The following is a 68,923-nucleotide window of genomic DNA, read 5'->3' as shown; positions in this document are numbered from 1 at the left end:
CACACGCACACACACTCATGCACTTGTAGGTAACATTCCTGACAAAAATAGATATGACAACAAAAAATTCAGAAGAACAAAGTAATTATAAAGTTAAACAATAAATCAAACCCAAACCAATAAAATATAGGGTTGATATTGCATGGCCATAAATAGAGAACAAAGAAAATTGTGGCCATAGGGATTTTAGAGGATTACTCAATATACTTTGGTATATCTTGCAGAAGCATTATTTATAACCAGAAAGGAGGATTTATCCTGTCATATAAATATTTGTGCCAAGTACTGATGTAAATGTAAAAATTAGTTGAGTCAACTAATCTGTACCATAAAAAAAAAAAGAAATCAAGGGAACATCTATGTGGAGTTTCAACCTACTAGAAATAGCAACCAAATCACATTACCATACAAGAAAGGGAAGAACACTTTGGATAATGTTGTTCAGAGTATGGAAAAAGATGCAGCGTTTTGGCTTCAGTGCCTTTGATCATAACTCTGTTTAGTCAAGGCTGATCTTTGGCTAAACAACAACAACAAATTATTTTGATGATTTGTGTGTGCTAATGTTTATATTTATGTCAAGTTATATATAAAATCTACTTACCATTAAATTGAAAGATTACTCAATGCTTTTAATAGAGGACACGTTTATTAATTTTTTGCAAGAATGAGGGAGACATTTTCAGCCTGCAAACCTTATATATATCTTTTATCCTGAATTTGTTTCAGTCATTTGATTGCGGTCATGCTGGGACACCGCCTTGAAGGGTCCTAGTCAAACAAATCGACTTCAGGACTTATTTCTTAAGTCTAGTACTTATTCTATCGGTCTCTTTTGCCAAACCTCTAGGTTATGGGGAACATAAACACACCAACACCAGTTGTCATCCAGTGGTGAGGAACAAACACAGATACTAAGACACACATAGATATATACATTTATATGTATATGTCAGACTGGAGCCTGGTGCAGCCTCCTGGCTTCCCAGACCCATGCTAGCATGGAAAACGGACGTTAAATGATGATGATGATGTATACACACACACACACATATGTATATATATATCTATATATATATATATATATATATTATATATATATATATAATATATATATATATATATGTGTGTGTGTGTGTGTGTGTGTGTGTGTGTGTACAGGGTCTGGTGAATAAATTGTGTAAATTATGCAAAAATGAAAATAACACTGACATCTCATTTTAATAAATATATTTACCAAAATTACATAGAAATATCTTAAAGAGCAAATTTATTCAATAAAATCACAATTGGCTTCAACCACAGCCTCCAGATGACTTCAGAATCTCCTGCAACTCTTCTGGATGGTCTCCTTGTTTAAGCTGGTGAATGCTGCCATAATCATTACCTTCAGTTCGTCTTTGATGTTACAAGGAAATTTGTTTGTCTCTGGCTCAACTGCACCCCACACATAATAATCAAGGGGGTTGCAGTCTGGAGAGTTAGGTGGCCCGATGTTAGGGGTGATGTGACCACAGAAATTGTCACTGGGTTTTCCTGCTGGTGTGGCATGGTGCAGAGTACTGTTGCCAGACAGAGGGTCTTTCAGCAGCCACCCTTTTGACCCAGGCCAGCACTACCTGATACAGGCACTTGATGTAGGCCTCTGTGTTGAGGCTGAGGCCTTGTGGGATGATGAATGGAGGCATAGCATCACCATCACTAGAGATCACTCCAAACACCATGATGTTGACTGGTTGTTTGATTTTTATCACTCTTGGTACTTGTCCTCAGATTGACATTCAAACACTCTGAAATGTTCATACTGGAACTTCTGGCATGAATGCCAAGCAGCACAGCATGTTGTTTCCAAATTTCTGACTGAGTGAATTGCGTCATGTTGCTGTTTTTCTTACAGACAGTGCCCAACTGACCATACTATACTGTGTAGTCATCAAAATAAAATACAAACAATGTGCATGCATGAAATCAAAAATATAAAATGGTGACAATTTACCTATCACACCCTGTATGTATCTACACAACAGGCTTCTTTCAGTTTCTGTCTACCAAATCCAGTCACAAGGCTTTGTCAGCTTGAGGTTACAGTAGAAGACACTTCCATGCTGATACAGTTTGACAGGATCTGATGAGCCAGAGGAGAGCGTCAAGACGGTTTATATGACAGGATGCCCTTCCTAATGTCAACCACTTTACAGAGTGTACTGGGTGCTTTTTCTGTGGCACTGGCACTAGTGAGGCCACCAAGTAATATGCAAGACATGGCTACCCAAGTTAGAAAGGAAGAATAGGTAGAGGTGATGAGGTACCAGAGCATGATCTCAAGGTACAAGAAGGTTAATATGAGAGAATTGGGACAGAGGATCATGAAGGGTGGATAGATAAGCCCATGAGAATATGAAAGAAGAGTTCAATGAATGGCAAATACAGGTGGAGGTGTGGTTAATGTTGAAAGGTAAATCTTAGTTTGGGGGTGGGGAGGTGAAGGAAAAATAGGAGTGGATCAGGGATGAGGTTATAAGCGACAGTACTTAAGGAAAGAGGTAGAGTGTAACAGTATGATAAAACCATAAATAGATTGGAAATATGGAGATGTGTGAGGGTGGGATAAAAGAGGGATGCATAGTGACAGAGATGGAAGTCAGAGGTACGTAGAGTGAGTGATAAACAAAGTGTGGGGAGAGACAATGGGACAGAATATAAAAGGATGTTTGGGAGAAGGGGGTGTTCAGTGGAAAATATAGTGGTAAGGGATGTTATTAAAGATGTCAGGTAGGTAATAAAGGAAGTAGCTCCAAGGTGAGGGACAACTAGTAGCACAAAAATGGAATGAAATATGTGCTGTTCTACTGTCATATTACAGCTCCTGAGTAAATAGTGCCACAATTAAAAGAGAGTTGGGTGTTGGATAATAAGTTATGGGGAAGACTTGACAGGAACAGATTGGGTGCTAGTGTAAAGGCATAAATGATGTGCTAGTAGACATGTTTGGTAAGTTTGCTATCAATTCACCACAGGGAAAATTCACTGTCATCAATTTACCATTTTCTTTCAATAAGATAGTTTTTAACTATTAATAGTGAGATACTATGAATATATTTTCTTCCTCCCATTCACTCTCCACATTCAGCAGTCTTTCATAATGACTTCTCCAAGCCTCTTTCTTTTCAGAATCATTAAAAGCAAGTGCACCATCATCCATGCGGACACATTTCTCTCCTGTGACATCACAATTTTCTCTCACACACTGACTTGCAATCTGAAATACCTCAGTTCTTTGGTCCTCACGTTACTGGACATTGGCAAACTTATTCTTTTCTGCTTCACTCATGGCTATGTATACCTGCCGCCCAGCCTCCCTTTTGGCTACCTGGTACAGTTCCCTGCTACTCCCACCCTTCCAGGCCTTTTTCTTTGCTCTAATGGCTTTGTCTACCATACTATTCCACCACCATGTAACTCCAGGTCTGGAAGGGACTTTGCACCATCCACAGAATTGGTCTGTGGTACTTAGCAAGCTGTCCTGTAGGAATTTTCAGCTACCTTCTATGTCTGACGTCTGTAGCTCCTCCTCCCTCTCCTCAAATTTCTTAATGAGGATGTCCCTAAATCTCTGACCATGTGAAGGGTTCTTTAGCTTCCAAATCCTTTTTTGGATTGGTCTGCTTCTTGGTATCCTTCTGGCCTCAAGCCTAAAGTCACTAATGACTAGCCTATACTGGGGATCACATTCTTCACCCGGGAGGGTCTTTGTATCTAAGAGCAACCCTGCATCCCGCTATCTGGTGAAGATGAAATCAATCTGGCTAGCAGAGTCCCCCGATTGATAGGTTATAAGGTGGCTGTCTGGCTTCCTGAAGTTAGTGGTGCAGATTAAAAGGTTACATGCATCACAGAACTCCAGTAGCCTGGTTCCCTCATTGTTTCGGGTGCCAATACCATGGACACCATGTACCCTAGTGAAGATACCAGATTCCTGCCCAACATGCCCATTAGAGTCTCCAGCCACAAAGATGAGGTCATTGCCACTCATCTTTGAGGTAGCCTGTAGAAGGGTATCATAAAAGTGGTCTTTATGTATATATATATATATGTAAAGTATAATAGCCATCTCAATATGGCTAACCACAAAGGGTGGATGTTACTGTAGCTTTTAGCCCCAGGAGATCACCGTCTCCAGCTGGCTTTAGGCACACTATCTGTGCTCTTATGGTATTTGCATCTCTTATGGTATTTACATCTCGTTCAGAGATTTAATAATGCTATATATATATAAGAAAAATAGAAGCTGAAAATGCACTGAGAATAGTGAAAATACTTTTTATTTAAATATTTGAATCTTTAATCCATTTCACACATTACACCAATTTTCAAAAACTTCAAATAGAAAGACGTGGCTTATGTTGCAGCTGTCTTGCTTCTGACTAGTCTTTGAAATTTGCCCTGTTTTTATAGGGAGTTCATAGCTCAAATTAGTATATGTTTTGGATAGGACTTGATTGGTAGATAATAGTCACATGTCTAGTCTTAGAAATGTTTATAGGTTCCCTGGTATGTCCATGTCTTAGTATCAAGTGACAATGTTTGGCGTTGTAAGTTAAGGCTGACATGGGTGACTGAATAAGTGCAAACAATCAATGCTCTGAATGTTTTCCATTAAGTGTTTGTGGAGAATGAACACATGCTTAAGTTTATAAACTTTAGTATGTTTCCCAAAAAAGAAGGCCAACATGGTTGAGTGAACATGTGTATATATATGTTGGACATAAGAAGCATTGGATGTGGCATGCAGGAGAGACGTTTGTGTTGGTATGTACTACAGATGGATGAGGAGAGATGTGTGAAGAAGTGCCACTCCCAAACTGTTGAAGGAATCCAGGATAGAGGTAAACCCAGGAAGACATAGGATGAGGTGGTCAAGTATGACCTTCGAACGTTGGGCCTCACAGAGATATGCTGTGACTGCGAAGACCCAACAAATGAAGGTAGGTCATGGCTCACAGCACGGCCTGCTGTGCTAACCTTGGATCATAGGGAGACCTGCTGTACTTGAGGAGACCTATTGAGTCAATTACATCAACATCAAAATAAAAATCAAATGGACTCTTTTCAAACATACTCCTTCTCCTCTCGTCACTGACACATAATCAGAAGGAAGCCATCTTTCCAACTGCTATCTTTACCAAGACAATATCACTTATCCTATCCTTCTCATAAGCTGTCTCCTCAAGCGTTCAGAATAATTTTTTCATCATCTTGACTTAACAGCCCTTATCGCTTGTTTTTGTTTTTACTGTCTTGTGTTGTTCTTACTGTCCTGTTCTTGTTACCACTTTTACCCCTCCGCAAAAAATCCCAAATTTTATTTAATTTGCTTTGCGGGAAGGACTGTTTCAATGAAGTCGCATCTTGTCCTTACCTTCAAAATGTGAAGTTGGTGAAACAAGGACAACTGAAGAAGGGGAATATTCCTTGTGTTGTATGTCTTGTACTCTGTTTTTTTGTTGTTTGAAAAAAAGTTTGTTTACATGTTTTTGCTTTTATGTTTTCGTTTCTCATTGTATTCAACGTTTTTTTGATGTCCTGTACCCATATATGCATGTATATATACATATACATGTAGGTATGTACATATATGTATATTTGTGTTAGGAAGGGCATCAAGCTGTAGAAACTCTGCCAGATCAGATTGGAGTCTGGTTCGCCAGACCTCAGTCAAATCGTCCAACCCATGCTAGCACGGAAAGCAGACGTTAAATGATGATGATGTATGTATATATGCATATATTTATATATATATATATGGTAGTTTGCACACATGCATCCTACAATCTAGCATTCACTATGACAGGCCTTTTGTCTCCTGTAGGGGTAGAAGCTTTCTAAACTTTGCCCAGGCTATTCTTATTCTGGTGGTAACATTCTCTGATCATCCACCCCCACTACTAACTTGGTCACCTAGGTAGCGGAAGCTATCAACTACTTCTGTTTTCTTTCCCCAGAGTGTGATGGAATCTGTTTTCTGAGCATCTGTGGTGTTTATTGCCCCTGTGCATCTGCCGCCCACAAAAGCTATCTTCTCAGTTAATCTTCCTTTGATGTTGCTGCACTGCTTATGTGTCCATAGCATACACTGGGTCCATCTTATGGAGTTTCTACCTACGCCTTTTCTACAGATCGAGCAAGGCCACCTACCTGAGGTCTGGGGAGGAAGAACCGTACTAATGACTCATGTCATGGAGAGTGGTGGAACAGAGAAAGTAGTTGTCTGATATTAAAACTGACTTAAATGCTTGCAACAAAGTGAACTCTTATAAAAGCATAGAAGGATTAAGTGGTGAGGTTAAGCATGCTTTGCAATTTTTAAGCAAAGTTGTTACTCAAAATGGACATAACTAAATATAGTATGACATTTAGTTTGGCACTATATTAAAATACAATAATAGTGCAAAAAAGGAACAGAATAACATTTTGATTAAAATCACTGGAAGAAGTGTGTACAGAATAATAGTAGCACACTTGCTTTTGCTAGAACCAAAAAGATTAAAAAATACTGAAGTACTATTTCTAGAAGTTGTTGAATAAGGAAAAAGCATAGGGCAGAGAGAGCCTAATTCAATAGACCCACCAGATCCAGATGGTCAAGCCATTGAGGTTAACAGCTTTACATTTTGAATTGCCAAAGCTACATGGCAAAGCTGGTAAGATGCTATCTTCTTGTGTAGTCAATCATGTAGTATAGAAAGGTGTCATAACCAATGAGTATGTAACAACATCATCACTATAGATGCATCAAGTTAATGGACCAGGTTAAGAAAGTTAAAGAATGCCATTGGTTCTGTTTGTATTCATTTTCACTCTATCTGTCTTCCATCCTGACATCATGGACAGATCTGGTGATATCTCCATCTTGTGATAGCATCACATCTATCAATCTTCAATACTTGCTATCATCAACCTACAGCACTACTAGTCATTACCCTCTCTCTCTCTCTCTCTTGCCACTGCTAATTACTATAACTCTTTATCACTCACTCCCTATCTCTCGTTCTCTTTTACATCACCCATCTTTATTGCTATTCATTACCCTCTACCACTCTCAGATTACTCCCCCTCTTTCACTCATTGTTGATATATATCACCCTCATTCACCTATAACTCTTTCTTTCTCTCTCATTTTCTTTACTCCCCCTTTGCCCTCTTTCATTCTCACTTACTCTCATGCTACTTATGCATACTCTTTGTCTCACTTCTGTTACTTTCTTCTTATCATTTTTCTCACTAAAATATTTTTTATATTCACATGCTAAGAGACATTGCCCTGAATGAATATAGATACTATAGCATAAAAAGGACTCTTTAATCTTACTAAGAGTAAAGCAATCTCTTTTTCTATGATATTATGTTCTAAGTGTATCCCATAAAGTGGTTTTGTGAACAAAAAAAAAATAATTAGATGAGAAAGGAGATTTTAGTCATTTTAAAGATACAACCTTTTAAGTGTTGGAGCTACAAGAAAATGCACCCAGTAGACTTTGTAAAGTTATTGACATTAGGAAGAACAGTCATATGTAGAGAATAGGGTGAAAATGGAATGTATGTATGGGATGTGATCCTTGACTCAAATAAGAACTGATTCTGGTAGTACATCCAGCTGTAAAAATCATGCCAAAACTAACTTTGCATGTGCTAGGGCCACGTAAAAAGCACTGAGACCACTCTGCAGAGTGGTTAGTGTTAGGAAGGGCATTCAGGTGTAAAAACCTTGCCAAAACACACAGTTGCATAGGTCAGTTTTTCTACCCGGCCAGTTCCTGTGAACCGTCCTAACTATGCATGCATGGAAGATGGACGTTAAACGATGATGATAATGATGAGTCAAGAGCCCTGATGATAACACAAGACTACAGAAAAATTTGAACATGTCATACAAGATTAAGAAAACAGGCATCGAGGACATGACATTCCCTTGTGTTGGTGCAATGATAAAATACACTCAATAAAGTGGTTGGTATTAGAGAGCATAAAGCTGTAGTAGTCATGAAAGAAATGAAAAATATGAGCGAGATGTGATTTATTGAACCATCTATGAGGGCAGTAACTCAGAAGATGAATTGTATTGGTGTGCAATAACCTGTCCAAGCTACGTGAGCACGGAAAGTGGACGTAAAATGATGACGACTACGATGACGATATATGTTAACTCTCGCTACAACGTAGAGCTAAATATATAAAGATTATATTACGGAGCACATGAGTTTTACTCAGAGTATCGTGCTCAACGCAGGCCTGGGAATAATTTAAATCACAAAATTGGAAGGTGAAAGTCTGTACCTTTAGACATTTTCTTATTGCCCATTGAAAAGGATGCAAGAAATAATGGTCGTCGAATTTTATATAAGGGGAATAACTCTTAGAAACTTAAAAGTTAAGTCGATAGTTACATACCTTAGCTGAAGCACTCGCAGATCTAGAATTCGGAACATCTCACTCCCCTGATCCTCACCTTGCAGAACATATGCAAATATTTTCCTTTCTACCTCACCAAGCATACCTATCGCCAAGTTGCTCTTCTAGCTATTTAGTAATACTTCAAACAATTACCTTACTTCTAGGTTTTCCAAACCTATCTTTTAGACTTCATCCTATCACCTGTATCATTCTATGTTGCTTTAGGCTTGGATGGTACTGTGCTCCATCAACTGGCTCGATTGGAAGTCCTAAGCAAGTAATTTCGTAGAAATTCAATTTTCAACTATACTGCAGATATGTATATCTTTTTCAGTACAATTATATGCGTTAATTAGAAATTCTTACTATTCCCGATTGCAGGATTTTTTAGTTTCCATATCTTTCATTTCTGAGTCTGTCTAGCTCTCTACAGTTTAATATATGCTCAACTGTGATCTTTCAATGCAAGCCACAGAACTTGACCTGTCTGTGCCTGCATAGAAAACAAACCCTTTGCACCCGTGCATTAAATTAGTTTCCCATACATTCTTGAATGATCCTAACACTATCAAATTAATCCTTAATTTCGTACACAATTTAAGACAAATGTTGCCCACCAAATTAGAACAATGTAAATGACTTATCTTCTTTTCCTTTTTACCATTACCCTATAAACGTTTACCTTCTCCCACTGCTAATCCGAATCTTTCTTTCTGCTCATCCAGTTTGTGTGAGAGTCACAAAAATACACAAACCATGCCTACAGTGCAGCCACTAAATTCTATCCACAAAATAAATGTTAAAAATTTACAGGCTGATAAAAACTTATCGGGTAAAACTTCGAAATCACTGTCACCAACTTTCTTAGTAAAAATGATGTGATACTCTACATAAATGCTTTGCCTTGCAGTCATGGGAGAGATGCCATTACATGACACCTTTAGCAATTTTAAACTTGGTGGAGCCCATCATTCTCCAGGTTTGACAAAAGGTGATTTTTTTCCCTCAGATATGCTATGCATTTTATACATATAATCATTTTAATGTCTACTCCTACATGGTTAGATAGAATTCATTGAGGCCCTTCCTATCATCAATCTGTTTCTGAGCAAAGTAATATTTCCTTATGGCTAGACAGGTTTTCATGGAAGATTATAAATGAACATTTGTATGATGGTTATGCATGTTTATGCCTAAAATACAATGACAGGGAAGCATAGATATATTTACACACACACACACACGCACAATAGGCTTCTTTCAGTTAGTTTAACAAATCAAACTGTAAGGCTTGATCAGCTCAGTGATATATGGAGAAAGCCTCCGACATGGTCCCCTACTCCTTTATCCGGTGGTCATTGTGGAAACTAGGAATAGAAGAATGGCTGGTGAGAGCTATACAAGCCATATAGAGACGTTGTCAGTAAGGTGAGGGTTGGCAATGAGTATAGTGATGAATTCAGTGTACAAGTAAGAGTTCACCAATGATCAGTCCTTATCCCCTTCTTGTTCATCATAGTCCTCCAGGCAATAACAGGAATTTAAGTTGGGCTACAGCACTATCAGAGGAAGGTTAATCTAAATTTTTAACATTCACTTTTCTTAGTTGTGCACTACTTCAATCACCAGATCAGAATTCTCAGATGTATATATGATTTCACTTAGACACAGCAATACTAATAACCAATTGTTAGAACTTAGAAAACTTACACTTAACACTTTATGCTAAATCAACATCATTTAAAGTCCATTTTCCAAGCTGGCATGGGTTGGACGGTTTGACCAGAGCAGGCAATCCAGAAAGCTGCACTAGGTTCCGGTCTGATTTGGCATGATTTCATCCAGCTGTACAGATTATGCCAAATCAAACTGGAACCTGATGCAGCTCTGGTCAAACTGTTCAACCTATGCTAGCAAAGAAAACAGACATTAAATGATGATGATGGTAATGATTATTTCGAAAACAGTGTTAGCAAATACAGAACATAAGATAATTTGTTGAATGGAAAAGGAACAGGAATTACATAATCAACTTCATTGGCTTCCAACTGTTTTTGTTATAAGTAGTTGTGCACTGTTTAGATGCTGTTTAAAATAAGCATACACTTCATTTTAATGGCTCCAAGATGTTGCACAAGCACTCAGTTCTTTGTGCATTGCTTCTAATATCAAAAATTAGCTATATGCTAATAAAGATAACAATTCCTGTTCCCTTATCATTCAATAATTTATATATATACACACTACAAAATACACATAGAGAAATATTTTTTAGAAATTTAACGTAAAATGAGCTAATATTTATCAATTAACCCTTTTGTCACCATATTTCTGTTTAAGTACACTATGTATTAATTAATTTAGAAAATAATGAAGAATGTAATAAAATAATCGTTATTAATAAGCTGGAATTTGAAATGAATTAACAACATTTTGATGCAAGTTTTTAAAGATTACTTTAAGACATGAAGTTTGTATCATAGAACGAAGGCCAGTCTCAAATAGTTGGTATTAGAAGGGTTAGTCCATTTTATTAAATACCTATTTCTTTATTACCCACAAGGGGCTAAACACAGAGGGGACAAACAAGGACAGACATAGGTATTAAGTCGATTACATCGACCGCAGTGCGTAACTGGTACTTAATTTATCGACCCCGAAAGGATGAAAGGCAAAGTCGACCTTGGCGGAATTTGAACTCACAACATAACGCAGACGAAATACCACTAGGCATTTCGCCCGGCATGCTAACGTTTCTGCCAGCTAATACCATCCCAGTAGTTTCTCTTCAAGAAGATTCATCCCTTGTTAATGAATATTATGTCCATGTCTAAAGTATAAATTCAAATTTAGATGAAGATGGAGTAACTCTAGTCAGTCTACACTTGATACCTTAGCAATAATACAAAGCTAATATTACAACCAGCAATGATTTTAATTTACTAAATTGTACATTAAATGTACATTTTTTAAACAAAAATTATTAAAAGGGTAAACACATTTGAAAAGAAAAGGACAAATAAGTCTCTTTAAATGGGTTTATTCTCACAAAATTGGGGCTTCAATAACTTGACATTAATTAGTTTAAAGTTAAAATCATTGCTTGAGATTCTTTTAAAGCAACAGAACCAAATAATGCAAAATAAAAGAATCTAACAGATTTTTATGACAACTATAACATCAAAGTCATTGATTTAACGAATCCTTTAGAAGTGATTTTATTGGATATACAATAAGGAAAAGAGCAATGAATAATGTGGTGTGCTAACCAATAGCACACCAGTATGCATTGAGAGTGAGCAGAGTCTACACGTAGACCTATAGTTTTAGAAGCTTGATAACTTCAAAAAGAAGGGGAAAAAGATATGACATAAGATTATCTAAATTACCAAGGGTTAGAAGATGTGTGATCCATAACCAAATCTCTGTCTTATGCGTGCCCAATAGTTCTGAGCCCACCCGTCTTGTGTATATTCATACTCTTTCTGTGGTATACCGGTTTGAGTAAGATGTAACATGGTAGAATCACCCTTTTCTTCAAACTCTAATGTCACATGAGAAAAATGATCCGTTGGCCAGTTTTTTAAACGCCATTTCTGAACAATCTTTTTGTTAGGAACCTGAAAGTAGATTAAATAAAAAACGAAGAAATAAAACTGAAGATATATACATACAGTATAAAGTATAAGGGATAATATATTTTTATATTTCTCTTTTTCTTTCCAAGAGTAATATCATTATACTCAATACACTGACTTTTCAGTCTTTAATGAGGAATGCCCTTCAAAAGTTATTGAACCCAACTCATTTCTATTTCAGCCCAACAATTGTATTTAGTTCCCACTTAACCTATTTCCTTCTTATCAACCTTATATCTTTCTCTGATGTGTTCTTGCTTTAAATTAATTGCCAACTTTTTAAATAGTTCTCACAAAATCAATCTCAACAACCTTTTTTTTTTATCTAAAAAGACGCAAAGAGAATGTGGGCCAAGCTATTTTACCTCATATACTATGACTTAAAAGTATACTGTGTAATGAATGTTTTGCTATTGACTACATTTCTTACTTTAGAGTACTCTTGCATAATTCTTCTAAATTTTCAATATGATATTCCCCAAGTATATCATTTACATAGATTAACAATAAAAATTGTGCTGATACTGAAGCTTTCCCAAAAGTGTTAGCAACATGGAATTGCAACTGGGAAATAGACCCCACTTAACTTACTAGTGCACTATGGCACCTGACTCACAAAGAAAATGATAATATAATAAAATGCTATCTTAGACATTACACAAAATTTTATTCATTATACAGCTTGTAATGTTCTTAGTGAATTTTAACATAACTATTATTGATTCATGAATAAAACTACAAAAATTTCCAATATTATTATTATCTTCAAAACAATAACAATTTACTCTAATATATTAACAATATCACTTTATTCAAATTAAAATGTAAATAGTTTTCACTTACAGTTTCAATAAATCTTCCAGTTACAAATCCTGAATACAATGAAAATTCTCCAAGATCTTCAACTTTACACACTACATCTCCACCACTAAATGCTGACATCAACTAATATTTTAAAAAGGAAATTGATCAATTTAGTGAAACTAAATTTGACACACAATATAATTTAATTATTGGAAAATAATTTTCTTCACATAAATATAAAAAAAAAGTTAAATTCTTTTTAAATAGTTCTCACTACATCAATCTCAACAGCCATTTTTTTTTTAGCTAAAAGGACCCAAAGAGAACGTGGGCCAAGCTATTTTACCTCATATACAATGGCTTAAAAGTATACTGGGTAATGAATGTTTTTCTGTTGACTAATTTTCTTACTTTAGAGTAATCTTAGATAATTCACTGTTGCCTCCTTCACTGTTGTCTGTTTCTTTGTACTTCACCTCATATTGCACCCTCCATCTTTTTTCTCAACATTAACCTAAATATATTACATCATCATCATTTTAACACCCACTTTTCCTCGTTTGCATCAGTCAGATGGAACATGTTGAACTAACTCTTCTATGACCAGATGCCTTTCCTGTTGCAAACCCTCATCTGTTTCCAAGCAAGATAGTACTTCTTTGTACCCAGACATGTTTACATGAAAGCCTGAAAACAAAGCACTCCACTTGCAAGATGGTGAAGACTTGTTGACAACTATTGCACGATATCAAAACAAAGAAACACACACACACACACACACAATTTGATGTGTTGTGTTTCTTTCAGTTTCTTGCTAATAAATTTATTCTCAAGGCTTTGGTCAGCCTGAAGCAACAGTAAAGACACTTGTCCAAAGTATCATGCTGTGGTTATATTTTTATATATTTACTATTACATATGAGCTCAATAACATTAGATTAGTATGAGTATGAAGGATGAGGGTTAGGAGAAGAAATGATTTAAGTGTAAAGAGCCTGCAGATGATGAAGACCAAGTAAGACATGGGAAGAAGTGGCAGGCACTGATGAGCAATTAAAAGTGGTGAGATACCATAGTAGAGAAGGCTCTTGTTAAAAAATGTGCATGAAATGATGATGATAACAAGTATATTCCAAAAGAGGTATGTTAGTTAATTAGTAAGATGAAATAAGCAATGTAAATATTTGCAAAATACATAAATATATACAGATTCAGGCATGGCTGTGTGGTAAGAAGCTTGCTTCCCAACCACATGATTCTGGGTTCAGTCCCACGGCATGGCACCTTGGGCAAGTGTGTGTGTGTGTGTGTGTGTGGTGTGTGTGTGTGTGTGTATATATATATATATATATATATATATATATATATACATGTATATGTTTGTGTGTCTACATTTGTCCCTCCACTGTCACTTGACAAGCGATGTTGGTGTGTTTTCATCCCCATAACTTAGTGGTTTGGCAAAAGAGACCCTTAGAATAAGTACTAGACTTACAAAGCATAAGTCCTGGGGTCAGTTCATTTGACTAAAGGCAGTGCTCTAGCATGACTGCAGTCAAATGACTGAAACAAGTAAAAGAATAAAAAAGAAATGAATATAGAGAAACAAAATATACATACCTCAGGTACGGTGAAAACACGATAGAGATCTGCAGCAGAACAAACAAACTCTTCGTGGGTCTTCAGTGTCATGCAGTCAAAGTTTGAATCACCTATTTTTTTAGTTTCATTACCATTAATTGTTTTATTCATTTCTCGTTTTACATTGTTCTGTAAATACACAGTAGTGAAGAATATAATTCTTAGCTTGAAGCAGGTGGTTCTCATGTGTAATAGCTACTTTTATATATTAAAGTTTTATATGAACAACCAGATTATAAAATTCTAATTAAAACATATAAAATTTCTCTTTTCAAGAAAAAAATAATTCAAGAACAATTATAATAGTAAATATGAATACATACTGGAACAGTAGGAACTTTCTGATCTTTGTTGTCAGCTTTATCTTTGGTAGGTAAAATAATTCCTTGGCTATATTCTAAATGAAACAAAAATTATTATTATTAATTTAGAATTATTCAAATGACTTCTGTCACATACACATTTTTGTTAACGCTGATTTAACATAGAATACCCAAAGTTTCACAAAGAAAGAGAGAGTACAGAGTATATAGCTATTCCATGAAGAAGGAGTAGTATTAAATACAAGTTATCTCAGACATTAAGACATTTATGAAAACAGTTATTTCTAAAACCTATAAATATTATACATGTACATGTAACAATCATACAGCGATAGTAGAATAAGTTGTTCCTCTTCATTTAAGATGGTCACTGTGCAACAAATGAAAATTGAAAATTAGAGCTACATTCACTTTAAGCTTTTCTCAAACCATCTTACAGTCAACATGTTACTCTAAAATATGTTACCCTACTTGGCCATCTTATAAGGGTAAAAATGCCCAATCATTCTGCTGTTTCCAGAGCTAAACTGCATTTGAAATTTACTTTTTTCTTCAAACATTTAGATAAACTTCATGCTATTTTATCTTTACAGTGAACCTGTATTATGTACATTTAATTTCAATTGAAAATCCAATGATCTGAATTCTTCAATACTACAATTGTTATATACCTCAATTGAAAACTAATTTTATACAGGTGGCATTTAAACAAAAGTTTAATAATTTCATGTATTTCCGAGTATTTACTAGTAATCAAAATATTTTTTTTTTTAAACTGTCATAGATTAATTTAAGAATAACATTCCCATATCAATAAACAAAAAGGGTTATAGTTGTATTACAAAACCTATCAAGTACTTGATTATTTCAGAATGTAACTGACACACATAAGACATGTATTTTAGTTAGAGATAATGTAACAAAAGTATTAAGTCAAAGAGGTCTTTACTTATTAGCTGTTCACTAGATCTAGTGAAATATGTGATTTTATTTATTTGTTTTTTTTTTTGCACAAAACTTGTTTATGAAGAGAATGAACTCGACCATAATTTCAACCCCTGTGGTATTTGACTTCATAAACAAGTTACATCAAATAACTTACCAAAGTAGAAAGAGAAAAGAGAATGCTTTTAATTTTGAACATTAACATTTTTAATCAGACCATTTATATTAAGAATATGTAAACTACCTTCTTTCAAGGATCTAATGTATATGCCAAGCTGTTTCTGCATCTTTTTGACACCTTCAATACGCATGAATTCTTTCACTTTATATGCTTCATCTCCACTATCTTCAACTGATACATTTATCTGTAAGAAAATATTAAATTTTCCATTATTTACCAAAGTACTCTCATTATATCACAGAACATATTTTGAGGGGCTCAGCTCACTGTTGGCAACAAAATAGTTTTGCTGGGTTCAACTCTTCACAAAGCAAAGTTACCAGTGATCAAAAAGTACCATTCCTAAACTAATGTAATAATGATAACTACCTGATGAAAAAAGTACATATCTGCACTAGTGCTTTTATTCCACCCTTAAATTTCAACCACAGAATAAGGTGAAAATAATTTTATCGTTTGCCACTTCAGCTTAGCTTACTTCACTGTTGACAACAGAGTAGTTTTAGTAGTTAGCAATGCTGGGTCCAACTCATCACATGGGAAAGTTAACTGACATTACAAGGAACCATGCATAATCTACAGACTATAAAGTCATCAGGTGTGTTGTGAATGTACTGGGAAATGTCTTTTTATATATCTATTACTGGATATATGGTCCATTAAAAATCTAAACAATATATTCTATTCAAACCAACAAAGAAAAAAACTGAAGATTTAGTATATCGTGATCTACACAGTGACTATAATTTTGATGAGTAGACAGCTTATAAGTTTCAATTAATACAATTTTGAAATATTTTAGCAAATTATCTATAACTATGAAATGGTAAATTATGATGGTATTGCTCAACTGAAATTATCATTCATTAAAATGAGATTTTATTTAAATATGTATGAAAAGTTTCAAGCACATTGAGATTACAATGGTTAAACCTTTTAGGATAGGGTTTTTCTATTTTTCAAATGTGTTCTCCAAACCTTTGAAAAATTAGACTATACACGTAGAATGGTAAGACACAACACAAAAAAGGATGTCAAGTAGAACTGGAAAGAAAAACAAAACAGTAATTCTAAACAATAACAACACAATGAATATTGTTACTACAGTTTTGAGGAATAAAATTGACTAAATATTCCCATCAACGAATTAAAAGTGTAAAAGTAGTGAGGGAAAATATTGTGTGCCAAAATCAAATTATATAATTTATGAAGATTTTTAACACAAGTAAAAAATGCAAAAAACAATGAAGACTTTCCTTCATCCTAATATGATGTATGCTCTGGAAAAATATATACTTTCTAGCATGAAAATTTACTGTACAATGAAATAAATAAACAAGTGAATGAATATATAAATAAAATGCATCTCAGACTTAAAAACCCAATGCTAATGAGATAATATTAGACAAGAAAATCAACTACAGCCTGGCATTTATAGTTACTTTGAGGGCTTTAGTAGTGTCGTTCTTGCTTCAGAAATATTTTGAAAGACGGTTTTTTTTTATAAATATGTATAATAATCTTTCTGTACTGTTAAGAAGACTACATCTTGTACCTTGTTGCAGAAGGTTTTCAAGGACTCTGTTTTAGAGACAAGAGTAAATATAACAACAATATGACTGAAGGAAAATATTTTAGACAATGTAGACAATGCAGACAAGCGTGGATAGCCAACTGGTAATGTTTTGGCTTTATTAGATCTTCTCAGCAAAGCATATTTTGCTGACCCAGTAGGACCATACTCACTTTTGGGAAAGACTGAAAGTAATCAATTTATGTGATAATAGAAGGAATGCAGTCATGCTGATTATGAATATCAACAATAAGGTTGAGGGAAATTAATTCAGAAGATCTTTTGATATGTTTGTTTGTAGACAAAATAAGAATGAGTCTCACATTTGTAATATAGTGAATTAAAAACTTCAATCATATACCTAGTAGATAAAAAATTTTCTACAGGAGTGTTTAAAATTTAAAACAAACTAGGTAGATATCAAATCAAGTGTATTTAGATCATGTGTGGATGACACATAAAGGTTAAAGAATCAAAGGCAGTATTATTTGTATAAGGATGTGTGTATTAAAAAATTACAGAACAATGCTGGTGAAGTTAATTAAGTACACTTGTCAGACACCAAGTTCAACTACTTAGTAAGGTAGATAACTCTATTTCATATATTCTCATAATTGGGTAGTGGTAATAAGGAAAAACTAAGTCAAAATTTGCGATAACCACCCCTATCAAACATGAATAGCAAAACCAATACTTTAATAAATGGTCTTCATTCTGAAAATAAGAACAATAATGTAACACTCACATCCAATTCATCTTCAGTATTTTCTTCACTTAAATTTAGGACTTCAGCTTTGCCTTTAAATTTATTATTACTTGTTTTATATTTTCCTAAATAAAGAAGAAAATGTTTGTTTGTGAAGAAGAAAAAAAATATAACTATTTCATTAGTCAACAAAGTTGGTATGACAATTTTCAAAAACTCTTCAACTTGGAGAAAACAAGTTAGCTTTTCCATGCTGGCATGGGTTAGATAAGTCTTCTGCAGTACAATTTTCCCTTGTCTTCCTTTCATTTGTATTATGTGGCACATTTTTACACATGCATTACATGCCTGTACCAGGTCTGGCTTTTCTCCTACACATGATTCCTCTTACACACAGTTTTTCTTCAAGTTCCTTTGTATTTTATCATCCATACTTATTAACATCCAGTGGAGGACATACACCTAAATTTTTTACAACCTTCACACATTCTGTGCCCAGCTTTCATTTTCTTGAAGATCAGACAAGCATCAAACAATCTGCTCTTTACTAGTGAAAGAATTGCTCTGCTGTCAGCAAAGGTAATAACTCACTGATGCTTTTCAAACTCATTCCAACAAGGTTACTTAGCTTTCAGAATATCCTCCTCACTACTAATTAGGTTACATAGGCAACAGCAGCTACCAATTATTTTACATGTACTCTTATTGCTAACTACTCCAGCACTCTTATTAGATACTAAGTCTTTCACTCTCAACCTGCCTGTGATCTTAATGTACTTCTTGTGATTCCATAATTTACATTGAGTATACCATATGGAATTTCCATCTTTTCCTTTCCTGCAAACTAAAATTTTAGCCCCTGCTAGATTTACTTTAAGAACTCTTGATTCTAAATTTTGTTTCCACTTTTGGAATTTCTTCTCTAATTCTTCAACAAATTAAACTGTGAAAAATAGGTGATCAGCATACAGAAGTTCCCACAAACGAGTCTTAAATTCTTCAGTCACGGCCTGGTGAACAATTATAAATAGGAGTGGGCCGAGAAATGAGCCTTGATGAACCCGTATGCTAAATTCTTTGCTGAACTTGTTACTGACCCTCATGTTCTTGATAGCATCTCGGTACAAGGCCTGTACAAGATCAATATTTTAATGAATGTAGTATGATTGAATGACTGAATTAATATTTCAATGATACCTATTGTAACAATCACAGATCATGAAAAGCAAAGTCAGCTCTGGTGAAATTCCAACTATAAACAGTAAGACATTAAGCTTAGGATGCTATAAAGTATTCATTCCGGCTCTTAATCAATCGTGTCATCATCTTTCCTTCTAGGACAATAAAAAAGAAAAAAAATGAAGAAAATATTTACCAGACCATTCAAGTTTAATATCCCATTCATAAAAGAAAATCAATTTTGCTTTCCTGTTGTTGGCAGTCGCTTCACCTTCAATTTTACTCAATTCTGTTATTTCACAAAAATCTATCAAAGATAAATAAAAGAGTAAAAATGAATCTGTTCTAATGATTTTCAAAAGGTTTTTTTTTAAAATTCAACAGAAAAATGAAGAAATCAGTTCATCAAAATTTAAACGAAGCAAAGAAATGAAATATGTGTGTGTTACAAAGTACTGTGTTGCTCTGCACAATCATGCCACAATCATTTGCAGAATTAGCAACAATCCAAACTGCAAGCAATGCAAAAAATATAGATACACATCAATAATTTAGATTACTAATTTTCATTTAAATTATAAAGTAAGCCAATAATATATAATTATCTCTATGTGGTTTGCTAAATAGAAACATATAAAATTAAATACCAAAATAAAATAAGTACTGGATTTGATGACTAACTATGGACTTGAAGACTATTGGTTTGTCCCAAACCAATAATAGAATATATTGAGTCAGATTATTCACTATTTACAAGAGAAATAGTTAAATTAGCAATTCAATCTTCATTCTTGGCATATCACTAAACACTATTAATCAAATTGATCAACATTACCAACAGCTTTTTGGCTTCTGAACCAAAGGTTCTAGCTTTAATATTTGTGTAAGACTTGCTCCTAATTCTAGGATATATAATTGGTAAATTAGTCAGCTATATTATTCTTCTATTCTCCTATTAGTTCCAGCTTGAGGGATGCAGCCATTCAAGAGCTCCACCTATTATTGGACAAATAGTGCGTAAAAATTCACACACAAGCTTCTTTCAGTTTCCATCTTCAAAATCCATTCACATGACTTGTTATTCTAGAGCTATAGTAGAATAACTTACCCAAAAGCTACACACTAAGACTGAACCCAAAACCACATGGTTGGGAAACAAGCTTCTTAACCACACAGCCACACACTTACCAACATTTCTATATTAACAATTGCAGTTATATAAAACAGTAAGAGAAATCCTGAGGGCATAAATATCATCATTCAATTAAAAAAAAAGGAAAGAAAAAACTACAATAACTTAAAAACAATATCAGCATTACTAAATAGACAGACAGTCAATCTCTCAAACCATAATATACAGTATGAGAAAAATGTTGTATATAAGCTAAAAATTCATGCCCAAATGCATAACTATGGCACAAGTAAAAGATACTGACTCCATATTACTCATTCAAATTTCTAACCCCAATGAAATCTGATTTAATTCAATATTTAACCCTTTATTTAGTGGAGGTACATAGTCTAGTGGTTAGAGCGGCGGACTCGCAGTCGAGAGATTGTGGGTTTGAATCTCAGACCAGGCAATGTGTGTGTTTATGAGTGAAACACCTAAGTTCCACACGGCTCTGGCAGAAGGTAATGGCGAACTTCTGCTGACTCTTTTGCCACAACTTTCTCTCACTCTTTCCGCCTGCATCTTGCAGCTCACCTGCGACGGACTGGCATCCCGACCAGGTGGGGAACCTATATGCCAAGGGAACCAGCCCTTATGAGCCAGGTGTGACTCAAGAGGGAACAAACAAAAAAACAACCCTTTATTTGGTAAAGCAAGCAGAGTTGTCATAAATAATGTTTCAAGTCCTGCATTTGTGGAGGAAAATCACTGAGGTCAGAGAATGCTCTTATGAAGTATGAATGAATGAATAAATAAATAAATAAATAAAAGAATCTAAAATGGAAAGATTGAAGAAAAGGAAATTAAATATTAAAGACAACACCCTAATGCTGGATGGAAAAGATTTTTAAATAATACAGTTATAATGATAAGAGAGTTAATAGTAAATATAACCACAGGATAGGATTTTATTTACTTAAAGAGGGATATTGTATGCCATTGCATGATTATTAGTTTATTTACTTAGGAGAGGGAATTACAGGAGTACTAATGAGTGTTAAGCAATAGACACAGGCATGGCTGTGTAATAAAAGTTTGCTTCCCATCCACATGGTTGTGGGTTCAGTCCCACTGCATGGCACTTTGGGCAAGTGTGTTCTACTATAAATCAACTAAAATATCTGCAAAATTTTGACATTTAGGAGAAAGTACTCAAAAGAAAAATGTAAATATGAGCCCACTTAAAGTCTACTAACAAAAGGAAAATAACTTTCTTCAGCGGGCAGAAAAAGATCAGGAATAAATCAATCCTGAAACAGTAATACAAATATTTCAGATAGACTGACAGTAGTAAATGATATTTTCTTTGAATGCAGTTGGTAAGGTCTGCTTCATTTACAAAGGAGTTAATGATATATCAAACTGGAAGTTTAGAAAACTCCTACGTATGTTACAGAAAGGGCTCTGTTGTTAGAAGAAACTACTGGATGGATGGGTGAATGAATGACTCTCTGTCTAGTTTTAATTATTTTTATGATTACAATTCAGTTGATAGATCAACTGAATTACCTCTTCACTGAATTAGCATGCAGGGTGCTAAGCATTCTTGACACACGTCTTCAATATATTTCTCAGGCAGAATCATCAGGATTCAGTGAGTGATAAGGTTGTACCTTTGAATTACAACTATAATTCATCTGACAAGCTTTTATACAATGACCATTGACCCAATTTCACTCACAAAGTAGGGGTCAATACAAGGCCATAGAAAATATTTTCCCAAAATACCATGCAGTGGGATAATCACAAGATCTAGTGGCTATCAAGCAAACTTCTTAACCATTTGGCCATACTGCACCTGTATTTGTTAAAGTATGTCTTGAATCTAAACAAAAAGATTGTTTATAAATGGACAACAAATACTTAAAATATTGTACATAAACATAGACAAAAACTTAATAAAGATCATAAACCTAAAACAGTGAAATAGAGCAATTCATTCAAAAGCAGTAGTATGGTAGTCAGCTGCCATTTTACATGAATTATAACTTCCAGCCTAGTTTGACTTTTAGTGGATGGCCAAGCTTCAATTAGCACAATAATATACACTAACATAAACCAATCTCGATAACTATGGATAAGAGAAAGATTGACAAAAATTTTGTCAGTTTTTATCAAAACAAGATGATAAATTGGAAATTATAAAAAGGCATTAATGTGGGGAAGTAAAGCAGAAACAGTGTGAAAATTAGAAATGAATGGAACTGTGAACAGTTATAACACATATGATTGTAAGGGAAAGGATAAATATGCATCAACAAATAAGGATTAGAAGTAGTATCATAATTGAAATGGAGAATTATTTTTTTTTGTTTTTGTGGGTGAAAGATTATAAAAAATTAATTCCACTAAGTACCATGACCATTAAAATGCAAGCTGTATCATCTCTACAATGAAAGAAAATGAGATTCTAGCAGAAACTGCTAACTGTAATTGATTTTACAGATTCAAAGCTTCAGTAAGAACTCACAGTATTCATGTAATAAGTGAGGTCATAACCGAAGACAAAACTGCAGCAGAAATTTTTTTTTTTTGAAATGGCCACAAATTAAGGGATGGGATTAGTAGATACCATTGACCCCACATCAAAAAATTGTGATAATTAAAGATTCAGCTATAAGAACTAGATCATCAGTATATAGGAATTCCGACAGATATCCAGTTTTAAACTCCTCTGTGATGACTATGATGATTAGGAAAGGACTGAGGACTGAACCCTGATGAACTATCTTCATGCTAAATTCATTATTGAAATTGTGAACTCTTTATTCACAGCATCTTTGTATTTACCTAGTACAGCCCTCATAAGCTATTTGTTTCCTCGGTGGCCACCAAATTACTGAATGTGGTACCTTGTCAAATGCCTTCTCCAAGTCAATGAAAGCCAGGAATAGTGATTTATTCCTAGTTAAGTATTTCTGCAGTAGTCCCACTAGAAAGACTATATCTGTGGTGCCTCATCTGGTTATGAAGTTAAACTGCATCTCCTCTAGGTCTACTCTGTTACAGATCAATTGTGTTATGACTTCCTCTGTGACCTTTATAATCTGATCTAATAGCTTGATTCTTCTATAGTTGCATCTTTCTAGGGTGTCTCCTTTGCCAAAAAATTGCAACATGTTTAAATTGTTGAAGGATCACTAACACTTCTGTAAGAGAAAGTACTGATGGTAACTTCAATTCAAAACCTATGTTTAAGTACAATGCATGCTATCAATACACTGGTGTTTTAATAAGAAGTATGAGCAAGCAAAGCACTTGAAGACAAATGATATTTTCAATTTTAAACAAGAGCCTTGGTCATCTCAATGCACTTAGTGAGTGGTGTGAAAATATGTGTGAGAGAGAACACTGAGTTGGTATGATCAGATGATATGTAAGGATGGGGACAGCCACATAAAGAAATGCCAATCTCTAATTGTGGAGGGAACCTGCAGAAGAGGAAAACCCAGAAAGATGTGGGACTAAGTGATCGAAAATAATTTTCAGATGCTGAGCCTCATGGAGGTGACAAGGGACTAAGACTTCTGGCAATTTGCTGTGCTTGAGAAGACATGTCAAGCTAACTAAAATCATGGCCATACATACAGGCACATCCTTTAAGGCCACATCCCTTCAAATACACAAACACACACACACACATCATTTGTCCTGTGTTAAAACCCATCTTCCCTACTCCCACTGCCTATGATTACCACATGCAGCAGGCTCCTCCACTCTCCCTTACATGTCTACATGCACATTCTTCATGCCTTCACATAGTATCTACCATACCCCATCCTTCCAACTTATCATCACTTGCTACAGTCACCTCTTCCCCATCACTAAACATTTCCCCTCACACTCTTATGAAACAGCCTTACTCTATACCTTGTGGGTATGTTTCAATGCATCTCCAACACTATCTGCATCTCTCTCTCTCTTTCAGTCTGTCTATGTATCTTTCTATCTCTCTTTCTTTTCTCTTCTTTTCCAACTGGGGTAACCAAGTATCTCTTCTATAGTAAGACACCTATCTATCCCTATATTATACTTTAACCTCTCAACCAGCACAAAGCTACCTCCCTCAGATCCACTCCCTTTCCCAACCAAGGGATCTTCATTTTGCAAGTTACTTGGTGACTCTGCTGGTGTCACATAAAAAGCACTCAGTACACTCCATATAGTGGTTGGCATTAGAAAGGGCATCCAGCTGTAGAAAGTATGCCAAAGCAGACAATGGAGGGTGATGCAGCTCTCTGGCTTGCCAGCTCCTGTGAAACTGTTCAACGTCATGCCAGAATGGAAGACAGATGTTAAATGATGACTATCAACAGAAGAGAGCTTGGTTTTGATGATTTATTTGAATCACATTCAGATAAATTAACTTATCCCAGCCTTTTTAATTTGGATCATCAGAGTGCCAAACAAGTGGTGGACAATCAAAAAGTCAATGAAAATTAACAACAAAAGAAGGAAATTACCATAAAATAATTTGATACAACATTATGCAAACTTGGAAAGTTCAAACAATTTACAACGGATATGGACTAACATAAGACAAAGTATGCAAGTTCTGAGAATCTTAGACAAAGAACTTTGCTACTATAGATAAGTGCATGCAATGAAAAAGAGAAATGTAAAATGTGGTTCATATTTCAAATATATTGTTGAAGAGTAAACATATTTTTAAAATCTTTTATTACTATGAAATATACGAAAAAAATACTTGAACAACACACCCAAATAATCTGAAAGTTCTTGAATTTCTGCATTTCTGATGTAAAACTACATTAATTAGGACAGTTTCTTCATTTAACTGTTAAATAGGGTTCTACTATTGTATGTTATGAGAAATTGTACAAAACTGAAATGTAAATATTCAATTAAGGTTTGCAAAAGCTAAGAATCAGCAAAGTGAATATGATGTGCTTAACTGGAAATTAAAATCATCGATAAGGATACACAATGAAAATGGATTTAAAAAAGAAACTGAAAACTGGAGATATTAAATGGGAGAGTGGAAGTAAGTCATGGGAGCTGTAGCAGAGGTTGAAATAAATAAGATCCTAGCAATTTAAAATGGTTTAATAATACTAAGATATTATCTTTGAAAAATATTTATGGGAATTTTTCTTATGTTTTGGTCAAAATGTATTCTGTATTTTAGGTATATAAAAAAAGTAAAAACTCAGAAACTAAAAAAAAAAAAAATTGAAATTTATATTTCTCAGATTTTAAGTAGAAACAATTATTCTTTTACATCAATAATATAAAATATTTGCAACTCTTAGAAATTGCATTTTAAAAATTACTTTTTGTATAATGCATGACTATGCCATTCACTTAACAAGTGAATAAACTTGTATCATTAAATTCCATTCCATTGTCTATCTAAGCCAAACTACCAAAAGCTAGACTTGGAACTCACAGTAAAAAGATATACATTAGAGTCTGCAAACATTTGCAAACATACATTTAAAAAAAAAAAAAGACAAATTTAATTAAAAGTGGCAGTAAAGGGGAAAGAATTCAATCTCAGTAAAATAGGAAGTGCTTAAAAAATAGAGACTGACCAGTGATATTTAGTCTAGTTTTTCACTCTGGTCTGGTAAAGGTTGCTACAAATAAAAAAGAGAAAATCTCACCCATAGAAAAATAAGAACGATTACACTACTTAAAAAACTTGGTAACACTTTTGTTTAGCATGATAGGGTACTGATTTCAAAATGTTAGTTTTTCTCCATCATCAATATTCCGAATTCCAATATTTATTTTTTGGTGAGTCACAGTAGTGAAAATTTCCTCCACCTATATATCTAAAATAATCTTTATATATAAAACTGAAGTTGTGTGAGAGTCTGTCTCCTCCAATTTAGATTCCTAACTACTCCCACATTTTGCGATGCAGTTTAACCAAAAGCGGGTATCTTATAGTCGTGATTCATATTGAGCCCTTCTGGGTATTAGCATGCGTCTACAATGAGTCTACGATTTTAAAAAAAAATTTACCATCATTTTTTCAGATTTTTAATGAATTTTTTGCTCGGTTTATATAAGGGAAGTAACTCTCTAAAAATGCTTATATAGTTATTTCCCTTACAAACCCAAGCAACGCCGGGCGATACTGCTAGTATTTTATATAACTAAAATCATACTTTTTCCTAGAGAATGTTAACATTATGTTTGCAGATATTATGATGGAGCAAGGCAAATATCACATGAAAGGCACAAAATTCTGGACAGCATATAGCCTGTATTTTGAAAGTGACCCAGAAGAGCCTTTGGTTGCTCATGCAGAAGCCATGTGGAAGAGGTGTGTGAAAGGATATACCTTTTACAATTCTCATAAATCAGAAAGATTTATGAAACACCATGATGACTGCTATATCTGCATTTTGATGTTATAAAGTAGGTTAAGGTGAGGTAAGCAGTTTAGTATCCAAATTAAAAGAGTGGAATTTAATATGGGAAGATAACAGGACTACTGTGCATCAAACAAAACATGCAGAATTCGCAATCAATTTTCATGTTAATGGATAAGTATTATACTAAAGGCATGACTGTTTACTGCTGTTGGACTGGAGCATGACCCCCCATGGAATAGTGACTGTTCACAGACAGCTCAACTTAAAGCCTCAAAAGCAATTTCACTTCACAACAGAAACCCAATATCCATCTCCACCTCTTGCACACTAGGTACAAATTGAAAGAAGATTATGTAAATGTTATACAGTTACTTGCAAAAATAAACTACACAGAACTGAAGTGAGACGTATGCGTAAATTTCAAGAAATTTATGTCTGATTTGCAAAAGGATATTAAACAAATTGTACGTTTTTTTTTTTTTTTGTTTATGGGGTTGCAGTGCTGTTGGTGAATCATTACTGGAAAGTTCAATGAAACAATAGAAATTACTGCCAAGAAGGTTAATTGTTGTCTGGTTGCATCTTGTTGAACCTGCAGACGTTTTGTTACTTCACTTCATGCAAGCTTGGGATTGATAAACAGTTTGTAAAAGCCTTTCAAGAAATCCACCATACACTTCCAAAGCTTTTTGATACCAATATCAATAATAGTATATATACTGGACCAAAAATTTTGAAAGAAGATAAGCAGAGTCAAAGGGAAGCAGAATACTGTGCATTTCAGTGTAATTTATGGATGTCAAGAGACTCGCCAAAACATTACAGGGAACTGGTGGGAAAGATCATGCCTTTAAAAGGCTATTTTTTGCATAAGCACCTTGATTCTCAGCCAAAACTTATACAACATCATAGATATTATACTTCGTGATACATATTATGTAGTTGCACATTTTCATTATGTTTTATCTATAGGAGCTGTTTTCGCCTTATTTGCAGGATTCACCCACAGATACCTTCTAATTACAGGTTTCACTAAGACACAGCAACAACAGAGTGAAGGTACTAAGATTACTGGAATATTATTATGATGGAAGACTACAAATAGTCTCTAATTACAAAAGATAAAAGTATTCACACAAGAAAAATATAATTTTCAACACTCATACTATTTTAAAAGGTTGCATTATAAAAAGACTAAATACAAATTAAAACTATTTTTGGAAACATTGATGACAGAATACAAGATGATTTTTTCTAGCTCAATACCAAAAGATACATATAGACACAAGAAAAAATTCAGGTGAACAAAACTTGTTTCTTAGTGTTATATATCAATAAATATTTCTTTATGTAATTAGTAAATGATTATCAAAAAGTCATTTACACTATTGAAAAAAATTTAAGTTTTTTAAATTCATTTTTACTAGATTTCTTTGGGTTCTGAATATAGTAACATATCATTCCTGAAAGCATGCCTCAGCACCAAACTGTTAAAAGCCTTCCTAAAATATGAGAAACAAGAATTTCTAATCACTTGAGAAATTTTGTTTTTGTATGCTTTTTACAAGGATAGATTTTTCAAACAAAACAGTGATTCTACTGCAAGCTATTAGAAGACATTATGCATAAGTTTTGAAATCTCAGAGTTTTCCATTCTGTCATCATTACTTAAAAGTAGGGGAACCAAAAGTAAAAACTATATTTAGAATAAAGCTTGATCTATAAGTTGGTGGTCATTCCTGAACTTTACTTTTCTTCTTATTCAGATGTACAACCCATGTCAAATAAAACAGCTCTAGCAACAAAAAATCCATTCAAGTCAACTACAATAAACTGAAAACTGTATGAAATGCCTGGTGAACCAACATTAAAGTATACACCACATGCCAAAATTCTTTTATTAAACTGACAAAGAAATCCAAAAATATTTTCTTACATAAAACTTTAAAACAACAAACATGCAAAAACATGCACACACAATACACAAGGAATACTTGCCAATATAAAAGAATCTCAATAAAATTAGTTGAAACAGAGTATTCTAAGTGAAACTCTTACCCAACCCAAACACTAAAATAGCATCATGTGTGGGTCTCTTTGAAAACTAAAGGAACTACCCCATGAAATGTAAGAAAGACAACATTTGCTGAAGATAAGATTTATAGGTCATGGTGAAGAAAGAAGATTAAACTGATTAGATAAATCCATTACTTCCTTTTTTTCAAATAAAATTTCTTCACAAAATACTTAGCAATTATAAGATTGACAGTGTATGATATTTTCCTACACTATAATGACTGGGAGGGTTCTTTTTTTTTTTTATATGTATAACTGATTGTTATTGCTTAACACCAGATCAATATTATGTAAGGTGTTCTTTCCTTATTTAAAGTAGTAGTGTCTAATTTGAGATCCTTTTGGCTGTTGTTTCTAGCAAGCTAGATGTCTACATAGCTCTTTTGACTCATTAAATAACTGGTTTTCTAGAAAAAAAGGACTTTTCTTGCAAGAAAAATTGCAGGCCTTAGCTATAGGTATGGCTACACAACAACACAATGAGTTATTTTAAAAAATAACCTAACATGCTATGTATTTATCTTTTCTATTTTGTTTGGAAAGTAACAATTCTAGATTTATTGAATCTTCAATAATATCTTTTTGGTCTTTTCTGGATAAAACAGTTATTTCTTATTGCCATTTATTTGGCAACAAGACTCATGGTATTAATACTGACAATAATGCTAATACCAAACTTGAAATTTTTTAGCTTTATGACAAGTTTTTTTCAGCAGCCAAACAAATGTTACTAATAACCATTTCATCCAGGCTTGAGCCATCAATGAACATACAAACATTGTCCGAAACAAAATATAAAATATAACGGAAATACTTATGTTTTGTGGAAAGTACAACTTTAGTGCAAAGATTAATATTATTTTAATCATTTCAGCAAACATGGAAGACACCTCCAGACATGTTTTGGTCCTACTAGACCCCCTCAGCAAAGCACTGGCTGAAATAGTGACGAGAGAATCACTAAACAGATGTACAATATTGTACATACATCATCATCGTTTAACGTCCGTTTTCCGCGCTATGGTAAATCTATGCTTCTTGTTCTGAGGTGCAAGAGCAAACAAATTCGGAGTTGTCTCCCATCTTTTATTGGAACGATTAAAATAACTTGCATCTTAGGACTTCAACTAGATTCTTGATTCTCACAAACTTTGTTTTTCATACAGATGACATCTGTATGATTCACAGTATGATTCACAGTACAGTTGTGATTTGGAGACATCAGCTCTCAATGCATATGAAGAATATATAAATTTTCTTTTTTTTACATTGAAGGATAATGATTCAGATTTTCTTACAAATGTTTTCTTTTAAAGAAAAGTAGAATTTATATGTAATGTCTAAAGTTACTGTCTGAAACATTACAGAACATAAATTGTTTTAAATGTGTGGCAATTCTATAAGACATGTTATATGTAGTTGAGTGTGAATCTATATAAAATGAATGCATTTTGGTAGTAGCTCAAGATTTCATAGAAAGAAAGAGGGAACTAAGAGTGTGTCTAATGAAAAGAGTTGGAAACAACCATCTCTGGAGGTTTCACTAATTGAAAGCTGGACGTCATGGAATTTACTAGGATTTCTAAGTCTCTTCCTTGAGACATTCATAAATACGCAGTTTAAAATATATGGCACTGAAAAGTTTCTCTATCTATTGTCTTTCACACCCCAGAGGTGCAGACATGGCCAAGACACCAACAAAATACTATTATAACCCAGAAGCAGAAGATAAGTCATTGCATATGGTCCATCTCTATAAAACGTTGTGCAAGAAAAGAATCTTTTGCAAGCTTTTAAAAACCAAGGAAGGGGGGGGGTTCAAATTGTTCATCTTTTAAAAATTGTAGTATAAAGATGTTGAGTATATGATGTTACCTAAGTAGAGTTGATGGAATTTCCTTATTTGTGATTCCATTTAAGTTTGTAGATCAATATTAAGAGTGAACTCTCAGACCTATGTTTATAATACGTTTTGGCTTACTGTGATAAAACAATTTTTTGGATTAAAAACGTTGGAAAATAAATTTGAAAAATTGAATTTTAGTTGTATAAGAGATATATGAAATGTGTAGAAAGCACCAAAGTTCATAAATAAATAATAAAGCAAGCGGATTTTTTAATCTACACTGCATTTGGTCTAACCACAGACATCAAAGTGCAATGCAAGCATTAAATGGAATGCCCTTTCTACAACCATGGAACAAACAAAGATATGAGTCACCTACCACTTTTTGATTTGATATAGATACATAGTAATAACTATGGACAGTACCTAGTAATTTTTAATGTTAAGGTTTCTCTGTATACAATAAAACTAAACCTAGATTGGATTGGTAAACTAAAGTCAGAAACTTAATATCTAATACTTAAAAACATTAGATATTAGACATTCAATTATGAAGAAATTTTCCACTAAATGAAAGCTGGACCACATAGAATTTATTAGGTATTTCTTAGCCACTGATAGGAATGTCATCCACCCCTAATTTTGATTTAATATATGAATAGGATGTTTTTGTTTTGGAATTAAAGTATGTACAGGATGTTTTTGCTTTGGAATTTCTACTTTTATATTTGTTTATACTTAGATGAGATCTTTAATATATTGTGTGCATATTTTCTCATTATGGCATCAGATCCTGATTTTTAAGACACTGAGCCTGATTGTTAATTATGATATTAAAGAGTAAGAGATAATTTATTGTGAGGATTCATTTGACCATGGCCTAGTTGTAGGGGTTCCTAGCCAATCAATAAAACTTGTAATTAAAAAGATAAACAATTGGGATATATATATATTGCTTCATAACTTTATATAATAGATTTCTTTTAGGATTCTATATTTCCATCCCCAGCCTAGTTCATCTAGTCTAATAGCTCTTGTTATTTACCCTACTGTGTCTCATCTTCAAAATCCCAAACTAGACATTTCACTTAAAATTTATCATCAGAACTACAACTCACAACTCCATATCTTTCCCTTATAATGACCAACCTGAAGAAATTTAAGTTAAACACTCTTTGCATTAATCTCAACAGCCAAAGGGAGTCTGAAAAGACTTCAAACAGAAAAGCTTTTGTCACCAGAGACAAGTGAATTAAAATGGACAAAGAGTATGAGATGAAAATGTGCTGACAACAATAAACAATACAGTAGACTCATGCTGGCATTAGAAAAAAAATGAAGCTAGGAAAATAAATTTAAACATCACAAGAATAGCATTACTTACAGTCTTCATTTTGTACAACAAGGCCAGCAAGAAGTTCAGTAATTTTATTTTTGGACCAAGATGTAGCATTTTTTTCTACCCTGAAAAGTTAGGAAAGCAATTTAGTATCAATATATTTGATAATAATAGATTTACAACAGACTGAGGTTATAAACTCTCAAATTAGCAATGATGATATGAATGTTTTAATCGCTCTCTGATTGAGTCCTTTATTTGTAGTTAGACAAATCAGATATTTCTTATATTGGCTGAATGCACACAACATATATGTCCAATGTAACTCATCAGGTTACTTATTACCAACTGTTAAAATTTGGGTTTAAAAGACTATAACTATACCATTATAGCTTTTTTATATTATTTATTAAAGAAGCTTCAAGCAAATAAGCATAAGACAAAACCTATAAAATCAAAAAAAGGTGGCTATAGAACAAAAGGATATGAAAGTATTAAAACTAGAAAAATACTATAAAAGAAAATCAGGAACATCATTGTTTACCACATCAACAATCTAAAGTACACCATAGTTAAAATTCAACAAATAAATTTGTAAAGCAACTGAATACACCATTTTAGTAGAAATAAACTAAGACACGTAACTTCCTTTTTTGAGGATGAAGCATTGTTTGAAAATAAAATTTAAGAGAATGTAGTATGTAATATGAGGGATTAAATCAAGTGAGATAAAAATTATATATTGTCCTTAGAAACAGAAGTGCTTCAATCAGTTACTCCTTTATAGAGTTGGTATATTGTTATCAACTCCAACTCTAATAATCCAGTAGTTGCTTTTAACTTTGATTTCATGACATTGAATCCAGACTTTGGACTCCATAAAATTCTGAATTACTTCAAAATGTACTTTTGAGTAAGTTATTATAAATTGCTTACTCAAAAGTAATACTTAAGATAATTGGAAATAGACAACTAACAACAGAAAAACATTTAGTGGCTACTATTTTTTTCAGATACAACTCACTAACCTTCAAAATGGTATTCATATTATAATTTATACACTAAAGCTATGCATTTCATGAAGTTATACAATTTTCCAGAAATTCTGGAATGAGGGAGATTGACTTGGTCTCTTAAATTTCATTAGCATCATTTTAACATTCACTTTCCATGGTTGCATGAGCCAGATGGAATTTGCTAAAACAGATTTTCTGCAGCCAATTGCTTTTCTTACCACCAACCTCGGGAGAGATTAAAACAGTTTAACTGTTTACACTTAAGTTAAATTTTTGCCAGAGTTTTAAACTATAGCATATTGATTTCGATAACATTGCATTGAAACCATATATATCACTTTATTGACCAGATGTCAGATGTTGTAATACATGGCTGGTCACAATGCACTTCCAGTTCTTTCGTGATCACACCATTCTTTTTCATCTTCCAAATCATTTAACTAAATCATCTTCCCATCATTGTGAAGGCCTTCCAAGTAGCTTTTTCTTATCTCTTGGATACCACTTGGCAACTGAGTGTTAAGGTGCAGAGATGAAGAGCTGTGGAAAATCCCTGTTCTATGCTTCACTTACTATCTGAAGGAGAGCAAATTACTCTCAAAGTGGAAAGAGTTAAATACCATCTTATTTCACAAGAAAGGTTACAATGAAGATTTAAGGAACTATTGTCCCCATATGCCTCTTGTCTAAACTTCTTTAAGCTATTTACAAAGGTCATAGTCACTAGACTATCAAAACACCTCAATGACCAGTAGCCAAGGGAACAGGTGATTTCAAAAGAACTATAGTACAATGGATCACATATTCACCTTAACACAGCTTACACAATGAGCCAATGAATAGAGGTTGCTTCTATGCATAGCATTCATCAACTATGAAAAGGCCTAGAAATACAAAATGAGTGCTCCACAGACATAGCTCTGCTATCACCACCAATAAAAGTTCCTGTCAGGAAGGGCATCAAACATGGGGATATCATCTCTTCAGAACTCTTCACCACATGCCTAGAAATGGTCATCAGAGACACTGGCTGGACAGGTAGTGTGAATATCAACAGCAAACTACTAACCACAGATCATGCTCAGAGTTGGACACCAATAGATCAGCAGCTGTGCTGAACTATAAAATGAAGTTTGTAAAAGCAAAATATGTACAGTCCAAAGATAGAGTATAAGGCCAAAATACAGGTGGGAAGCAATGTAATCAAGGTGTGTGCGTGCATGCGCACACATTTTTGTTTTCATTGTTTTCTCACTTTGTAACCTAGAAATTCCTCCTGTGTGACAGTGTGAGCAGTGACTTTTAATATAGTGTGTTTAATGCTTGTAAGAGGAATTGGAAGACAGAAGCTGTAGTAAGCCTGTTGTGTGTATACATAAAAATACACAGCCACCATTCATGAATAAGGTGTGACAATATGCACAGATTCACTATCACACACTTCACTACACAGGTAGCATGATGTAGCATGAAGGAGAGGAGTGTGTGTGTGTGTGTCAGAAAGATGAGAGAGTTAGGCAGATCCAATGCCATTCCTAGATTTATGAGCTGTTTGATACAGTGAACTGGAGGTGGGGGATGGATGAATGGAGAGAGTATAAGTTATGGGGAGATGTGTGACAGAGATGATAGAGATGGAGAGCATGAGAAATTGGAATGACTGAGACAAAGGAAAGCATCACAGAGGTAGAGAAGGAAACAGATGGAGGCTAACAGGGAAGAAACTATGGAGGAATATACAGCACCATTTTAAAGTTTATTTTGCCATGCTTGCACTAGGGACAGATTTTATCCAGCACTGCATTTCACTAATCATTCAATCCTTCTGTCATCTTCTTGAGTCTCAGCATCTTAAAGTCAATCTTCACTTCATCCTGCATCTTCCTTCATCAGTCTTTCACAGGTTCTATTCACTTGCACTACTTTATACAGCTGTCATTCTTTATAAACATACCTATACCAGAGCAGTTTTCTCACTTGGACACCACCTCAAATTCCTCATGCAGCTATTTCTTCCCTAATTCATTTTGTTGCTGTTATGTCAAATTGTCATATGTCCAAATTTGTTTTTTTCAATATCTATTTTTGCTTGCAATAGCCAGTTCTTTTGAGCAAACTATTGTATCTCCAGCTGCTTCAGATGCCAAGATATCAAAGATTGTCCAAGTGTAGTACAACGGTTTTGCTATAAAAAGGCGAAACTATTTTTTTCTTTTTCTAAAAAAACAACATTTTGGACTTATGACATTTTTGCATAATAGCAACGATTTGTACTCTATTCTTCATGCACATTAACATCATACATCCAGTAAATTAGTTTGATTCATTTCTATATAATCTTTGTAAATCCTCAACATTCAAGGCCTATATCTCACTACCAAGCAGCATATACATGTGTCATACAATCTGCCCTTCATCACTGGCAGAAGTAACAGCTCTCCAAACGTCTTCCAGTCTAATCTTGTTCTGGTTACCACCCGTTAGGATACTTACCTCTACTACTAATTAGATCACCCAGATAACAGAAGTTATCAACTACTTCTAGAACTTCTGGGTATTTGAGAGCTTCTATTTCTTGGTACTTACTGCTTCTGAGCATCTGTTGTATGTAAAGTGTGTTTCTCTGACAGCTTGCCTGTTGTTGGTCCTGCAACAACTCTTGTGCATAACCAGGTGCAACATAAGGAATTTTCTCCTTATTCCATTATGGCACTCTGAGTACAAACAACTCCTGATGGTAGCAGGGCACTCTTTCTTTACTACTTACAAATGTTTTAATCTTCACTCAGTTTACTTTGAGGCCACTTGATTCTTGCTTCCAAATCAGGAATTCATCCAAATCTTTGACTGATTCAATCATAAGAACTAGATAATTGGCACTCAGGAGTTTTCATGGATGTTGGTTTTAACAACTCTGTTATGACCTGCAGATTTATCATAAACAGGAGATGAAGGCCAAGTTCAAGTGGACCTAGTCTTGTAATCTAGACTTATCACTGTATTCATGGCTCTTACTTCGTTAATCATAACGATGTGAACTTGGATGGCTGATTCCATGTTGGGTCTACTCAAGAAATCTCTCTTCTATGCAGTCACTTCATTAAACAGTCTCTCTCAAAGCACTTCCAAGCCTCTTTTTAACATCAGTAAGGGCAGGTACATCATGATCATTCTGAACACATTTTTCCCAACTTGAATTTCTCTAGCATGCTGTCTTTCCAATCAGGAACACTTCCTACCACTACTCCTCTCACACACATATGCATGCATATATAATGGGTAGTTCTCAAAGAAATTCTTTGGACTATTGTAAAAGTTGATTATAAATGCAAAATTTTGTAAGTTTGTTGCTTGGGAAAGAAATAACACTTTTACATGTATGCATTCAGAGTCAGCAATATATATCTTTCCTTCAAATATTGTTGAATGGTTTAAGATATTCACTTTGCAATAATGAGATGCCAAGTATGTTGCCACAGTGTAACATACTTGGTAAGTGTGTTCTACGGTAGACTCAGGGTGAAGACAAATCCCACTGGATGGGCTGCACCTGTAAATCAAAAACTGTCCTTGTCATAGTGTCATACTGAGTCAACATCAACAATACAAGTGTCTGTGGAATACATAGCCTCATATATTATGATACATATATAGGTAGATACATTGATCAAACATTTTTATAATTTAAACTTAAGTGAGATCCATCCACATGATATTGTGTTTAGACCCAAAATAATTATCTCTCTGAGCCAGTTCACCCAAGAATTTCATTGGCTCTCAATGTTTAAATGACTCATTCCACAAGTTCTAAAATATGACACATTATGTGTACTTCAGACGATTGGTATAAATGCATCATTTAGAAAGCGTCTTAGAGAATTTCTTAATTTTTATACTGATTCAAAACTCAGAGACAGCACCCCAATTCACTATCTGGAACCAATAAGATAGTGTTCGTATATATATATATATAGGAAGGGCATCCAGCCATAGAAACATTGCCAGATCAGACTGGGCCTGGTGCAGCCTTCTGGCTTCCCAGACCCAGTTGAACCGTCCAACCCATGCCAGCATGGAAAGCGAACGCTAAACGATGATGATGATGATGATATATGTAGCAAACATAACAAATTGGCAATCTGACATTGCATATGAAGTAGATGACTGATTTCAAAATAAAGACCTCTTTAGATATGATCATGGCAGTAAGTGCATCTTAAGTCACAAAAAGGTTTATTGGTTAATGCTCAGCCCCAATTTCATAGCATTCCTCATCCTCACCATTTTAATCCTTTAGCACTCAGATCATTGTCAAAAGTAATGCTGATTTATTCATATTGTTTTTAATTAATCATGCATTATGTGATAGCTTTGAGATTTTGATGAAGTGATTATTTTTAGAATGAAATTATATAATTATGTAAAATATATAATTTAATATAAAACATGTAGAATATTTTGGTTGGATTCAATGCTTAAGGGTTGACGTCCACTTTTCATGCTTGCATGGATCAGATGAAATTTGTTGAGGCAGATTTTTTTATAGTCAAATATACTTTCTGATACCACCCTAACCCATTTCCAAGCAAGATAATATTCCCCCTAGCCTTTCAAACAACAAAGAGCCCAATGGCCAAACATGTTTTCATGAAAGATTGCAAATCAATGACAACATTTTACAATTAATGCCTGACATCAAAACAAGGAGACACAAACACATATCCAAAAGGCTTCTTGCAGTTTGCCCCTCCAAAATCTACTCACAAGGCTTTGATTAACCTGGGGTTATAGTAGAAGACACTTGCAAATTGCTGTGCAGTGGAACTAAACCTGAAGCTACATGGTTGTGAAGTAAACTTCTTAACCACAAAGCTATATCTGCATCTTACCAACATGAAAAATAATCTGCGGCTAGATTGGATGCCAGACCATCACAGAGAATAGGGTCCCAAGAGTATAGGGACCCTGTTCTCCACAGTTAAGTGATCTAATGCATTTACGCAAACAAAAAAAAAACAAGCAACACTGCCATTCTTGAAGATTGATATAAATATTGGGATCAATATAATCTATTAAAATAACCTTAGTCACTTGATCATTTAAGCTTGGATATTTTAATCCCTTTTCTGATTTGTTTACTCTCTACTCTTTTACTTGTTTCAGTCATTTGACTGCAGCCATGCTGGAGCAGCGCCTTTAGTCGAGCAACTCAACCCCGGGACTTATTCTTTGTAGGTCCAGTACTTATTCTATCGGTCTCTTTTGCCGAACCGCTAAGTGACGGGGACATAAACACACCAGCATCGGTTGTCAAGCAATGCTAGGGAGACAAACACACACATATATATATATATATATATACGACGGGCTTCTTTCAGTTTCTGTTTACCAAATCCACTCACAAGGCTTTGGTCAGCCTGAGGCTATACTAGAAGACACTTGCCCAAGGTGCCACCATGTGGTTGGTAAGCAAGCTACTTACCACACAGCCACTCCTGTGCCTATTTTTAAAAAAGTCCTTCAAACTTTTATGTTTTGAACAAGAGACTCAGAATCAGCCAAAAATTTTAAAAACTGATGGGGACCGGTGTGAAAAATGCCTAAAACTGATAAAAGTGATAATCTATTGATAAGCTTATGATGGGGGGGAAGAGGTGTCACATTTATCAGTGAAACAATTTGCAATCAGAAATACTATCAGGATGTTTACAGAGAACACTTTTAGCAGAATCCGAAGCAACTGGGAAGACTTTGATAGGTTGCTGAAACTAATAAATTTGTATTAATTGAATGAAATTGTGATGTTGAGCATGTGACAGATGCACAGTGGATGTTCAGTAGTGTGGAACCGGGAGCAAGGTGGTGCTTTCTAATTGAGGTTGATTCTAAAAATATAGCTGCCCTTTTACTTGTACTGCTATATATTCTGCCAGAGGCCGATCTGTTGGGATCATATAACAATACCATTGTTAAGTTATCTTCAACATTTGACTACCAACCACAGAATCAAAACCATAGATCCTGTCATCCATGCATGTAATAATCACATAGAAGGAAACCAGGAATTTTGCAGATACTCAAGAAGTACGACGGGATATTAAGATTCGTACCTGTCTGATAGCTTATATGGCGATTTGCCTTTCACGAAAATGTCTCCCAACAACTATTACAGGATTTTCATATTTTTTGTCCCTGTAATTAATACATACATTTCTAAAGCTATAGACCGAGATTCTTATCGCTTTTGTTGTTTCAATTTAAATTAAGGGGAATATGTAAATGCAAGCAAAATATATTTATAAACTTCAAATGCAAACGAAATATATATACGAAAAAAATGCTGCAGCTGTGAATCTCCTATGCGCATGATTTTATTCATTTATTTATTTATTTATTTATTTATCAGATTCTGAATCTCTAATCCAAACAAATAAGTGATAACTCAGGACAGTGCCCCAACATGACCGTAGTTCACTTATGACCCAAACTTGTATCACTGTATTTGGAAGAGACAAAATGCAAAAGAAACAGGATGTTATGACGTTAATTATTTTCCAAGAGCATAGCGACGCAAGTTTGATGGCTCGAATAGGGATTCAAAATTGCCTCAAGCATAGCGGCATGGTTCTACATATATAAATAAAATGGAAATGTTCAATTTACACAGCGAGCCATTGCAGAAAAGTACATAGTACTTATAATTAGTAATCCCCACAGAAGCCAGAGTAAAGCGTATACATTTACGAATAGTTTGTCTTTTTTTAATGTGTCCGTTGGCACCACTTATCATAGCGTTTTATAAAGTATTACACAATGAAAAGTTCTAGAAACCAGGTAAATCATAGTTTTAGCATAGAGTATATACATCTATATTATAAGACATACTTAAAAACATCAATTTTATATTCAAAAAGGGTCTCTGAAATAAATCAAAAGTACATATAGCAAACAAAATGAACATTATACTATGCTTTAACCTATACGAAAGTTAATTTAAAGGAATCCAATAAAAAGAGATTTTTCCAGTTAATTTTTTTCACCGTAAATAATTAAATCAACTTCTATAATGATTTACATTTTAAATACCATCATTACATAAGACAGAACGGTTATATCACTTTCGAGAGACGATGACCGAATTTAGTAAGATCGACAATAAAATATGCACTGAGAAAAAGGTTCTTGAATGTATTACTATTACCCAATCATGTGCACTCTAGCGAAGACCTTTCTTGATGTGACTAATATGTGGAATGTTCAAGAAGAAAAAGAAAATTAGACAATTGCAGAAATCATTATTAAACAATAGCAATATACTTAATAGAGGTTTAGGGGGTTCGTCTTTTTACTTCATCAAGGACAAGAGATTCAAGAATTATAAGACTGGAAATAGAAACGAAATCGTGTCTCAATTAATGAATTTATAACAAATTAAGATATGATTTTTTTAGTAACTTTTCTAAAAGAATGCATTAGATTAAATCCCCGTTTGATTTTAATTTGCCGTAATTTTTTTTTTCAGACACCCCAAAATCGAAAGACAAGAAACCCTACGAAATGGGGGGAGGGGGAGAAAAGCAAAGAAGTACCATTCAATGTCCTAGTACTTTGGATATATAGAAAAAAACTATAGAATATAATTTATATATTACATACGTTCTAATAAAATTATACAGATGTTAAGTGCGCGTGGTCGCTGTGAGTTTGAAACACATTTTCCGAAACCGGTCTGGTTCGATAGGATTATGCACTGTAAATGAATATATCAATACATACCAGTGCCAATTATTCACATTTGTACCATCGGGGCGCACCTCTACTATCCAACGCGGATCCCTTTGGTCCCATTTGGCCATTTTCACAAATTTCGCAAACTGAATGAAAACTACAGCGTAGGCATATAATATCTCACTAAGTGGATAACAGAACAAGTGAAATAGTGCGAAAATTCTCGAAGTTATAACGGATGAGGAAGTGACGTCAGTTAAAGGAAGTGGCGTCACATATATTTTACCATGACAACAGCTTGTGCGAGAAATGTTTATCTCAGTAATCACAAGAAAAACAACAAACTATTATTTATTGCAAAAACAGACCTACGTGATTAAGTTGTATGTTTAACGATGTGCTTTTTATTTGTAATTTTATCTAAAGCAAATGAGTTGACATTGTAGCTTTTCGAAACATACTCTCGATGTGACACAAAGCCATGAGTGTCACAGTTTCCAGATAAAATTTCTTTAAAAACTTCACTTGAAAAAAAAAAGTGGGAGGGAGGAAAAAGTTAGACAAATGGGAAATTTTGTCATAAAAACTCTTGTAGTGCTAAGATGTTCGTTGTTGTGTACATCCATGTCAGCCTTGAGCGAGCAATCCTATGTCGGCTGAACGACAGTACAAACTTCCTAGTTACGTCTCCGTCTGATCGAGAATTATACTGCATACTTCAACACACAGTGACGAATCGCATAGGGTACAATATGACAGACTAGACATATTGTTCTCTTCACTGATCATTTTCTGGTGGTGTCAACAGGAAGGCGTGGGAGGTGACTTCGTCGGAAGGGGTCGGTGCACTTCTTGGTGGTATGCAAACTGGCACATGTGCAAGATAGTGCTTTTAGAATGTTGTAGTTGTGAAATGGGTTATTTTATACGCATCTGGATGTTTGGTGGTGGATTTCTGCAACAACAGACTGTACCTTTTTGCAGGTAGTCTTTCATTTTTTAGTATTTTTGTTCCATTGTGCTGTTGGCTCGTGGATCAGGTATGTACATAATCTGTAATGTTTGCGTAAAGCGCTGTTTTGTGTTCTTTGTAGTTCATACAGGTTTGTATGAACTACGGCCCCAGAAAAAAAAACAAAAAAACTAGTATAGTCGATGGTAGATTTAATGTCTTTTAACACTATTGTTGTTATTTCTTTTCGTTGATCAAGTTGTTTGTGCATTGTTTTGCTTTCTTTACTATGTACGTTGTTAAAGTTGAGGACGATGTGAAAGTAACTCATACTATTTTTATTCCTCCTGTGTCGAACGTTTATGTTATTGAGTGTTTTGTTTGGTTGTAGTTTATGTGTTCTAGTGTTGCTGCTAATCGTAAGAAAGGAAACAGCGAATTTAGTTTGTGCTCCTTTAAGTCTCTTGTATAACCAGGTTTCAAATGGAGTTAGAATATATGTACGATAGTGTCTAGTAGAGAAGAATGTTATATAGTAGTGTAGGAATGTCGTGCAGATATAGACTGTTAAGATTGAAATGATAGCTCCCTTTACTACACCACTCTAGATATTGCGCTTCTTTAAATATGGTTCATATTTTCAGAACCTGAAATATTGCCTGGTGGCCTGACAAGTCGTTGCTATTGTGCTGTTTTGTAGAGTGTCGTGTATTTTTAGTATGGCCTCAAAATATGGAGTAAAGTTGAAAGCCTAGCTAATGTTGATGGCAGTTAAAATGGTTTGTGAGAGAGAGAGAGAGTTATTTATTTATTTTGTTGAAGCCGTCATCTGTTTTCTATATTACGTCTTTGAGTTGTCTGGTGTTTGAGTGTAGCGGTCTAAGTTCGTGTTGTGATTTGAAGAAAGTGACGTGTGGTTTCATTATATCAACGATTTGCCTTTCTAAAATTGTGCTTAGGAGGGTAGTGGACCTGTATGATGGATTTTCTCTCAGCTTTGAGATTGCTATAATTTTGCCAAGCTTACAGACTCTGAGAATTTGAGTGTTGGTATAAGTAATTGTAAATGTATGCATTAATTCCTTCGTGTGTTCGTGATTTTATCTAGCTATGGTTTTTTGAGCTTTCAGGTTTCTGTATTGTTTTGGGGGTATCTGATAAGAAGAACGTGATCATTTGTGTGGTTTTGAGAGGCTGATTTTCGAGAAATGTTTGCAAAAGGCCTTAACTTAGTCTTGCAGTATGTGAGGTATGGGGAACGGAGTGCAATTCACCTACCTCTCCGATTCTCTCCTAGCGTTGATCCTTGAATACATTATTAGAATTTGTTATTATGACATAGGTATGAAGTGATTGTTATTGTTGGAAGTGCAAATTACTTTTATAATATTTTACTATTAGTTTTCTGGCTTATGTTGGAAAAAAATATTTGGCAATTTACTATTTTCTGTGGAATATTTACTTGTTTATTTTATTTCTTTTAGTTGTTCGATGTTGATATTTTTAAAAACAATTGTTTGTTTCTAGTTTTTGGTGTTTTGTCTTTTAGAATGAATCTACTTTTTTGAGGTCGGCTGATTCTAATATGTAACTGAGATTGTATTCTTATAATACCTTTGTATCACACGCGCGCGCGCACGCACAGGAGAGGAGAGACTACGCAAGGAGTTGGAGTTTTCGTCAATCGATGTAATAGGTATGTACTATGAGTACTCAGTTTGGTTTACTACTAAATCTCCGGCTTGAATTGTAACTGAAAAATGTGCTGAAAACGTCTATCAAAGGTGACGAGAAATTGTTCATCACTGAGCAGGTATACAATATAACAGATAAGGAACAAGCAAAACATTGAGTATCATTCTAAAACATTTAGTAAAACGTGGTGTAGAGTAGTTTTAATAAATACGTAAAGGTTCTTATAGCTGTTTCTAGGACAGCTAAGCATAGAATTCACGTAAGGTAAGTATCCCGTCATCGGAGTGAGAGAGAAAGTGTGGAACTGGAAATTGTCCCCAATCGAGCATATTAATAATTACTAGTTCGTTGAGAATGGAGGAAAAACCAGAATGCAAGCTGTATGTATTTGGTAGTTCCATGATCAAAGAATTAAAGCCATAGGTAAAAGACTCCGTTGGCATTTCCATAGGTGAAGATTCGAAGATAATCCAAAGCAATGGATAATGGAAGTTACAAGTTCCATTTTTGAATAGACGGTGAATTAGGATTGGGTTGGAATATATACTACAGTGTGAAGGAAAGATAGAACGATAGCTGTATGGGAGTAGATAGAGACTGGATAGTGCAGTGAGAGCGTTTGGCATAAGGGTTAGAGGATGCATGCATGCATACATACATACATACATACATACATACATGCATGCATGGTGGCTGCCCCCTCGTTATCGAGTATGGCCATTGCACGAAGCTTAATCAATGTTGTTATCATGCAATGCCTGTGCAAGAAGATTTTTTTTAAAAAGTGAGGAAAGGCTGTGCACTGAGTCAATCCCACTCACTAAGCAACAGCAGCCTTAATCCGAAAAGAAGAACAAGTCAACATCATCGATAACCACTGAGCCGCAGGTTTTATGTCGGAGTTATCCCAGTTACCTGAGTTGCCTTCTCCTAGAAGGATGCCCTAACAAAGGTTAGGAGTCCTTCACTCCCAATGGTTTAACCGCGCGATCGGGTATTCAGTCCGATTATTTCTATGTCCCCGCGCATGATACAGCCTTAAGACAACCACTGTTATTCCTGAAAGTTGTTTTCTTTCATATTTTCTATGTATTGCTTGAAGCTCACTTTCTTCCTACACCTCGATACTTGGATCTTACGTTTATATATATGTATATGTGTGTGTATGCATTCCTTAAGTTCGTTTATGGGAAACGTTTTTGAGTACACATATAATAGCTCCTATTTTATATTATGCCGGCACCAACTTGCAATAGCAGTTTTATACCCATAAATGTATCTTACATTATACCCATAAATGTACATTATACCCATAAATGTATCTTACATTAAATGTATCTTACATTATATCGGTACAACCCAATAAAATTACTATTGCGAGTTGGTATCATTATGTCGTAGCCGACATAATGAAATAGGAGTTTTTATTTGCGTACTCAAAAACGTTTCCCGTAAACGAACCTAAAGAGTGTGTGTTGTGTAATGTACTGTTTCATGATGGTAAGATTTTAAAAAAAAGCACTCCATGTGGTGAGAGATAAATATTATATAATAAACACAATATATATTTTTCTGCTCTGCTATTAGTTTCATGCGACGAATGCATCTCAAACAGTATATTTTAACACGTCTGGTGCCTTAGCGCAATCTTCAGGCAATGCCTACATGGTGTAACAAGCTAAAAGTAGGATGATAAGAAGAGAGAATAAAATGAGAAAAGCTGAGAAAGAAGATATGAAAGGTGGAAGATTGAAAAACCGGAGAACGAAAAAGAAAGCAAAATGAAGCGAAAGGGTAGAATTAGAGTTATGTCCCCTTCGACTGAAAATATAAGGCATTAAGGATAGTGGCCTAGAGTCTGCGGTACAGCTGCTCAATTCGGAGAGAATGGTACTTCACAATTCGCCAACAGGATCTTAGTCATATGTTTACAATCGCTGAAAATTTCAGATCTAGAATTCAGCAGTGTGGTAGAATTCTTAAACCTGAAAAGGATCTGATTTCTTCGAAAAATCCACAAGGGATCTAAAAAATGTAAGCTATGCATGGCTGAAAAAACTCATTATACTTCTTTTGCTTCTTTCTGTTTTATTTTTCATTTTCAAATCTTTCAACCTTCCACCGTGTATATCTACTTCTTTCTCAGCTTTTCTTGTTTTTTCACACTTCTTATCCTCCTACTTTTAGCTTCAGGCAATCCCCATGTAGTCATTGCCTGAAGATTGCGCTAAGGCACTAGACGAGTTTAAAAAATACTGTCTGAGATACATTCGCCGCATGAAACTAATAGTAGCACACAGAAACATATATTGTGCATAATTAAATAATATTATATATATATGGCTAGAAGGAGGCGCAATGGCCCAGTGGTTAGGGCAGCGGACTCGCGGTTTCGATTCCCAGACCGGGCGTTGTGAGTGTTTATTGAGCGAAAACACCTAAAGCTCCACGAGGCTCCGGCAGGGATGGTGGTGATCCCTGCTGTACTCTTTCACCACAACTTTCTCTCACTCTTACTTCCTGTTTCTGTTGTACCTGTATTTCAAAGGGCCGGCCTTGTCACGCTGAATATCCCCGAGAACTACGTTAAGGGTACACGTGTCTGTGGAGTGCTCAGCCACTTACACGTTAATTTCACGAGCAGGCTGTTCCGTTGATCGGATCAACCGGAACCCTCGTCGTCGTAACCGGCGGAGTTCTTCCATATGGCTGGAGTGTTGCACTTACGATCGCCAGATCGTGATTTCAATTCCTAGTCGGGATGGTGCGATGTATTCTTGAGCAAAACACTTCATCTCACGTGGCTCTGCGATCACTTCGACACCCGACGCGTGGTACACAGTGCACCTGTTCAGACAACGTCAATTTGATCGAGAGAGTGAGCTAATGTGCTGCTCGAACATTTGATCACTATAAACAAGACGTAACGGATTACAACGAGATGAGATGGATTTTTCATTTTGGGTAAAGCAAGACCTGCTGAGGAGAATTGGGGCTCTAGCCAGAATTCGATATCATGATCCAGGTGAGATGATATGCTAAATTCCGCTCGTTTGTCCGATTTCTGTTGGTCCGTTACATATTTTCAGTGAGAGTGGTGGTTAAGCTGAGGGTGGGAGGTTACTTCCACTTTCTAGCGGGCTGGTGCTTCTCATATACACACATTAAGTGAGTAGGGGATGAAAAATAACACATGTCAGTTCGCCTCATCTTGCTGACCACCAGCGTTGGCCAGGGTCATTAGACAGCCAGAGTGTGAGTGGGGTTGCAAAAGGTGAAGTTCCCAAATGACAGCCTTTACGACAATGAGTGAGATACGACTAGCGGTGAGGAAGATTTAGGGTTCAACCGGTTAAAATAGTGTCTCAGGATCATCTTACAAAAGAGCAAAATAATATTATTTACAAAAAACGCCTACATTAATGATCTGCTACTACACGAATTCAGCTATACCTTCCAACCACTAGCGTATCAGGGGTGGGGTAAGGGCGGTACTTTCGGGTCTGCTATAGGCAATATGTGATTTTTTGTGAGATCCGGGGGCAACAAACGGAAGGGCCACTCCGGACGGGGGCACACTCTAGTTACGCTAGTGCTTCTAACAAACCCCTGGATGAAAATAGACAAAAGCTCTCAGCAGGGTTCGAACCGTGTATATGATGTATATTGTTAAAGATTTAGGGAGAGTATAGTCATGTCGTTATTAAGGCATCACTTGTAATTAACTATACAACTTGAGAAACAAAGAAGAATGCACTGGAGTGCTCTCACCAACGACAATCTATGTTATATTTCCGTTCGGTTACGGAAGCAGTGACCCTCCCATTTACCGCAGCATCCAGGATGTGGGAGGGAGAGAAAGAGTCACAGACCGTGGGGCCCCAGATGAAGCACCTACCTCTTACCCATCGGGACCTGACAGTGAACTATCTCTCCCAAGCCTGTGGCGTTTGCGACGTTTGGAGGGACTGGCCGCTAACGGCAAAGTTCTTGTCATCGATGGCAGCTCACCTCACCGAGGTGTTAGATGATGTCCGTGAGGGTACTTGACTTCTCCAACGCCTTAGCCTCGCCATCGCCCGTGGTAATGCCGCAAGCGCGTTGGCTTGCTTCAGTAGGCTCCGTTGAATCTTGTGGTGTGCAACTAGTTGAAGCACTTAGTGCTGCATTGGTGGGTTTTTTCTTTCTTTATTGCCTCCCTTTTTTTTGTTTTCTTTTTTCTTTTCTTTCTTTTGTAAAATATATTCTTGTTCATATTTTGAACAAAACTTTTTTTTTCCTTTTCATTACCGATACACGTAAGAAATAAACAATGAGTAATGAATGTAAACAAACTGATAGGAACATACTATCTTACTATAATAGGCGTAATGCCCGTCTGTCTGTTCTCGCTTCATAGTCAAACGACTGGACCAATGGTCACGATGTTTTTCGGATTTACGAAGGAGGTAATTAGGCAGGTTTTTAGCGAAAGAAAATGTGAAAAAGTATCATTATTTAGTGGATATTGAGTTTTGATTTTTTTTTTTTTTTTTTGTTAAAATTCCAGCGACGAGGATTAACTCTGGATTCCGAACCGTAAATTCGGAGGGTTAGATTTGCGATACTATCCCTTTATTTCCCATCGTAGATGGGTAGATTTGCTACCTTACTATAATGAGCATTATGTCCATCTGTCTGTCCGTCTTTTTGTTTGTTCCCTTTTCACAGCAAGAAGTTTTGTAATCATATTGATATTTATTTCTTTACTGCCCACAGGGGGCAAACAAGGACAGACAAAGGGATTGAGTCGATTAAGTAACCGGTTCTTATTTAATCGACCCCGAAAGTCAACCTTGGCGGATTTTGAACTCAGAACGTAACGGCAAACGAAATACCGATTCTGGCAGCTCGCCGCCCTATTATCGAAAGGAATATGTTTCATAATTTAAATTAGGAAATTTGTGAACTTTGAATGTATAACAAGCGTAAAATAGTGTAAACAACTAAAATAAAAGTATATCTAAATAACACGACGTCTGGCAGCTGACTTGGCAGACACGCATAAAATTATTAACCATCTTACTAACAATAACTCTGAGCACCTTTTCAAACTCCACCTGTCTAACACCCGTGGACATGTTTACAAAGTCAGAAAACAGCACAGCTCCCATGACTTTCGGAAACATTTTTTCACGATAAGAGTTGCTGAAGTATGGAACAAACTGCCGGCTTCAGTTGTTAGTTGTCGGAACACGGCATCCTTCAAAACTTCCATGCTTTCTGAGATTCGCCTACACTACACCTGATTTTCTCCCCTCCATACACACGCAAGAATGTACCTGACTCATACGCTGTTCACTTTCCAGACATTTGTACATTACTGCATATGCTTTATACGCACTTCTGACAAGTTGTGGCGCACCTGAGTACTGTATACAATAATTTCATTATTATTATTTATTTAACTTTTTTTTTCTTAATACTTTTTATGTAGTGATCGAAGGAAACTCTGGTTTTCATTAAGAGTGGTCCACATAACCAATCATAATCTAGAGAGCCTATTTCAGTTCGGGAGTGAATCATCATCATATGTCACTTAGTCGCTAACACGTCATATAGCTGCAGCAGAATGCTGTATCACCAACAATAATGTGATTTCTCCAATCTATCAAGCCCATTTACACATTTATCAATACATACTGCTGTTATGATTTCCCTCTCTCACTTTATGCCTCCATCGTAGATGGGCAGATTTGCTAATTATAAATAAAGGTTGGACTTTTACTAGAAATTATCATTTGTTATATCCTAGAGCGTTTCGACTGGAGGCAGGGCCAGTGAAAGCAAGGCGCAGTCACTACATCGATTTGGTGCCCGGAAAACCTAAATGGGGCCCATGACCATCTTCTGGTCCCTTCATTGTGCCAGGGGATAAATGTTCCGATGTCATTCTTTTGTTTACAGACAATATAGTAAACTTTGGCTGTTATTTCTTGCGAGCGCGGCAACTGGCTTGTTCACAAAGCGAGAATTTGTTTACTCTAAAAGTATTTCCCTTTCAAAAAAGAAGTCAATATGCCATACAAATATTTTAAGCTGTTTAGCAAATGTATCAGGAAAGAGAAGCAATATAACAGATAATAATATGACAGCGACAACGACGATGTTATAGATTAAGAATATATTCGCCAAACAGGTATTTTTTTTTTTCGTTGAAATACACATATTTTAAGCAAATGGTTAATCCAAATTTAAATGTATTTGTAAAAGAACTAATGGAACTACAACGAAGCTTCTGGAAAGTTCCAGAAACATATAGAACATTGCGGAATATTATCGAAATTGCCAGAAAATACTAGTAACGACGGCAGAGTGAGAGGGGGGGTAACTCTCCGTTGTACTCAGCATTGTTCAGATTGTCAGTCCGTTTCGGTAAAATTGCGCAAGTACATCCACACGCAGTTCACTAAGAAAAAAAACCGGGTTTTTCGCGTGGAATCAAGTACCCTGACCTCCTAATATGCCGCAATCACCTTATTTTGATTCGGAAAAAAAGTGGGGGTGGGAATCGGACCCACCTTCCCGGAATTATTGGAAAATGCTTTTTTTCTTTTCGTTGAATGAATTACGGTGAATTCCTAATATGCCACGAAACACTTTTTTTTTTGTCCAGAAAACGGGGGTGAGGTGGAACCCTCGGAAATTTCACCCCCCAACCCCCATTTTACGGGGAATTTTTTTTTTTTTTTTGCTGTTTCTTTACCCATATTTTTAGATAACATTTTGTAGAATTACATTTTCGTGAGCGTGGATTACAATTTGAAAATTCAAACAAGTTTGCAAAGAATAAGTGAAAATGCTAAAGTTACAGAAATTAGTGGTAACGAAGTCTGAGTAGGAGAGATAAAGAATGATACAAAATTTTCAAAAAAACCTGTGGTTACCGTTTACTTTAACTCTCGGTCACCAAAAAAAAAAAAATGTAATAGGTGTAAGAAAATGTGTATTGAATGAATATGAATACAAAAGTTTGCGCAAACAAACTGGGAGTGGGGTGAGAACTTTCGGAAATTTCACACGATCCAATTTTTTCCCTCAAAACTTTTAGGAAAATGGATATCTTGTATTGAAATTTTATATAAATACCTTTCAAACGACATAGATTACGATTATAAAGAAATTTGTGGGAATTTTTTCCGAAGGGGTGGGTAGATGACTTTTCTAAGAGAAAGAAGTTCACAAATTATTATTTTTTTTTTTTTTGCTTGAGTGTAATGAAAATAAGTTTGAAAAAAAAATTTTAGATTCATTTATGTTTCGTTTGAGTAATAGAAAAAGGTTTTTTAAAAGATCCCAACGATGGAGATGTGCTAAAAACAACAGCTAAATCGCCCTTAACTTTTTTCCGATAGTAAAACCATATTCAACACCGTATTTATGAATTTGTTTCTCTCACCATGATACATGGGATTTTTAAAAAAATCTTTTTCTATTACTCAAACGATAAATAAATGAATCTAAAATTAAAAAAAAAACAACTTATTTCCATTACACTCAAGCAAAAAAATAATTTATGAATTTCTTTCTCTTAGAAAAATCCTCTTCTCACCTGCCCCCACGGAAAAAATTCCCCACAAATTTCTTTATAATCGTAATCTTTGCCATTTGAAAGATATTTATATAAAATTTCATCAAAAGATATCCATTTTCCTAAAAGTTATGAAGGAAAAAATCGGATTGTGTGAATTTTCCGAAAGTCCTCTCACTACCACCTCGGGAAAAATCTTTCACATAAATTTCGGTGCCGGTGTAGTATGTGATCTACATACATGTTTCTGGTATAGTAACGAAAGATGCAGCAAATATAGCTGACCTTAATGTGTTGAGAATTGTGAACGAACCAACGGCCGCTGCACTAGCTTACGGCCTCGAAATAAACTTATCGGGTGAGAAGAACGTTCTCATCTTTAATTTGGGCGGTGGTACATTCGACGTTTCCATCCTAACAATTGATTGAGGATCTCTTTTCGAGGTGAAAGCTACAGCTGATGACAATAGCTGGGAAGAGAAGAGTTTGACAACTGGTTCATTGACTACTTCTTACTTGTTAATGCTGACAATGTGAAGCAAGCAGTTAATGCTGACAACGATAAACTGGAGTGGTTAGACAACAGCATAGCATACAAAGAGGAATTTACCAACAAATTTCAGGAAGCACAGAAACTTTGCTCACCTATCATGTCTAAGCTACACACATCATGTTCTTCTAACAACAACCATTCCACATCACTAGCAACCAGTGGTCCAACGATTAAAGGAATGAGCTAAAATATTATAAACTCATATAAGCATTGTTTACAAACTGATATAAATATAACTGAGTACTATTCTCACATTACAGTGTGATATCTTAAAATATTACTATCAATGCATTCTCAGCAACATCGTCATTATTTATTCTTTATATTTTTATTTTGTAAAAAAAATCTAAATGTTTGGTGTATTTCTTACGAAAAAAGTATAAATGATATTTTCTTTTACAACAGTGTCTTTGTTATTTTATTGTTTACTCCATTTGAGTCTATTCTTCTATAACGTAGAAGTAACTGGAAACTCCCCGCCAGAGGGCAAAATTTTGTCCTTATTTTATGGAAACTAGCCCCTGACAAACCCATCAGAAATTAAGAAAAGAAAACTGCTTCAGCATTCGAAAGAAAACAACAATTTAATGATACAGCTACAGAGATATGAATTTGGAAAATAAAATATTTCCTAGTTTTTCCAGCACATATACAAACACACATGAAGTATAAAGTCCCTGAGTCAAAAATTTTACAATATTTTGATATATTTGTTTTATTCATCAAGTTACAACAAGAACAACTTAGCATTAATGTAGAGGCCACGGTGTTGCACTGCCTTTCTTCAAGTTCTTTGATCCCACGCTGATACCAGTTCTTGTCCTTCGAAGCGAAGAACTCCTTCACTGAAGTTTCCACCTCTGCTTGGTTGATGAAACGTCATGAGTGCAGGAAGTGAGCCTGTGATCAGAATAAATAATAATCCGAGGGAGCTAGATACGGACTATATGCTAAGTGTATATCGCTGAAGCTCCTGGAGATTTTTCCGCATCGTTCGAGCAGTATGAGATCTTGCATTGTCTTGCTGCAGAAGAGCTCGCTCTCTGTTAACCAATGCCAGGTATTTTGCCGCACTATAGTATACAACCGCTTCAGTTGTTTGGAGTACAGGTTGACATCGATGGTTCGACCGTCCCGAACAAGTCGTAGTGAATTATCCCCTCATAATTCCACTAGACGCAGAGAATCACCTTGAGTTCGAAATGCCCATGTTTGGCGACAGGTTCCGGAAACAGGTCTTCGTTTAACCATTGCTGGTGTACATTAGGATTGCGGAAAAATATCACCATCGGATCATTACTTGGTTCTGATCCATGGTTCACTCTCTGTGCTCGCGACGCTTCATCAATCAAGGGGAGGGTCTTTGAAATATTGCAAAATTTTTGACTCAATGCAATATGTAATACCGAGTGTAAGACGCGGGCAGGATTGAAAACCGTTACTCTTATTTAAAACTAATATCTTATTGCAGCTTACAATATACCTTCAGTTGGCAAATAATATAAGGTTTGTCAGAATCGTGAAATATTTGTTATTTGTGTTCTGTGTTTAAATACCATCGTAATCAAATTTGCCTTCCATCTTACCGGCAAAAAGAGAAAAAAAAATGCTTGTACAGGTTGATAGACGTTCAACAAGATGTCTTGTGGCATATAGTCTGTCTTTATTAAAATCTCCTGTGCTTTTCTTGTGGGGTAAACTTTATTTGTCGACCTGCTTAATATCATCACATGGTCTGTTAATGTCGAGCAAAGTTCACATGATTTTTGTTATTAGCAGCCTTTCCATGCGTGTAGTGTTAGTTGCTGCAGTTCTTTTAAATATAAAGGCGAACGAATAATCTTTTACCAGGTTTCCTGTCTTCAATAAATTTGACTACCAGTTCCTTGGATATATTTTGGCCTTAATAACCACTTGAATTTCAAGATATTAATGGTCGCGACATAAGGCATCCTGGATAATTGTATCTTAATTACTTGGTACCTGTTAAAATGCGCTCGAACTTAAAGAAGATAAATCAATGGCTGCAGAAATTCCAGTATCTTTTCAGACTGCCCACAATCATCCATCAATCGATCGGTTTCAATGATTGCATGAAACAATTTCTAACTATATTTCCTGATTCTTAGACCATATAAATTTTCGTGAACTTGGACGACATGCACATAAAAAATTAAATAGAATACAAAATGTAACATTTCCATAGATTATATAAGAGATTGTCAAAGACCTAAAATGACTCGTCTTTTTAAAGCATACCTATAGATACAAATAATCATGAGACCGAAAAAAAAATTCAGATACTAGTGTAGTAAATTTCCACAGAAAAGGTTTACTGATAAAGTTACTGCGTCATGACGCTTTCTTGTGAAAAATAAAAGTTAGGAAAATGGGAAATATATCCAAAATAAATGAAGTATGCAAAAAATTAGGAAGATTCATCTATTTTTAAATATTTTGTACTAAAAAATAAAACAAAACGGGAAACGGGCATTGCGGTTAAGGGGCGGTAACTTACTTTTACCAGTCAGATATTATTAATGATATAAGGGGCCCGACAATATCGTCTGCGAATTGTAAGAAGACCGTTTCGCAATCTTTTTCTTAAAAGTTAATCTATAACTAATATATACTATTATGTAAAATTTTGTGCCTGAACGGGAAATTTTTAATGCTATAACCTTATTTCGTCTCGGAAGAGATTTGGGAACAACGGAAAGGCCATTGACTGGTGCAGAAAATTTGAATTACTATCAAAACAAGAAATTTGTTTTGAGGTGCCTTAACTTGCATACGTCTTAAACATATTTACTGTATTATTTTATAATTATTTCTGTTGTATATCACGTCATAAATTGGGCAAAGGTAAAGCGAGTGCACACCACCTAACCCTAACCCAAACCAGTATACGCAGTAAAAATTCTGATTAAAAACCATCAAGAATTTGCAAGTTACCGCCCCTTGTCTCGTCCGACGCGTACTTTAATATTCGCGAGTGCCCGTTTTTCGTGTTTTATTCTTTAGTATAAAATATTTAAAAATGTATGAGTCTTCCTAATTTTTTGCGTATTTCATTTATTTTGGATATATTTCCCGTTTTTTTTAGAAATTAGGCGTCATTTTGGATCTTTTCCTTTTCATGGGCAGCTCGATTAATTAATTTTCTTTAACTAAACACTTTGAAACTTCGTATACTGGTAGAATGTGTCATATAGAAAATCTTTTGGATCTTTTCACTTTGACCAGCAGATTTTTAAAATAATTTCTACTGCCGGTCAAAGTTAAAAGATCCAAAAAGTGTTTTGTTGATAGTCGATATTACTTAGTTTGGTTTGAAATAAAGAACTTGATTAGCTTAATAATCGTAACTTAATCCCGGGCAAGGCCGAGTTATACTGCTAGTCAAACGTAATATTCATTTCCAAGTTTGTTGTATTTGAAACTTTTCTCATAGTTTTTAAAAATCTGAAGTTCTTCATTTGTTTCAAATAAGATATCAGTGCATCACAAATTCCAGTCATGAAAACTAAGAAAATGCAGTAATAAATAAATTTGTAATTATATGCCAAAAATAGAACTTATATAAGTTAGCAAGTAACTTTCTATTGGCCGGTTAGTTCAGTAGGTACATTCCTGCATCACATAAAACGCTTGTTAATTTCTCTACTTCATCTTGACATTTAATCAAATCAGCATGGACAGTGATTGCTTACATTTGGTTGTCTTCCTTGATTAATGAGCAAACCCCAAAATAACTAGTTTTAATCAGAAAATATTTTACAAATCACTATGAATAAAAATTGGTCTCCCTTACTTGAAGAACAATTAAAAAATTGACGTTCGTGTTTCTCAGACAGAAAAAGTGTTGCAGAAGACTTGCTGGGTTTCACTAACGCTATACAAGTTACTTTTGGGATCTTTTCCTTTTGAACGGCAGTTTTCAACACAATTTCTAGTAAACTAAATAAACACTTTTAAACTTCGTATACTGTTGAATTAATTTAACAATTAAGAAAACAAACAAACCGAAAGGCTAAAATTTAGGGTTAGGGTTAGTGACAGGGTGTTGTCTCAGTTTTAGACGCAGCAAATGATTTTAGCTCAATAGAGGGCAAAGGATTGATTAAAATTCGAAAAATTACACTACGTTAAACTTACAAATTACAATTTTCTCAAGAAAGCCAAGAGAAAAAATGTTTTATTTTGACACATTCTACCAGTATACGAAGTTTAAATGTGTTTAGTTAACTAGAAATTATGTTGAAAACTGCCGTTCAAAAGGAAAAGATCCTAGTTTTGTTTTCGGAGAAAATAGACATTAATTTCAGATTGAAGAGGATCACTGGTAAGCATACCTTTTATGCAACATATTACCAGCCTTTCTATCAGTGGGCATGTTGCTTTTTCTGTCTCAAACTGTCATAATACTGAAGTTTTGTTTACTTTCTGATCCGTTCTGACAAGAGACAAATTTGTAGGAAATATATATTATATACATATACATGACAAAAATCTGAAGGTATCATTAATCACTGTTCTTTCGTGCCTTTTGAATTCAATAATGATACAATCAAATTGTTCAGTATGTTTAAGTTGTAACGCTATTTCTCGTACTTGTCATTGTGGAGTTAATTCCCTTGAAACAAAATTTCTCTTAAGTATCGAGTTGCTCCGCAAATTAATATCTTCTCAAGTAAAAAAAAATTAAATTAAATTAAAATTAGATACCCTCTACATCTGACATAATTGTTAGATTATTTCATATAGTCTGTTACATTAAGCGGATCTTTTCGGTTTGAACGGCAGTTTTTTAAAATAATTTCCACGTAACTAAACACTTTTAAACTTCGTATACTGGTAGAATGTGTTAATAAAACATCTCTTGGCTTTATTGAGAAAATTCTATAGTTTGTAAGATATTTGTTGTTGTTTTTTTCTTCAATTTCTGCAATTTCAACCAATCAATGACGTCTATTGAGGTGAAAACATTCTGTGCCGTATGAATATGTCCCTCGTTTAAGAAACAGATTGGGTTTATTTACATTTCTGAAGAAAAAAAAGATATCCTTCCCCCCACCCCTAACCCTAAAACAGATTGAAATGCAATAGATCGATACTAGGGTCATAATTATGGGTGACAATTTCATATGACACCGCTAGAAAAAACTGCCGTTCAAATCAAAAAGATTCCATTAAGCTTTTCATTTCATGTTTGTAAAATTAATTCCTTGTTAAACTAATACCAACTCTTCAATGGCTTCAGCATATCCTGGAGCGCTGAACACGTAATATTGGTTTCAAATTTTGTCACAAGGCCAAGTCGATTACATCGACCTCAGTGCTCAACTGATACTTATTCTATCGACTATGAAAGGATGAAAAGCAAAATATTTCTGTTTATAAGGAATGTATCATGTCAATTTAAACTTTTGGAATATACAGTAACTTCGATATACTCTAGATTAGCAATCCTCAATCATTTTTTGTACCACAGACTGGTTTTCATTCAAGACAATTTTTCCACTGATCGAAGCATCATGCACATAACAAAAAACAAAAACGTGCATAATATATAATTTAATTAGTAAATATCCTTTACATACGTAATAATTAAATTATATATTATGCAGAAATACTGCAGACTGTGATAGTCAATAAAATGGAAATAAGATATAAAAATTTATTCTTCTTTGTGCAACCTAGTATAAATGATCCACGACTCATTGGTTGGGAGGCAGGTGGGGTCTCCTGTCCTAGAAAACAGCTGCCAAATGCTGGCTGACCAGAATGACAGTGTAAATACTGATGTCAGTCCAAGACATTGGAGTTATGTATTAGAGATGTTTCCTACTGCATGATGCAGAGGCTCACATAAACTAATTTACAGCATGCTAGCGAACATTCGTTAATTATACTGTGTTCCCACTGTCAACGGGGTAATGTGTACTGATCTCAGAGTACATATTTACATCTATGTGTAATTGAGTCAGCGAGAGTTAAAGTATCTTGGCCATGAACGCGATGAAGTTCAGGACCAACTTTTCCTTGAAGTTGATATGTATTATTATAGCTTTACCCTGAAGTCAAGACGTATTACTCTAGTTTTCTGCATAAATTTCTCAACTCTCTAACAAGTGTGAGATTTCAAATTTACTCATATCAGTGAAACACATTTTAAACCAAATATAACGTATTTATAAAGCAGTGAAAAATAACATTTGGTAAATTTTTTCAAGTATTTATTACAATTAAAAAAAATTGACATTTCTTTTTATTTCAATTTTTTATTTTTTTATATATAAAAGTTGTTAGAATTTTGAAATACCCGACATATTCCCTGAAAGATGTCCAAGTGTCTTCTGCTTGTGGATATAGCTGTGGCAATGACAGGGCTTGTGGTGGTGTGAAGTGAATGGGAGAAGTTCAGAAACTTAAAGTGTGGCATAAACATTTTGATGGAATTGTGGCTGACAAATGGAATATGATAAGGAAAGAAGTGAAGGGAAAGTATGCATTAGAGATTAAATCTTTTAGAATAGTGATGCATGATGGGAATACAGGTCATCAGGAGTGGACAAATTTGTTTTTACAAATACAATCTGGTCTTGATGGTCAGCTAAAAAAAGGAAAAGGTAAGTTACATCATTTTATACATACTGATATATACATTATATACGTGTGTGAGTATGTGTGTGTGTGTGTAATGTAAAATCTTAGTTTTCAGGAAAATAACTAAAAGAACTTAAACAAAAAAAAAAAAATGAACAATAGGTCTATATTTTTAAAATATTACTTCATTTTTACAGGTTTAGCCATTTGCATCCTTTTTATAAGATGTATATCAATGTTGAAATTTATTTGCGTACTGAGGTGGGAGGAGAGAGGGAGAATTAAAACCTCATAGAAGTCTTAAAAGATGAAAATTAATTTTAAATAAACTTTGTATGAAACTATATATATTAAATGTATATATTTTTGAATGAAATCAAAACATACTTTGCCACAAAAATGGTCAAATATTCTAATTTAATTAGTGAAAAAAAATAATCCCTTTAAGTATTAGTTATCAGACAAAAGAATACATGGTTTAATTTCAGAAACAAAAACTGAGAAAGGGGGAGAGAGAGAAAGAGAGAGAGAGAGGTATTAGAGTAACTTGTAATAGTGAAAGTTCAGTACATCTATATCTGAAAATAGTTGCTATATGTAATAGTCAGTAGAAGCTAAATCATTTTACATGCTTTGAATTTCTATAAAATTTGAAGAAAATTATATATATGTTGTAATATGTTGTAATTTTAAACTATGGTAACATTAAAAGATTAGAGGAAAATCTTTTACAAGTTATTTCAACTACAGTTTACTTGCTTTGTACTTTATTTCTTAATTATTATAACATACAAAAATATTTTTTTAAAGTTTACCAAATATAATATGCAATCACTTTTACCTGTTTATCTGAATCAGAAGTTACATTTATTCAAGACTGCCATAACTTGTAACTGTACATTTTGTAGATCCATGCTTGCCTTCTTTGGATCAGTATATTTTGATATCATCCATACAATTTTGGTTTGCAGGATTATCTTTCAGCTGATCAAGGCAATTTGTACCCTTATTCATATGCTACATTTATAAATATCTGAAGGGCATGTTGAATTCAAAATTGATGTAAGAATTTTACTGTCTATCAAAAGGATTTACAGAATATATATTTACAGTAAACAATACTTGAACATGAAGTTTGCAAGTTTAGATTTTCTTCCTTATATAAAAAAACCTTGACCAAAAAGTATTTTTAAAAAACACACTTATGTCCACACAAAATTTCATTGAAGTTTTTTTTTCTTGAATTTATATACTGATCACTATGATTTTATCCATCATGCAATTCAAAAACTTTAATATATTGTCATCAACACAGAGAGGGATTGAGGGCGCAAAAGCATAAACATTCCATAGGTTTATTGAAACACCAGGACCATTTCAAAAATACGGACATTGCAGGGTCAATAAACACTTTGCTCCATAGACTGTGGGTGGGCCATTGACAATATAATAAAACAAGAGCAATAAATAGGGCTAGAGCATTGGAAAATAGAAAAAGGTTTATCATAAATGCTTAAGACATTGAAAACACAAAAAAACATTGTTTTTAATGCCTTGGGACAAAAACCTGTACCAAATAAATCATTATTAGGGATGTAAGAACAATTGATTTTTAAAACATAAAGCTATAGGGCCTATAACAATAGCTATAGGTTAAATGTATTGGGGCGTTTAAAGTACGATATTCAGTATCTTGACTACACTAAGTCATTGATGACAGAATACAGGACTGACTCAAGTGTTTTAGAGTAGAGCTGGCACAATAAAATATATCTGTTTAGGTAAGTATCATTTTAATAATGGTTAAAAATAAAACAAGCTCTCTTAAATACTGTGGCATTGATTAATAATATATACTGCATCAAGTATGTTAAGATATTAGATTAAGTACAGTTCTAAATACATTGAGACAGGGAAATGGATTAAGTGCCTCAGATAAACTGCAGGTATTAACAATTGGACTGTCAATAAAACTGGGAGCACTAAAAGTACAATATTAATAGGGTTCAGTATCAAACAAATTGAGATAGTGAGACTGCAGTAGTAAATTATCTCAAAATCCATTGTACACTGAATGAAAGAAACAGGTTCGTCTTAAACATATGACAGTAACAACAGTTCAGCAAAACAGCTATCTTAGAGAATAGCAGATGTGAGGAATTATGGTACCAATCGATCCATTTTTTAATGCACTTTCAAATAAGTGTCACAAATGAACCAAGACATTAAGAATACAACATATCTTAAAGTCATATATATTGAGGGAACAAGAAAAGATCCATCTTAAATGTACTAGGACAGTGAGAATAGAATAGAAATTTTGTCTCCATGATACTGGAACAGTGAATGAACAGATCTGTCTTCAAAAAAAAAAAACCTAACTAATGAAGGAATAAGTCTCAAAAGTTTGTGCATTTTTAGCGTTATATAGAACCTAGGGATATACCATATCATGTTTGGGGAACCTAAGGAAGTAAAAAAAAGAATCAGTTTTGAAAATTCTTTTCAAAATGTTAACGTTATAAAAATTTTCTTTAAAAAGAAAAAAGGGAAAAAGATTGTCCAACAAATTTGAAAATTGTTGGTTGAATAAGACACCGCAAACTAAAACAGAAAAGAAGAAAATTGTATAAAAATCTTCAAATCAATTTTTAAACCATTGATACCAATATATATATATGTATATATATATGCAAATATATGTATATATATATATAGTTTTGTTAAAAAGATAGAAACGAAACATTCCTAAACATAAAATACATCAGCAGTTTTGATACATATCAAACAAAGTCCCCTTTTCTTAACCAGGAACACACTGGAAGACAATTTTAGATATTCACCAAGCAAAGTTTTTTCCCCTGCTTAAAAAAAGAAAAAAAAATTATAGGTAAATCTTCCCCCTGCATCCATTAAAGTAAAAGATTTAAAGAATCAATACATTTCAAGTCAAATTAATTTTGCTAAACCGTTTTGGAAATATATAAATTATCAGAACCATTTTGTCTTCTTTTACTAGAAGCTGCTATGTATCTATCTGCTTCTTAATGAATGCACAGGACAAAAGTTTAAAAAATAATTGTAGAAAAACGAAAAATATTGCCAGTCTAGAAAATCTAACATAATATTCGGTCCTTAAATATCAGCAATGATAAACAGAAGTCACATTATTTCACTACACCCTATTTCAACTTATTATAGTTGAATATTTCTAGTTGCAATATGTAGTTTGGTAGATGAAGGCATATGTAAAATACTGCTCACTCAAGTTTAATATTCTCTATGATGTACTGGGGTGTAAAATTGAAAAAACATTTCATGCCTTTCCAGAATCACACAAGAAGTGCATAAGTATGTATGTGTGTGTTAGGCATGTGGTGCATGCATGCACACTTTTGTTCTATTTTCAGTAGAATAGCTAAATTTTAAGGAAACAATTTATGAGGACAATATTGACCACTGGGTGCAAGCGAAGTGTGATATCTTGTTCCCTCACTTATTCATAAAATAATGATACCATAGAACGTATGGCACCAGTTAGCGTGAAATAGTGAAACTTAAAAGTTTGTGCAAATAATATTCTGATTTTTACAGTACCTGTCAGCATTTGTTGTTGGCAGCAGCAGTGGTTGTTGATGGCAAGCAAAATATTGATGAGACATTATTGAATATTAAAGTTACCAGCTGAAAATTCAGTACTGTTTTTATAAGGAACAGTGTTTTTACGTCAAAATTGGAGTTGAAGCTTTTATTCTTTAGTGCATTCTTTTCACAGATGTATGTATGTCCATGTGAAAAGTTGGTTTTAATTGAAGATATAATTTATTGAAATTGTGTAAGAGCTTCAAAAACACCAATTCTGAACAATATATTTGAATGCACAAATTTTATATTAACATTCCCTTGCAACCAACATAACATTTTTTTTTTCATTTTTTTTTCACCTCCCACAGCACAAATATAGGATCTCAAAACTAATTTCACATTTTTTTTTCAAATAATATTCCAAAGGGGACATGAAATAGCTCCAATTTATTTGGGAAGAAAATAATAAGACAGGTGGTGATAATAATATGGTTTGACAGATCAAGGCACAGATAAATGGCCAATAGTTGTGGATGGTATGCTGACATAAAAATGGACAAGCAAACTAAATATGAATGTGTCTGTACATATTTCAAATGGAGATTGGGCTGGGATGGGGCTTATGAGAGTTTCATTCACACATACATGCATATCCAGTCATATACATTTCTTTTGCAAACCATGAAAAGGTGATTGTCTGCAAACCAACAAATAGAAGGCAGTAACAACCCAAGATAAACAAAATAAAAGAGAACACATAGAATTATTGTGAAAATTAAGGCTTGAAAAGAAAAGCAATCTTTTTTTATTTTTTAATATGATATTGTTGACTTAAAAAGTTCCTTCTTTCACTTTTTGTAGTTTAATATCGATATTAGATCTCCTCACCACTAATTTAAAATTAGAGTGATGTGCAGGAGTATGCATTATATACAAGTTACTTTAAAACAAAGGGGTGAAAAAAAAAAAGGGGGTTACACAGGTTTAATAAGAGCAATGCTAAGCACACAGAGGGAATAGTCGTAAGCAACAAGAGGCAAACATATTGTATTGCAGGCCAGGTGGCTGACAATTGCAGTAGTCACAAGCTAACACATACTGACTTCCTTTCAAGTTTAAAAGGTGAGTTGAATCCAAGAAAAACAAATAAAACCAATTTGTCCCTTCCACATTGGATACAAAAGCTTTTAAAAAAAAAGAAAAACAAAAACAAAGAGGGAGAGAGAGAGCGGCGGGGGCAGAGAACAAAATATCCCCCATATTGATAGCTGAATAAAACATACCATTTTGTGTTTCACTGAGTAAAGCATGTATAACTGTTATTGATTAAAATTGAGGGACATACAAAGAAACTGAACTAAGGCAACAGACAATTTATAAAGAGGATGTTAATGAATACGGTTTCATTTTTTAAAAATTTAATTTGGGGTGGGGGGAAAAAAAAAATCACAGCTGAATTTCTTTAAACAGTGAAAATAATCAGATTACAAAATGAAGACAGTTAAAGAATGGGCACAATGCTTTTTTTTCTTTTCTTTTTTTTTGGGGATACTCCAATATGGAGAAAATGACATTGTAAAAGTTGATGAGAAATTCCATCAGCTATATTTGAAATCACTTCATGCAGAGAACAATGATTTTTAATCATCATTTTAACATCATCTTCTTAAACAAGTTTTAAAATTTATTTTTTTCTTTTCTTTTTTTTAAAGAAGTGATGACATATAAAAAGCATTGTGGTGATATTGATGAACATTACAAATACTGCAATTCACGAGCATCAACATTGAAAAAGTAATCTGAGACATGAAATGTGTTAATAGTATTAAATAAGATACCAAAGATTCTCTCTGTCACATCAAGAGAGGGTTTGTTCATTTTTTGTGGGGGGGGTTTTCCCGAAGAAGCTGAAAAACTAAATTGAATCAAGAATATTTGTGTATGTATTGTGAAGACAAATCAAAATTGTTTATTGCTTCATATCACCCAAACCTTTGTCACTTTACTTCTTCAAGGTCAAAATATTATTGTGTTAATTAATTAAGAGGAATGGTTGAGTTGAGGATAAATTTGAGGCTAGCACAGAGATTGGGATACAAAAAGGTAAACACTTTGATGTTTATTAAGAGGGATGCTCCTTGAGAAAACTATTTAAAAAAATTGAAAATAAAGACATTGGTTTAGAGGATAGCAATGTTTTTAAGCAGTAAAACTGAAATTCTGGAACATCTTTTGATCTATTGTTTTACACAATTCCTTGTCTGGTGGTGTCAATTTAGCCACATCCGAAGTGAATTCTTTGTCAAAATTGGTAGAATCAGAATCAGATTTCTACAGAAATGAGAAAAAAAAAAAATAATGTAATTTTAATATACAGAAGAAATCTCGATATTCATAATGTTCAATGAAATTTTACGCACAAATTTGCAAGGTTCAACATTGAAGACATTATTAAAAAATTTCATGATCATAAATGGGATCAAAAACAAAATAAAATTTAAAAAAAAAGAAGAAAACTATGCACCCTTATTTAAAGAAGTCTAACAGGATACATAGGATATGTATGGATGTATTGTAGATATTTTCAATTGTGTGTGGGCATTAAGTATCATCCATTTTATGTTTGTTATATTGGAGACATGATGCAGATAAGGTGCTGGACCACTGGTTACATAACAAATTGATTAAAATCCACAACTATTGTTGTGCCATTGGGATAAGACTTAATTCTGCATATATCAGTCTGTTTTCATTGACAATAGTTATATTCTTACAGTAAGAAGAGCATTCATCTACAAAAATGCTCCACTAACATGCAAATGTCCACACCAGCTCACAGATGTGAGCATGAAAAATAGAAGTAAAATAGATTTTAATGAAAGAGAATAAAAAAACTATCCTGAAATATATTCATTACAATGGTGTTATAAAATATTTCATTAATAATTACCACTCGTGGCTTAAAAGGAGGTTCTATTTCTCGTCTCTCCAATTTCTCCCAATCAATAGGTTTGAAGAATGGATGGTTCCGGATTTCACCTTGTGGGCAGCCAGGCATCCCTAACCGAGTGATGGGGTTACGTTCAAGTAACTGTAAGCAAAATGTGTTTTTTATGGCATTAAATAAAAATTTTGCGATAACAAAAGAACATCAAAAAATTTACTTATAATACAAAAATCAAAGCTAACAGTTTGGTGAAAGAAAAAAAAATCAGGCATGTCATTAAAAATACTGTATATGACATAAGACTATAGAATTACAAAGGAAAGAAAATGAATGCTGACATGTTCATGTCTTTTGTAATGTGTGCATGATGAAAATCAGGGGATAGAGACCTACAACTTAGAAGGCATCTAGTATTTTCAATGAAATAACCAAGTACTACAGACTAGGTCTGTGGCCAGATCAAGGCATCTGCTAGAAGGCCTGGAAAAAATGGAAGAAAGGGAGAAGCGAAGGAAGATGATGAGTGTATGAAGCATAGCATGGAGAGAAGTTGAAAGAAGGATTGCCAGTATTTGGTACCAAGAGGAGCAGCAGTAGGTGTACAGGATTGCAAGGTCATCTGGTAGGGTGAACCATGATGCTGATAGGAAAAAGTGTCATTAGATTAGCAGTAGCACTTTCCTCACTAATTATGAGAAAAATAAGCATGGTGATATTTCTATGTGAAATTGTTGAATGTAGAAAATGTATGGAAGTACTTCCAAAGGAGGGATCGGCAATTAAGGTAAATAGCTAAATTGTGAAAATGACCATTAAGGATATGCAATCATAAAAAGCAGCTCATCAATCTGATATAGTTGATGTGATGCTGGAAATATTTGCTGGAATACAACCAGTACAAGGAGGTGATTGGTGTAGAAGTATAATTATCAGCAAAAAAAAAAAAAAAAGCTCTAACAAGAAACTACTGCAGATGAACTAAAATTTGAAAGTAACAGTAAAAGTCTTAGCACAATTGATTAGAAAGAGAAATTGCTTATATAAGATGAACTTGGTTTTGTCCCAGGCTGGAGTACCACTAATTTCTCTTCTTAGTGAGATAAGAGAAGTTCCTAAGTAATCCTTGCTACCTTACATTTTTGATCCGGAGAGGTCTTTGACAGGGTGCCATAATCTATAGTCTGATAGATTCTTAAAAAAAAAACAAACTAGGAGTTAATGAATGGCCAGTGAGAAGTAGTGTAAGCCATGTGCAGAGATGTAGTCAGCAATGTGAAGGTTGACAATGTATTCTGTGAGCAATGAGGAATTTAGAATGCAAGCAAATGTCCATTAGGCTTAGTTTACAGACCCCCTACCATATATTATAACCCTCCAGGCCCGAACAGTTGAATTCAAGACTAGTTGTCCATGGGAACTTCTATCAGAGACTGAGAGATTTAGAGAAGAAATTCCAGACATGAAAACAAAATATGTAGCCTTTAAACATTCATTTAAGCCTGCTTACAGGGATATTTGGGTTTTCTCCACACCAACTGACATGGTCTTTAGTTATCTCCATGAGATGCAATGTCTTGAGGCCAGTCTTTACTACTTCATTGCAACCACAGGTTCCATTCGCTTCACACAGCTGTCATCCTCTATACACACTGCATTCCTATATGAGTGCAGTATATATATATATATATATATATATATATATATATATATCATCATCATTTAATGCCCGTTTTCCATGCTAGCATGGGTTGGATGATTTGACTGAGGACTGGTGAACCAGATGGCTGCACCAGGCTCCAGTTTGATCTGGCAGAGTTTCTACATCTGGATGCCCTTCCTAACACCAACCAATTGTTGCTTAGTAACAGCAACAAGTAGCTTTCATTTAAATTGATATAACAACAACTGAAATGTAGTCACTACAGAGGGAAGAAATCCAGGTTCACAAAGCAACTTCTTTAATAGTTCAGATATATTAAGTAATATGTATAGGTGAATGATGAGTAATGTCTATGCTATCTGTCAGGTTAACTTTTTGTTTCAATACTCTAGTTTAGCTTAATGAGAAATAATAATATATATAATTTAGCAAAATGAAAAATGTGATGAGATAAAATCTACCAAAGAATGTTCGAATTTGTGGATGAAATGACATGTGAAAATGCACTTATAGTTATCTATATAGGCATTACTTTACAAAAGTATCTAATGTATACATAGAGAAATATGCATGAAAATTACATGTAGAACTTCTGCAGATTAACTGAAGGTTCTGTCTTATTAATATAAGTTGAAAAGGAAAAAACATTATTACCCCACTAAGACATCTGAATGAATCTGGAGGTAGCCACCGAGGATAGAAAAGGTCATCATACAAAATGGACTGGAAAAGGTCATCTTCATCATCTCCATGGAAGGGTGATTGCCCCATCAGCATCTCATATAAGAGTACACCAAATGACCACCAATCCACAGAAATACCATACTTTTGTCCATGTAAAATCTAAAAAGAAAAATTAATGAAATATTAAATTTATACATTACAGATGTTAAGAACAAATTTGGATGCAAACAGTATTTTTTACTGATGATTTTTATTACTAGAAGTTTTTTTTTTTTAAATAGTTATTATTTTGGGGGTGTTTTTCTTTTTCCATGGTGACAGGTTTTAAGCAATGAAGATGCAATTCACTATATATTCATAAATTACCTCAAAATATGTTTGAAATGTCTAAAATGGACATATTTAATAATGTTGATAAATAATATGTATACACATCATCATAATTTTAACATCTACTTTTCCATTCTTGCATAGGTCAGACAAAATTCATTGGGACAGATTTTCTACAGCTGTATGCTCTTCCTGTCACCACTCTCATCCATTTCCTAACAAGGTGTTTTTTTAATTCTTTTTTACTCTAGGCACAAGGGGAGGAGGCCAGTCGATTAGATTGAACTGGTACTTAATTTATCGACCCCAAAAGGATGAAAGGCAAAGTCGACCTTGGTGGAATTTGAACTCAAAACATAAAGACAGATGAAATGCCACTAAGTATTTCGCCCGGCATGCTAACGATTCAGCCAGCTCACCGCCTTAAGGTGTTTTTTATTTCACCACTAGACATGTTTCCATAGAAGATTGGAAATCTTCTCATACCAAAATCCTTTTGTATATATTCTACAGATACTTGTGGATTTCCACATGTATATCCAGTAACAGGAGAAGTCTTATTGTATGACAACATCTGGTAGCCAGTACCTTAAGTGGAGCTTTGGAAAGTATGTTATAAGGCTATTACCCAGATAATATTAAATTATATATACATACATATATATATATATATATAACCTACGAGACCTCTTGGTCCACAGCTGATTCCCTAACCCAACCTCCCAACCCTCTCTTCACTCCTACCACCATCTCCCTTCATTGTCACCCTCTCCCTCATTACCTCACCCCTACACATTCCAACCCACCATCCCTATACATCCCACCCCACTCCATCCCTTAGACCCCCCACCCTTGTTTACCCCACACCCCAACACCCCGCACACACTAGCACTGATCACTCACCAGCACACACGAGCACTGACCACTTCCCAGCACCTACACCATCATCCACACACCTACACATGCACACATGCAGTCGTCAAGGTCACCAGTCCCCTTCCACATGCACGCACACCTTCGTTTTGGGATCTTCACTACTTTATTATCTCCCCTTATTCCTAGCTCTCCTCTGTCCGGCATTTGCCATGCCAGATCGCTAGCCACTAAACCTTTTCTATTTCCTCTCCCTGTTTATTTCTGTGTTCCTTTCTGTCAAAGAGCGTAGGCTCAAAACATAAAAGACTTTCTCACTCCCTGAGCATTAAACTAATACATCTGTTTGTTGTTTACACACCTGTCTTCGTCTTGTTTTTTTGTAAATTCTCACTATATATATATATATATATATACGTACACACATACATACAAGTATATATATATGGGTATATGCATATATATGTGTGTAATATCATAAATCAATGAGTTGTAGCG

At 34.5% G+C, this 68,923-nt stretch overlaps 2 protein-coding genes across 7 annotated transcripts in view; both read right to left on the bottom strand.

The window, feature by feature from the left end:
* Positions 1-11,475: 11,475 nt before the first annotated feature.
* Positions 11,476-41,210, bottom strand: LOC115216083 (activator of 90 kDa heat shock protein ATPase homolog 1). The gene is made up of 9 exons (XM_029785344.2): positions 41,016-41,210; positions 32,269-32,348; positions 19,638-19,748; positions 18,302-18,387; positions 16,047-16,167; positions 14,858-14,931; positions 14,514-14,663; positions 12,933-13,034; positions 11,476-12,071 (listed from the first exon to the last, which is right to left on the bottom strand). Exons 1-9 carry the CDS (start codon positions 41,093-41,095, stop codon positions 11,847-11,849), a joined length of 1,029 nt encoding a protein of 342 aa, XP_029641204.1. The 5' UTR covers positions 41,096-41,210; the 3' UTR covers positions 11,476-11,846.
* Positions 41,211-57,959: 16,749 nt separating this feature from the next.
* LOC115219703 (protein kinase C delta type) overlaps positions 57,960-68,923 on the bottom strand; it is a 161,656-nt gene continuing 150,692 nt past the window's right edge. For all 6 annotated transcript variants that reach the window (XM_029789889.2, XM_029789922.2, XM_029789905.2 and 3 more), the window contains 3 exons: positions 67,193-67,381; positions 64,882-65,022; positions 57,960-64,262 (listed from right to left, as the gene is read on the bottom strand). In XM_029789889.2, coding sequence (XP_029645749.1) covers positions 64,131-64,262; positions 64,882-65,022; positions 67,193-67,381 — 462 coding nt within the window. In that variant the 3' untranslated portion in view covers positions 57,960-64,130. The remainder of the gene's footprint in view (positions 64,263-64,881; positions 65,023-67,192; positions 67,382-68,923) is intronic.

This window comes from Octopus sinensis, linkage group LG1 (assembly GCF_006345805.1).
Source record: "Octopus sinensis linkage group LG1, ASM634580v1, whole genome shotgun sequence".
In the NCBI taxonomy this organism is placed as follows: Eukaryota; Metazoa; Mollusca; class Cephalopoda; order Octopoda; family Octopodidae; genus Octopus; species Octopus sinensis.
Note: the sequence above shows the minus strand (reverse complement) of the source record. Positions and strands in the feature narration are given on the sequence as shown.

Excerpts from the sequence above, each read along its gene's own strand:
- LOC115216083 (XM_029785344.2), bottom strand. The coding sequence starts at position 41,095 with ATGGCCAAATGGGACCAAAGGGATCCGCGTTGGATAGTAGAGGTGCGC. Across the intron at positions 18,388-19,637 it reads TATTAAACTTGAATGGTCTG|GAAAATATAAAACAAGTAAT; the intron begins GTAAATATTTTC and ends TTCTTTATTTAG. Across the intron at positions 14,932-16,046 it reads CATTAGATCCTTGAAAGAAG|AATATAGCCAAGGAATTATT; the intron begins GTAGTTTACATA and ends TGTTTCATTTAG.